Source organism: Sphaerodactylus townsendi, linkage group LG16 (genome assembly GCF_021028975.2).
Source record: "Sphaerodactylus townsendi isolate TG3544 linkage group LG16, MPM_Stown_v2.3, whole genome shotgun sequence".
NCBI classification, from domain to species: Eukaryota; Metazoa; Chordata; class Lepidosauria; order Squamata; family Sphaerodactylidae; genus Sphaerodactylus; species Sphaerodactylus townsendi.
The window spans coordinates 6,826,704-6,890,375 of record NC_059440.1 but is presented as its reverse complement, the minus strand read 5'-3'; the positions used below and the strand labels follow the sequence as shown (position 1 = coordinate 6,890,375).

General features: G+C 48.5%; 2 protein-coding genes across 2 annotated transcripts in view; both read right to left on the bottom strand.

The window, feature by feature from the left end:
- Window positions 1–12,308: 12,308 nt before the first annotated feature.
- Window positions 12,309–43,837, bottom strand: TRPV1 (transient receptor potential cation channel subfamily V member 1). The gene is made up of 16 exons (XM_048519257.1): window positions 43,545–43,837; window positions 40,832–40,998; window positions 37,501–37,653; window positions 35,591–35,731; window positions 33,734–34,032; window positions 31,694–31,870; window positions 30,195–30,359; window positions 27,653–27,748; window positions 26,732–26,802; window positions 24,917–25,082; window positions 23,686–23,752; window positions 22,161–22,477; window positions 18,248–18,375; window positions 16,388–16,503; window positions 15,465–15,594; window positions 12,309–12,519 (listed from the first exon to the last, which is right to left on the bottom strand). Exons 1-16 carry the CDS (start codon window positions 43,835–43,837, stop codon window positions 12,507–12,509), a joined length of 2,499 nt encoding a protein of 832 aa, XP_048375214.1. The 3' UTR covers window positions 12,309–12,506.
- Window positions 43,838–54,475: 10,638 nt separating this feature from the next.
- The window catches only part of SHPK (sedoheptulokinase), a 21,841-nt gene continuing 12,644 nt past the window's right edge, over window positions 54,476–63,672 (bottom strand). The window contains exons 4-6 of the mRNA XM_048519613.1: window positions 61,082–61,257; window positions 59,924–60,124; window positions 54,476–55,307 (exon numbers count right to left, since the gene is read on the bottom strand). Of these exons, the coding sequence (XP_048375570.1) occupies window positions 54,913–55,307; window positions 59,924–60,124; window positions 61,082–61,257 (772 nt within the window). The 3' untranslated portion in view covers window positions 54,476–54,912. The remainder of the gene's footprint in view (window positions 55,308–59,923; window positions 60,125–61,081; window positions 61,258–63,672) is intronic.

Genomic DNA, 63,672 nt, shown 5'->3' with positions numbered 1-63,672 from the left:
GCGGGCAGAGGTGAGGAGAGCAGTGGTTGATCCAGCTGCCCTTTTCCCTGGCACCGTTGGGTGAACGAGCCAAGATACAGAAATGGCATCCAGGAGAAGCCATTCCTTTGCCATTGGCAGGATCAGAAGAGGGGTGAAACAAAGGGCCACGATCTGCCCTTTCCCCAGGTGCCTCCCCAGAGTTGCCAACCTCCTGGTGGGGCCTGGTGAGCTCCTGGTGTTACAGGAGATCTCCAGATGACAGACATCAGTTCTCTTCAAGAAAATGGCTTCTTTGGAGGGTAAACTGTATAGTATTATCCTCTACTGAGGGCTCTCCCCAAACTTCACCCTCTCCAGGGTTCACCTCAGAGGTGGGATCCATCAGGTTCTCACCAGTTCCCGAGAGTGGGTTACTAATTATTTGTGTATGCCAAGAGGGGGTTACTAATTGGGTCCGCTTTTCCGTCTCCACGTCCTCGCCTCCCCGAGAGGCATCCTGCCTTTGAACGTGAAGGTTCCATATAGCAATTGCGACTAATAACATCACTCCCTGAACTGGGTTAATCCCTTTCAGGTACTGCAATTCATTGATTCTCAGCCTTTCGTACCTTTTATCTCGCCAGTCTCTACCAAAGAACCTGTGTGTTTCACCATTGCTGTGTTCAGATTTCAAATAGATAGATAGATAAACCTTTATTAGGCATAGAATCCATATAACAGCCAACATTGTCCAAACAAGTATCCCATACATGAGAACCATCGCAGGTAATCATTTCAAAGTTTCTATAAGGAACCTAGCTACAAAAGTTAAAATCTCAGAGGCAGAATTGTTTAGTAGAAACGTAATCTTCCCCACAGCAGAGTATTCATTAAAGATTACAGGGACAAAGAGCAAAAAAAGTCTGGTCCTAGATCCCCTCGTATTTGGGGCAGTCCAGCAATATATGTTCAGGTTTGTATTGCTGTGATACAGAATGAGGACATTTCCGCTCTTGACAGTCGACTCTTTAGAACCTCCCTTGCAGCCTAGAGCAAGGGAAGGAGTTACAACGAGCCCTAGTGATTTTCCATCTATGCTTGGGTTCCTGAAGTAAACTCCAAATAATCTGCCATGTGATTGATTTTAAATTTGATGTTAAAAAAGAGGGGGGAGCAATTGCTTCTTGCCTTGTCCTGCAGAACTTGAAACTCTTGATCTAGCAGTCGCCTTTTTAATTGAGAGAAGATTTCAGAAGCCGGCAGCATTTGCAAGGCTTCCCAGGAAAATCCCAGGGAAAGTATTTTAGTTTCCACTGCCCGCCACCACTTGGATTCATGAAGCTGGGGGAGGATAAGATAGATAAAACTGTCAGTATCTGAGTTGAAGCACAGGCGGACCCAAAACTTCAAGGTAGTGTGTTCAGATTTGTGAGTTGGGGCATTTTCTATAATGTGATGATGATTTAGAAATGACCTGGTGCAAAAAAATTTTTTGTGGGGTCGTGGTGGGGTGGCTGCCCATGGGGGGGGGGGGCATCCAACTCAGGTTTTGCCCAGGGCTCAGGTTTGCCTAGGTACGCCTCTGCCCCCTTTGCTGAGGGGGGAGGCTGGCGAGGGAACCTGTTACTAAAATTTTTGGATCCCACCACTGGTTCACCTCCCCATCGTCAGGAATTTGCCAATCTAGAGCTGGCAACCCGACTGCTGCAAGAAACGCGAGCTCCGTGCATTGGAGGAGCCAGGCCTTGATCTTTAGCGGAAGAATGGGAGATTCATCAGTACACATGATGAGGCCTTTTTTTCACCTGTCAGAGCGTGATGTTAGTCATTTTAAGGGGAAGATTTGTCACTGGTGGAAATGTTTGCTGAGTGAGTGTTTCTTAGAGGTTGAAAATCAAGGGCAGGCGTTTTCTTCCTATTTGGATTTGGGTGATGACTGCGAAAGGAAGCTTTTAAGGAAGAAAATGTGAACAGCGGCGTTTCTCAACTGGGAACAGTCACTTCTGTTATAAATTGCCTCACACAGCTGTCAAGACCTTGCTGCAGGATGTGCCATCAATTATGATGATTTTCGCAGGCCCTGATCCACCTTTCCTATAAAGTGAGGCGGGTTGGCATGGCTGAGAACTGAGTCTTCGCAAAGTGATTCTGCACCGGCCAAATAGAATGGGTTTAGGCCCTTTTAAAAAGCGTTGCATGCCACCCCTCACTCCCTCCCCTCCCCTCCCTCCCCCTTCCTTGCATGCCATCCCTCCCTTCCCTCCCACTCCCTCTGCTAGGGTGGGTGGGCCATGTCCAGATGCTGGGTCCCCTCCCTCCCCTCCCTTGCATGCCACCCCTCCCTTCCCTCCCTCTCCCTCTACTAGGGTGGGTGGGCCATGTCCAGATGCCGGGCTCCCTCCCTCCCCTCCCTTGCATGCCACCCCTCCCTTCCCTCCCTCTCCCTCTGCTAGGGTGGGTGAGCCCTGTCCAGATGCCGGGGCCCCTCCCTCCCCTCCCTTGTATGCCACTCCTCCCCTTCCCTCCCTCCCCTTCCCTCCCTTGCATGCCACCCCTCCCTCCCCTGTGACCAGGGCCTTGTTGTAACACAGTGGCCTTGTTGCCTCACTTCTGGTATGCACCAGAAACAACGATATTTCATCACTGGTGACATGGGGCACTCTTGTGTTTTGGCAAAATCTCTATGGTAAACAAGGCGTCTACCACAGAGTTTCTACCCAAATACCGTAACGTCCCATGTTGGGGGGGAGGAGTTCCCACAGTACTCGCCCCCCAAATGCTTCTGACCAGTGGTGGGATCCAAAAATCTTAGTAACAGGTTCCCATGGTGGTGGGATTCGCCGCGGCGTGAAGCCAATGGGATCAGTGGGGCACGCACTGGGGCGTGCTGGCATTCTGGGGGCGGCATTAATAATTTCTCTGTTACTGTAAAAAACTCTTACTGTAAAAAAAAGTTCCTAATTTCCAGCTGGTATCTTTCTGTCCATAATTTAAACTCATTATAGCAAGTCCTATAGTCTACTGTCAACCGAAACAACTACTTCTCCTCTAATTGACTGCCTATCAAATACTTAATACTTTCAAATACTTAATTTTGTGTCTAGAAATAAAAAAAATGAAACTTTCCTTAAACAAGGAACTTTACCACATTTCTAAAACATGTTTTTAAAACAGCCCAACAGGGAGAATTATCCCGTTTTCTACCTTCGCTAACCAGCCACATAGGAAACAACAGGACTTGATGATTTTGGGACCTAATGGGATTTCTAATGGAAAAGCAGACCCAATTAGTAACCCCCTCTTGGCACACACAAATAATTAGTAACCCACTCTCGGGAACTGGTGAGAACCTGCTGGATCCCACCTCTGCTTTTGACCCATTCTATTTGCCTGAAACAAGGTTAAATGAAAGTCGACAGCGACTTTCATTTAACTTGGATTCAGGCAAATAGAATGGGTCAGAAGCATTTGGTGGGTGAGGTTTTTTTCTTTAACCCGGGTTTTAAATGAAGCATTCAATTCCCCAGGTAACCACCATTCGTGTGGATTTTCTAATAGGCGATCACCATGTTGTGCCGGTAAGTGGGTGAGTGGGGACTCTCAAGGGGTGGATTCTCAGGGGGATTCTCACATAGGGGGATTCTCAACTGCACGTTCTCGAGGAAATGCAGTGTTTTCTGTGTGAACCGTGCCACCTCCCACCACCAGAATCCCAGAGATCTCAGCTGGCTTCTGCACCTGCCGTGCAAAAGGTGGCACGGGCAACCGAAATGGGTTAAATGCCCCCAAGTTGCCTGTGAAGAATCAGTTTGTGTCGTGGTTCCTGAACTATTACCTTTTCCCTCAGTCTTCTGACTTGCAGCAAGCCCCTTGAATGTGTTCATTTGCCTAGGCAAATGATATTTTCCCCTTCTCTCCCCATTTTTAATTTATATATTGCCAGGAGACTGTTAACTGATTTTTGGCTTTTAATGCTTGGTTTATATCTTATTTTTATTTCCACTTGTAGATATGTGTTTTTTAATCTTTGCTTTATTTCAATGAATTGCTGGTCTTCTAACTTTTAATAGCTTTTATGCTGATAACGTAATTATTTTTTCGACGTTGCTAATTTTTAATTTTTATTATTAATGCACATTTTTGTTTTGTTGATGTTTGATTATGATTTGATTTTGATTGTTATCTGTTCCAAAACCCACCTGACTGGGGGATGGGATACAAATATTTTAAAATAAACATCATATACATTTACTTGGCATCTCAAAACAGTTGTGTTGGCTCATACCGTTAATCAATTCAAAGGGAGACAATTAAGCAGCTAAAATAATGTTTTGACATCTCGAGTTATGTATTGCTCAAAATTTTTACCAAATCCATCTGTTCTAATAACTTCAAAGTTCTTCCTCAAGTTTGTAGGAATTATGTTGCATGATCAAGCCAAAGTCTACCTAGATATTTTGTCTCCAAGAGTGGACAGCTGGGAATGTCCAGAACAGGGGTCTTCAAACTATGGTCCTCCAGATGTTCATAGACTACACTCCCATGAGCCCTACCACTTGGCCATGCTGGCAGGGGCTGATGGGAGTTGTAGTTCATGAACATCTGGAGGGTCATAGTTTGAAGACCCCTGGTCCAGAAGCTTAGCTATTACGGCTCCTGGTACATGGAAGATTATGAATTCTGAAGAATGTAGAAACCTTTTTTGAAGAGATGAGCCCATTGACACCACATTCTTGAGAAATATAGTTAGTCTAGTTCTTCACAGTTGACACTGATCTGAAATGGCATGGCACCTAGCCAAAAGGGCTCCTAGATTTCAGCCCCACAGCACGTGACATGAGTCAGAGGGAGCAAGAGAACTTCAAATCATGGCCAGAGAGGCACTGTTACAAACCAGGGGGGTGTAAACATTCGAGGGTTCAAGCTAGGAAGATCTGGGTTCAACACACCCACTCATCCACGAAGCTTGTGGGTGACCTTGGGTCAGCACATCTCAGCTGAACCCACCTCACTGAATTATTGCGAGTATAAAATGGACGGCAAACAAGGAGGTAAATTGCCTCTAGCTCCTTGGAGAAGTATGAGTGAGGTAGAAGTATGATGGACAGAGACATCGAACACAATGAATAACCCACTCATGATTACTATTCTTCCTACGTGACTCTTAATGAACAAGATAAGCAAACTTAAATAGTTTCTAGTGCTGAGGAACAACAAATTTAAAAGTGAGGGGAAAGATCACAGAGGAGTACAAGGTGATATCACTACCAGTCGTCTTCTCTGGGAGGGGTTTTTATTGATAGTTTTAAATTCTGGACGCCAAGTAGAATGCTGTAGTTTCATGTTTTAAATATATATATATATATATTGATTATTTATTGTTATTATTGTTTCTGGAATATTATTTTGTTATTCAATTTCAGACTTCAGGGATACGGCATACAAATGTAATTATAAATAAATAAATAAAAAATAAACCCTGATGCTCTCCATTCCAGAATAGACCATGAGGATGCATGTACCAAGGGGGCCAAAACTTGCCCCCAGAATTGCTTTCGCAAACTTACCTAGCCAGTTCAATGTAAGTTTCAGGATTCCTAGGACTAGCCATACCCTTCACCCAAAAGAAGCAGATATCCCGGTTTCCAAATTGTTTGTTTTCCTACCTACTACCAAACAGAACAAATCAAGACACTCTCCAATGGCCAATATAGTAAATGAAAGGCAGGTAAATATAATGTGATAGTCAGTGGTGGGATCCCAAAATGTTAGTAATAGGTTCCCACGGGTAGGGATCTAAACAGTATGTGAGCCAATGGGGCTGGGTGGCATGATCATGGAGACACAATTTCTCAGTTACTGTAAAAAACTCTTAGTGTAAAAAAAAAGTTCCTAATTTCCAGCTGGTATCTTTCTGTCCATAATTTAAACTCATTATAGCAAGTCCTATCGTCTACTGCCAACAGAAACAACGACTTCTCCTCTCATTGACTGCCTGTCAAATGCTTAATACTTTCCAATACTTAATTTGGTTTCTAGAAATCAAAAGAAGGATCCTTTCCTTAAACAAGGAACTTGACCACATTTCTAAAACATGTTTTTAAAACAGCCCAACAGGGAGAATGATCCCGTTTTTCGACCTTCGCTAACCAGCCACATAGGAAACAACAGGACTTGATGATTTTGGGACCTAATGGGATTTCTAACGGAAAAGCGGACCCAATTAGTAACCCCCTCTCGGCACACACAAATAATTAGTAACCCACTCTCGGGAACTGGTGAGAACCTGCTGGATCCCGCCTCTGGTGATAGTGCAGCAATGTGGTACAAACATGCAAACTCTCAAATACACAGAACAGCCTCTATTACATATACATTCATGGATTATCACCTATTACAGTAAGTAGCTAAATGGCACTATTGAGAACACGTTCCTGCAGTGCCTTTTTACAATGGGAGCGATCCGCCCCATTCAACAATAAATTGCCATCATCCACTCGAAAAGCATTGCCCTGAAAAGAAAGCATTTCACTTATAGTCCCAAGAAACTTCAGAAAGCCTTTGCCCGAGTCCTCAAATAACTTTCCTTGCACTGCTGCAAAACCTACTCAGCTGTCTAATACAGTGGTGGTGAACTCATGGTACTGGTGCTGTGAGGGTGCACCAGCCCCTCCTGTGTCAACGCAACTGGAGTCACCCCACCCACCCCACACATCTAGGCTGGCCTGGGCCACTGGGCTACATTATTAGCATTAAACCTAAGACCTAGTTTTGGGGAAGCAGTGTAGGTAACCCTGTTAAGTGCTGTTAAACCCCACTGATTTTCATGCAAGACCCAAAGCTAACTTTACCCAGGAGCAAGCTCATTGCTGGCAATGGGCTTTGCTTCTGAGTAATCCCTCCTAGGGTCGGATTCACCCGCTGCATGGCTGCTTCCAAAGCAGAGCTTCACTGATCACTACCGGCTTACCCTGAGTAAACGCATCAGAGCCAACCATTTTTTTTAAAACTAAAACCCTCAGTATTCAGGTTAAATAGTCATGGTCGGCACTTTATATAAACAAGTGGTTTTGGGGTCACAATTTGGGGCACTGGCCTGGAAAAAGGTCTGCCATCACCGGTTCAATACAAGCCTCCATTGTAATAGCTCCAGATTCCCAGGACCCTTTCACCCAAAAGGCGGATATCCCGGATCTCAGTCTGAGAGGGTTTTCCCTACCACCAGAGATCTTTTTCACTGGAGAGGTTGCGGATTGGCCTTGGGCCCTGATGCATGCAAACCAGTGGATCCACTCCTGATTGGAGATGCTTTTGGGGACGCGTTGGTAGGGTTGCCAGCTCCAGGGTGGGAATTCCTGGAGATTTGGGTTGGAGCTTGGAAGGAAGGAAGGCTTTGGTGAGCGGAGGCAGTTCCCTAGGGTCTACCTTTATAGAGCATAGGGCCAACTGCTGCCCTCCAGATGTTGGACTTCAGAGCCTCCCATCCTGCCAGCATGATGCCAGGGACATGGGAACTGTAGTCTATAACATCTGGAGGGCCGCGAGTTTGACACCTGCGCCACAGAGTCATTCTTCTAAAAGCCGCCCTTTTTTTCCAAGCGAACCGATCTCTGTTGCTCAGAGAACAGTCGTAATATCGCCAGCCGCCACCTGTAGACTGGCAACCCTACTGCTCACATTTACTTTCAGCTGCGAGAGCTTTGTCAGTCAGAGGTGAAAAAGGCATTTTAGCACGTGAATTTCCAACTGCCTCCTGCCACCTGGCAGGCAGCGCCACCCCTGAGACTCACGCCAGATGAGGTGAACCCGGCTAGATGTGACAGTCCAGCCGTCAAGATGATCTGCCAGATCCAGTCAGACGGAAAATGGCTCTGCGTTTGCATTCCACTGGCTCTGGGCACGGGATTTTTGGGATGCTTGCGACGCCCGGTCATTTTGGGCCGGTCCGTGGCTCTGACATTAGCCCAAGGGCAGAGAAGGGAAGAGAGGGGTGGCTGTGTTTGCTGGCTTTCTTTCCCCTGTGAACACTTTTATGAGACATTTTAACAACGATGAACGACTCATGGGTTACATTCAACGCAACTCTTTTCCAGGTTGAAGTGTACCCCTATTTTGATCCGTTTACGCCATTTTAGTGTGGTTTTTTTAATTGTTGAGTTTAGGGCACAGGTGGGATCCAGCAGGTTCTCGCAGGTTCCCGAGAGTAGGTTACTAATTATTTGTGTGTGCCGAGGGGTTACTAATGGGTGATTTTGCCATGTGATTTTTGCCTTAGTTACTCTCCCAGCAGTAGCCGCAGAACTTGAAGCAGCTCCAGCAGGAGGTGCAGACCGGGCATGCGGCAGCCTGCGCCATGCAATGTTTCCCACTCCAAGGACCGGGCGCAGAGGCTGCGGCCCCTGCTACAGCCCCGCTTCCCAGGAATACCCCTCGCTTCTGGAATGCTGGGTTGTGGCCACTGCGTTCCACCACTTCGCCGCGGCTCCCCGCCTATCCTACTGGTGCTACGCTATTGGTTTGAATCCCACCACCATGGGAACCTGTTACTAAAATTTTTGGATCCCACCACTGCTTTAGGGTGTGTGCGTGCGTGCGTGCTTGCGTGTGTGCGTGTGTGTGTGTGTGAGAGAGAGAGAGAGAGAGAGAGAGAGAGTCACTTTCTGACTTTGTTAACCAACCTCGGAAGGGCAGAGAATAAACTTTTGAAAAACATCTCTTATTCCCTATACAGGCCAGACTTTACCGTGAGGCAAACTGAGGCAATCGAGTCCAGAAGGGTAGGTTGGCGGGGTGGGGTCACCTTTCCTCTGACCTGTCATTGTCCTTCCGGGCCACTGCCCCATCTGACACAATAGGATGCCATTTTAAAAGGCCATTGTTAGGCTTCTACAATTTCGATTAGCTGAGATCTCCGCTATTCCTTGAGAAAAATGGTCGTGGGCTTTGGAGGGTGGAGTCTATGGCTTTAGACCCTCCACAAACCCCGCCCTCCCTAGGCTCCACCCCCAGAATCTCAAAACAGTTCCCAACCCAGAACTGGTAATCCTACTGTTGGGTGTGTGTGTGGGAACCTGCCATGTAGGAGTTCTGTTGCAGCAGAGGCATAGCAAGGAGGAACCACTATGCGCCAGTGCAAGGCCCCTGCCCTCAACTGAAGGTCTTGTTACACCCCACAGGCGCATGCCTCGTGCATTCCTCCCTGTCCCCTTGGAGCTACACTTCTGTGTTGCTGCCATACTGTATTGGCACCTGTAGCGACACAGGGAAACTACACATGCCTGTTCCGGCGTGGAAAAACCCAAACGACTTCTTGTTTCTGCTTTTGCATTGCAGACAAAATAAAATCTCAACCCAGGGTTGGCTCACATAATTATCACCGTCCCCGTTTCCGCTGTTTAAAGAGAAAGAATGGGGAAAGACAGAAGAAAGAAGAGGACAGGCGGAAGAGCTGTTCATATATTTTATTTCACCGAGAGGTCCCTTGTGGCAAGGTGGGATTGAAAACAGGCAAGCGGGCTGCTGTTCAGAGTCGCCATTTCTTGAGCTGCAGAGACAGAGATATGAGATAATCCCAGGGGCGGAGCAGGGCAATCCTGCCTCGACGCTGCGACGCGTCTCTGCACCCCTGCTGTGGCGCTTTATCCACCCCCCATGCCACGCCTGAACGGCTAGTGGCCACGCCTCGCCTCAAGCTGGCAAAGGTCTTCAGCATCGGGTCTTCACCTCGCCTCTGCATTGGCTACGCCTCTGGATAATCTTCCCACTGACCCTTCCCCTCCCTTAGCCGCTCCCCCAAGAGACAGCCCTGGTGAAGGGAAGCTATCGAATCGCCCAACTCCACCCTTTTGACTCGAAAAGGTCCATTTTGGCTTGGGTTCTCCTTTTTCAAACAGGATTGATTCTTTTCATATCACTCTTTTCTGTCTCATCATACCAAGTCTTTCCTGGTAAATTTACATCGTCATTGAGCAATAGTGTATAAATGGTAGGAGGAACAGGTCAAAGGATCCCCAAAACAACCAGAAATTAAAAAGGGCACATTATCACACAAGAAGAAGGAGACTCAAGGCTTACACCTCTCTTGCCCTTCCTCCTCACAACAAACACCCTGTGAGGTAGGTGGGCTCAGAGAGCTCCGAAGCTGTGACTAGCCCAAGGTCACCCAGCCATGCAGGGAGTGCACAGGCTAATCTGAATTCCCCAGATAAGCCTACAGCTCAGGCGGCAGAGCTGGGAATCAAACCCGGTTCCTCCAGATTAGATACACGAGCTCTTAACCTCCTACGCCACTGCTGCTACACACTTGTGGTCTGCTCCACAGTGAGCGTACATTCCCTTCGGGTCAAAATCTCGGTTACAAGCTGGTTTCCTGCTCTTCAGAACCCATTTCACTCTCAATTTTGACTCTCCGCATGTTTCCAAAAACTAAGAAAGTGCTCCTTTTTGTCTTGCTTTGCAGGGAAAGCGAAGGAGACCACTGTGCGTTTGGCTCCTTCAGGTTCTCCGCTCTTCCCCTGCCCACACAGGAGTAGTTCCACCCACTGTTCGACTGGCATTTCAGGGCAGTGGGCAGTGGTGGGATCCAAAAATTTTAATAACAGGTTCTGATGGTGGTGGGATTCAAACAGTGGCGCCGGGCCAAGACACACGCACCTCCAGCCCTCTTTGGGCAGGGAGGTTGCCGGCAACCCTTCTCGCACTCAGGAAAATTCAACCACTTCTAGAGAAGTGGTGAGGACTGGTTGGATCCCACCTCTGGTTGTGGGGCTTCTTTTAAATTTTTTTAACACTTAAGGTCCATCGAAGGAGCAATAGAGCATTGAAATGCACCCCCCCCCCCCAATCAGGTGGCAGACAACCTCCCAAAAGCAGGGGGCAAACTGTAAGGTTGTGTCTTTGTGATAGTTGAGAGTTTGGCCTTGGAGAGGATTCCTGTGCTACGCTGGGCTGAATGCCCAGTATCGCCTGTTATCACTTGTTTACCTTGCTTTCGTCTGATATAGCCCTGTGTGAAACTGTTTTCGGTTTGTTAGGTGGGAACGGCTAATTGTTTACGTTCAGCCCTTGGCGGGAATAGAGGCCCGTAAAAGCGGCTGTCTGAGAAAGGGGGGTTCAGAATCTGCATTGCCTGTAGTCGATCATGAAAGCCAGCTCAATAAAGAACTATGAAAGGTTGCTTTTGGTCTGGACCTTGCTGATTCCTTACACAAACAAAATGGCAGCTCAGCTTGGCAGGAATCAGTGGGGCGCTTACTCACAAGTAAACAAAGAAACTTGGGGAAATCCCACAACGGAGCAAACATTCTTGGGCTGAGTAGTGCATGCCTAAATGGCCAAGAAGTCAGTCAAAATCTTTCTGCAACAGATTCTTGTGAGTTTTCAGGTCAGCTGTTGCAATGGGCTCTGCTCACATATCCGCACGAATACCACGTCGATACATGACAACTTCCTAGGCCTCCGGGTGAGGCTCGAATTGTAATGAAAGGCCAACAACCAGCCAAAGGACTGGCGGCTGTGAATCAGCCAATAATAATTATATTATAATAATTTGTATTGAGACTTTGAAACAATTTTCATAATTTGCGGCACAGGTTGTGAGAGAGTATCTTGTATGCTTTGCTAGTGAACTGAAAAAAAATTAGCTATAGATTAATTAAACCAGGGGTCTTCAAACTATGGCCCTCCAGATGTTCATGGACTACAATTCCCATCAGGGCTCATGGGAATTGTAGTCTATGAACATCTGGAGGGCCATAGTTTGAAGACCCCTGAATTAAACAAACAGAGGTAACCTGACAACTAATTATCAACAAAAAGCTTGAATGGATGGGGATTACAAGAAGAAGAAGAAGAAGAAGGAGGAGGAGGAGGAGGAGGAGGAGGAGGAGGAGGAGAGGAGGAGGAGGAGGAGGAGTTTGGATTTATATCCCCCCTTTCTCTCCTGTAAGGAGACCCAAAGGGGTTTACAATCTCCTTTCCCTTCCCTCCCCCACAACAAACACCCTGTGAGGTGGGTGGGGCTGAGAGAGCTCCGAAGAACTGTGACTAGCCCAAGGTCACCCAGCTGGCATGTCTTGGAATGCACAAGCTAATCTGGTTTCCCAGATTAGTCTCCACAGCTCAAGTGGGCGAGTGGGGAATCAAACCAGAGGTGGGATCCAACCAGTTCTCACCACTTCTCTAGAAGTGGTTACTAATTTTTTCTGAGTGCCGAGAAGGGGTTACTAAAGCAACCTCCCTGCCCAATAGGGACTAGAGGTGCGTAAAAGGTAGCCACTGTTTGAATCCCTCCACCATTGGAACCTGTTATTAAATTTTTTGGATCCCACCACTGAATCAAACCCACTTCTCCAGATTAGAGTGCACCTGCTCTTAACCACTACATCACGTGTAGCAACATAACTTTAAATAAGAGATGGTTGGCTTCGGAAATATATATTTTTTTGCTGGAACATACAGAGGTGTCCAGAATTCTGTTGAGTGTTCATCAAACTGTTCAAGGTGTAAAGAAGGGGTGGGAGAATCACAGGCCATGGATCCAGCTGTCATAAGATTGGGCTGTAAACAAGACAAAAGTACAGAATTAAACTCATTTTTTATGTCTAAATGGTACTGAAAGGATCAGAAACAGATAAAGCTTTCAGCTTCCTTCTTCTTGTCTCTAAAGCTGAGATATCAATTACCCTGTTTCCCTGAATATAAGACATCCCCAGAAAATAAGACGTAGGGTAGAGGTTTTGTTGAGCAAAATATAAGGCATCCCTCAAAGGCAAGACGAGGCAAAGTTTTGTTTGAAGCATGCCCCATGAACAGAACACAGAAATAAGACATCCCCTGAAAATAAGACACACAGCACACATCTTTGGGAGCAAAAAATAATATAAGACACTGTCTTATTTTTGGGGAAACACGGTACCTGGATTGGAAACCACACTGGGACTCCAATGACCCCATGGTCTGTATTTATTTGGCAGGGGTAGGTGGGGGTGGGCACTTAAATAAATGTAAGCACAGTGCATGAATGACACGCTAGCAGTCTGCTGGTTAATAAACCAAGAAGGCAGCTATTTTGCAGGTAACTTTGTGATGGTTTCCTGAATATCTGCACTATGGAGAAAGATGCCATCTCTTTACCCCACAGGAAAGAGGAAGAAAAAAGAATGGTCACCGCTCATGGAAACAGCTAGCGTGCAGGGTATGAGCTGCTCCATGACTGACATTAAATATTTGGGCGTCTTAGTTGATAGTTCCATGGGAATGTCAACTCAATGCACGGCACCTGTGAAAAAGGCAAACTCTATGCTGGGGATAATTAGGAAAGGAGTTGATAATAAAACTGCAAGGATTGCTGCGTCTTTATATAGACATGTAGCACCGCATCTAAGTCCCAGGTTCAGTTCTATTCACATTCCCGATATCAAGAGATAGAAAAAAAAGTGCAGAGAGAAGGGCAACGAGGATGATTGAAGGACTGAGCACCTTCCTTATGAGGAGAGGGCTGAGCGCTTGGGGACTCTCAGTTTGGAGAGGAGACGCCTGAGCGGGATAAGGATTGAAGTCTATAAAATTATGCATGGGTAGAAAATGTTGACAGAGAGAATTTTTTCCTTTCACACCACTAGAACCAGGGGCATTCCATTGTGCAAATGCTGGGGAAGCATAGGACTAATAAAGGAAACACTTCTTCAATTTTAACGCAGGATCGGTGTTTGGAATATGCTGCCACAGGAGGTGGTGATGGCCACTCAACCTGGATAGCTTTAAAAGGGCTTGACAGATTGATGGAGGAGAAGTCGATTCATATTACCAATCTCATCCTCCTTGATCTCAGATTGCAAATGCCTTAGCAGACCAGGTGCTCAGGAGCAACAGCCGCAGAAGGCCATTGCTTTCACATCCTGCATGTGAGCTCCCAAATGCACCTGGTGGGCCACTGCGGGTAGCAGAATGCTGGACTAGATGGACTCTGGTCTGATCCAGCAGGCTAGTTCTTATGTTCTTATGTTCTTATTTTTCAGATATATATGTGGACTGGAAATATCGGAACACAACTCTCTTCCATCAGCTAAAACTCCAGGGTGTCAGGTCCAAGCCTGTCAATGCCCAGATGTCTTGCTGTGTAAGAATTGCACATGTTTCCTGTCAATGCTTTCCTGCTTCCCTCTCCCCTCCCTGGCAATTCCCTGGCACCAGCTCTCCAAGTGGAAGGTGCTTAACGGTCTCTGTGGTTTCTTGAAGTTCTGCAAAGTGCAAATGTTATACACTTTGTGAAGCACATTTCCATGGAATCAAATGGGGGGGGGGATTGAAGGATATAATCTCTGATCTAATGGAGAGCTTAGATTCAGCTTGCTGCATTTCCACGGGTTGTAGAAATGTTTAGGACTCCTGAATGGCCCTGTTATTTCCATCAGTTCTGAGAGCCTGGACACAGGGAGGGAATCTAATTTGCTTTGCCATCTAAAACTAGATAGATCAGCAATGGGACACTAGGGTTATCAGATGAGGCTCCAGAATTATGTGGACTACAATTCCCACCAGTCACCAATTGGCCATGCTGGCAGGGGCTGATGGGAATTGTAGTCAGTGAACATCTGGAGCACCATAGGTTGGCCACCCCTAATCTAGGGGGACATAATTCCTGGATGGCATGGTCACCCTGGTGGCCCATGCAGCTAAAACAGTCATATGGTGTGTTTCCATTAGACCTTTGAGTGTGGGGAGGGTAGAGAGAATCGGTCTGGGCGCTGATGGTAGATTCCAGCAATCTTGATTAAACCTCTGTTGAGGAAGAGATAGAACCACCCCTAAAAAGGCCCTCTCTTAGTAACAGCAGCCTAATCCTCCTTTGAGGTTGCGAACACACAGAGAACGTCCTCACCCAAAGACCTTGGGACAGGCAACTTTTTCAGCCAATCCTTTAAACCTATGCTCTTCTACCAGTGGCGAAGCGACAAGGGGACAGGGTGCACTGCAACTACATCACTGGGGGTGTGTGTGGAAAATCGTTCCCAGTCCTCTTTCCCTCACGCGATGCCTCCCTTGTAGTATCCCATCCCCCCTTTCCATTTACTCTTAAAGTTCTTTTTTTTTCTAGAATTCAGGCTGTGTGGCCTGGTCATTAGCAGCCAGTTGTGGGTCCGCCTGATCCAGTAGTCCCCAGGAGATCTTGGGGCTCACAAGGTCTCCCAAGCAGCTCCCCATCAGGCCGTTTTTAAGTCTGAACTGCATTGTGGCCTTTTTCAACCTGAAAAAGTTCCCAGGAAAAGGAAAAGAAACTAAGTGGGAGGGGGGGGTGGGGAAGGGCAAGCCGCGAGGGGAGAGGGTGCAGGGGCGCTGGGGGGGGCGTGCAGAAAGTGCACACCAGGCCCAGTTTGGCCCAGTTATGCCTCTGTCTTCTAACAACCCAAAGGTACATTTTAGCCCCCCTCAGCCCACTGGCCATACATCTCTGCAGGTTATTCTTTTATAACTGCTCAGGAGAGATGCAAAACAATACAAACTTTGGGAGAGACTTCTTCCGAGCTCGTTGGTCTTCTGAATCCAAATAATCTTCCGAAATGGGTTTGAGAGAGCCTTCTCGCTTGCCATCCCTCAGGATTGGAACCAACGTCTTCCAGTTTTTTCCTGAAACTTAAGATTAAAACTGGCTCTTCAAACTGCTTCTGTTCTCCTGTCCCCACACACGTTATTAAAAAAACTGCCACAGGAATGGAGGGACGAAGGTGGCGTTTTTTGATTGGCCAGCTGTACGCATGCCCGAAACACTCAGCTGTGATTGGCTGAATGGGGGACTCCTGGCACCAGAGATTCCGCACTTTACTGGAATCGAGCTGAGTTCGAGCAGGGTTCCCTGAAAAAGTAGTAGTTCCCAACTGGAGTCGGAAATTTGACCGTTACACAGGGTAAAGCTGGTACAAAACCACGTCGATCCCAGTGGTTGTGCGGAGCACTTAGGTCGAACGCAGCTCGAACTTAGGTTGATAACGCAAGTGCGGAATCGACCTTAGAGGATTATGCCTGGTCCCAAGGACCGCTTGTCTGGAAGTTTGAACTAAAATAAAGTCAAATTACAAAATGAGATGGAAGATGATTTACTTGTCCCTGGTGGCGTCACAGGTACTGTCCAATAGGAGGCCACGACACTCACAGAAATGGAGACTTCACAGAGGTCACGACAGCAATGCATGACAATGTGTGTGGGTGCGTGGGTGTGAAGTCTACAGCTCCAAGTTAAAAATTATTACAAGTTGTGTACTGGGGAAATGATGTTTCCCTGCAAGAGAACGGAATAATTCCGGATTCTCCACAAGGGCTGAGCAACAGCTGTGCATCGTTTCCTCCACCAAAAAAGGCACAGAAAGTCCCTTCCCGCCCCAGGGGGATGACAAAAGACCCCCTCCTTGACCATTTCCAGCTTTCCTACCTCTGCCATACTTGAAAGTGAAGCTGAGGTTGCGTTTCAGCTCCTCGCTGTATCTTCCAGGGTCTTCGTTGATACCCAGGTTGGTGTTCCACGTGGACCAATTCACCTCATCCACCCTGCGAAGGAGGAAGTCAAAGAAGCCGTCTCTCTGGCAGTTGCTGTCACAGGAAGTCAAGCCCTTGCCCCAGCCCAAAACCCAGAAAGCTTCAGAATTAAGGCAGCATGGAAACTGACAGAGAGACACCTTTCTGTGTAGAGCAGTCAATTTCCCACAACCCATCACTCTGGTGTAGCCAACACAGAATGGGGATAGGTTTCAGTTGGGAACTTCAGTTGGGAACACAGAATGGGGATAGGCCGCAGTGGTGGCGAACCTTTGGCACGCCAGATGTTATGGACTACAATTCCCATCAGCCCCTGCCAGCATGGCCAATTTCTGAAGCTTTCTGAGTTTTGGGCTGGGGCAAGGGCCATGCCAATTGGCCATGCTGGAAGGGGCTGATGGGAATTGTAGTCCATAACATCTGGAGTGCCAAAGGTTCACCACCATGGGGATAGGAGATAGCTTTCAGTTGGGAACTTGGAAACCTCTGGAATTCCAGACAGAGGCATACCGGGAGAAAATGGTGCCCGGAGACATCTGTTCTCCAGGTGCCTCCCCCTGCTATGCCTGGGGTGGAGTCCACCCCCGAGCCCCGCCCCCAAGCCACACCCCCTCCCAGCTACCGGGAGGGGGGCAGGGCTTGCGGGGAGCCAGCAGCTGGGAGAGGGGTAAGGCTTGGGGGGGTCCTCTGGCTTTCTTGGCCCCGCCCATGTCGATGACAACATGGGCGGGGCCAAGGGCGCCAGAAGACGACAAGGCAGCAGGACTTCCTGCTGCTTTGCCCTCATTTTGGTCACGTGGGGGGCTGATTTTGCTCCTCCCACGTGACCAGAACAGTGGTGCCCGGGGACAGAGGGCGCTCCTTGTCCCTGGGCAAATACGCCACTGATTCCACACTACCAGTTTCCCTGGAGAAAACGGCTGCTTTGGCGGGTGGATTCCAGAGCACTGGACTCCACTGAGGTCCCCATCCTTCCCAAGCTCCACCTCCAAATCTCCAGGAGGTTCCTGCCCTAGATCTAGCCACCTTACCCCCCTCCATCCCCTGCCAGTGGTTGGTGGGGAGACCTGGCAACACTAGGAAGAAGAGGAGGAGCTAGACAATTAGGAACAGCCCTGGCCAGCAAAGGCAGGAGGCCGCATGATTTCTGCCCCCCCGCTCCAAAGGTCTCCCCAAGGACGGTAGCTGATTTGGGGAGAGCAGATCAGGAGCTTGTGTTTCATTCGGGCCAAGAGGGAGCAGGAATGGCTGGGAAAGCCAGGCGGAGGTTATTCCCAGTGGTGGGATCCAAAACTTTTAGTAACAGGTTCCCATGGTGGTGGGATTCAAACTGTGGCGTAGCACCAATGGGGCTGGGCGGGGCATGACGGGGGAGTGACCGAGCATTTCGGGGGCGGGGCATTCCTGAGCGGGGCTGTGGCAAGGACGGGAAACAAATGCACACAGACGCAGGCTGCCACGCACGCCGGTGCACCTCCTGCTAGACTGCTTCATGTTCTGCGCGATACTGCTGAGGAGGAGGAGGGGCATAACTAAGGCAAAAATCACGTGGCAAAATCACCAAAATCTCTCGGCACACCCAAATAATTAGTAACCTACTCTCGGGAACCTGTGAGAACCTGCCGGATCCCACCTCTGGTTATTCCCTTCCCCATGCTCTGTGATGGACAGTGAGATGGGGGACGCAGAAGGAGAATTCTTGGTCCCCCCCCCCCCATATTATCGCCACCCCGGTGATTGAGACTGCGCAGATTACCTGAAGCACCACCGGTAATCGTCCTTGCCGTCAGGGGTGATCCCCACCAAAACTCGCTTCCCGGATCGGAAGGGATTGACAATGCAGTTCCAGTAGCTGTTTTCAATGTTCAAGATGGTGATGGCTCGCTGCATGCAGAAGAGAGAGAGAGAGAGAGAGAGAGAGAGAGAGAGAGAGAGAGAGAGAGAGAGAGAGCGCAAAAGGGAAAATTGGGAGCTGCAGGTATTTCAACTTAGAATGATACAAGGGAAACCGCAAAGCCTCCATTCTTAGAAGCAGACAGCTATGTATACTACCCCCAGTTTCAGGAGAGAAGCAACTAAATTTAGCCGTCCTACAGCTTCGACTTGGAAATCCCCTCCCTTTTTCCTCGGGCCAAGTTTTCATTTTGCCCCATTGTCCGTTTCTTTGAATAAAACTTTCCCCGTTAAAATGTACATTTTTGGCCACGTTATTGCAGCACAAGCGACGTGCAACATCGTTGGTGCACACGTGGCGTAAAAGAAACGGCAGCTGCGAAAAGGGGCAGGATGGAAAGATGCGCAACGACAACAACAGATGGAAAGTGAAAAGAAACCGGTGTCGGGCCTGGCTCCCGCTAGGCCCGGCATCCCTCGTCCAGGCCTGGCTTCAGTTGGGCCTGGCTTCTCATGTCCAGAAGAAGAAGAAGAAGAGTTTGGATTTATATCCCCCCTTTCTCTCCTGCAGGAGACTCAAAGGGGCTTACAATCTCCTTGCCCTTCCCCCCTCACAACAAACACCCTGTGAGGTAGGTGCGGCTGAGAGAGCTCCAAAGAACTGTGACTAGCTCAAGGTCACCCAGCTGGCGTGTGTGGGAGTGCACAGGCTAATCTGAATTCCCCAGATAAGCCTCCACAGCTCAGGCGGCAGAGCCGGGAATCAAACCCGGTTCCTCCAGATTAGAATGCACCTGCTCTTAACCTCCTACGCCACTGCAGAGTCAAGGTTGCATCTGGCTTGTTATCAGTGCCTGGGGCAAGATAGCTTTTCGATTGCTACGCTTTTGTAACTAGTGAATCAGGCAAGCACCTTCCTTATCTCCTATTTCCTGGAACAAGGAGGGAGACATACTCATAACAATGTGTCTTCTCACTGGTCTTTTCTTGTGCAGAATGTTTTGGGAATGGAAGGGAGGGGGGATTGTCGGAGTGAGCAAATGTTTCAAGATATATACTGGGGGCAGAAGACAGAGCTCTGAGCTCTGGCTTCTTGAACCCAGGATCTGACATGTTTCAATAAAGCTCTTGAAATATTCAGGAGCAGCAGTGGCGTAGTGGTGAAGAGCAGGTGTACTCTAATCTGGAGGAACCGGCTTTGATTCCCCGCTCTGCCGCCTGAGCTGTGGAGGCTTATCTGGGAAATTCAGATTAGCCCATGCACTCCCACACATCTTGGTACCTGTGATCTTTTCCCACAAGGGTGGGACTGAACCTGGCCAGAGTGGGCAAAGGAGGAGGGAATGATGCCAGGCACTTCCAGTTCCTGTTACGGGGGAAAACCAAGCATAAATGAAACAAAAGAAGCTGGTTGGCCTTTGTGTGAAACTGGGTGCTAGACTTGATGGACCACCAGTCTGATCTGTCTGGGAGCAGCAGTGGCGTAATGGTTAAGAGCAGGTGTACTCTAATCTGGAGGAACCGGGTTTGATTCCCCGCTCTGCCGCCTGAGCTGTGGAGGCTTATCTGGGGAATTCAGATTAGCCCGTGCACTCCCACACATGCCAGCTGGGTGACCTTGGGCTAGTCACAGCTTCTCGGAGCTCTCTCGGCCCTACCTACCTCACAGTTGTGGTGAGAGGGGAAGGGCAAGGAGATTGTCAGCCCCTTTGAGTCTCCTACAGGAGAGAAAGGGGGGATATAAATCTACTAGTTCTAGTTCTAGTTCTAGTTCTTGTTCTTCTTCTTGTTCTTCTTCTTGTTCTTCTTCTTGTTCTTCTTCTTGCTCTTCTTCTTGTTCTTCTTCTTCTTCTTCTTTGACTGGAGCAACAGACCTTTACAACAGGGCAAATGGGTCTTTTCGTGGCAAAAAGAGTTCAATCTGTGCCCTGGAAAGAAGGCAGGCTAAATTCTGCCCCCTGCCTGACCGGTGCAAATCATGTTAATTTGCACAGTTCTGTAAATAGATGGGCAGATAGATCTTGGCATGAGCTTAAATAGTCACTATGAATGCAAATATTTCTCAGGGACTCTGGACATTTTCTGGAGGGGCCACTTCCTCTGCAGAAAGCAACCAGTGAGTGTGCAGAGTTAGAAGGAGCAGAGACCGAGGACACAGAGGAGCGCCAAGGTTCTCGCTGGGACTGGGGGCGGTGTCGCTGCTGTGTTTCCGGCTGGGGCCACAGTGACAGCTGTATTGTCTGCCTCTAGGAACGTATCCCCCTCCTCAAATGTCTTGCTTTCATTCATGAAAATAAAGCCGATATTGCAAAGGCCCAGAGATCTGTATCACTCTCCTGTCTAAGAAAACATTGCCTCGGGGACCCACCACTGCTTAAATGGACAGCAGGCGACACTGTTCAAAACCTTTGCTTCATTTGTTCCACTCCTGTGATCTGGGAGACGTGGGGATCTGGTGCTCTGGCGCCACCCCATGGTCACAGGTGATCCTGCACGCAGGTCCCCCCTCCCCAAGCTTCATAAGCCGCAGTTCTCAAGTTTACAAAGGACATCTTTGCAATCACTCTTGCCCAAAGTGACCAGACGTCCCACTTTTGGCGGGACAGTCCCACCTTAAACCAATTTGTCCAGCGTCCCGCGGGGTTTTGTAACTGTCCCGATTTTTGGAAGGCTGCCGCACTGCCTTCTGGGGCGCTCCCCTTTTCCCACCCTGTGACAGGGCGGGAAACCGGGGAGCGCCCCAAAGGCAGTGCGCTCTTGTGGCCATGCGCGCGCCCGGGGGGGTTGTCCCAGTATAAAAAAGTGAAAATCTGGTCACCTTACTCTTGCCAGAGACAAACAAGCGTCTCCCATACACGCACAAAAGTTGAAGGCGGTACACAAATGTCAGAGATCAGCCCCCCCCCCTTTAATATATGCTGGTGTTCCCAAGTCATTGGTTTCCTTTACGTCACCGATGCCAAAATGGGGCCCAATCTTGATGTTAGGTCTTGAGCCTTGAATCAATAAACGAACTCTGTATTGCTGATCAGAAGTGTTTATTGGAAGGCAACGAAGTACCCATCTTCGAAAAGCCAGTTCTGTCGAACCTGACTTTTGCGGGCCCCTTTATCCAGGAACAATCCCCTCTCCCAGTTTCCCAAAGAACGAGAGAAATAAATCTGTCACAGTTCTCTCAGAACTCTCTCAGTCCCACGTACCTCACCAGGTGTCTGTTGTGGGGAGAGGAAGGGAAAGGAGCTTGTAAGCCGCTTTGAGATTCCTTACGGTTGAGAAAAGCAGCATAAATCCAAACATTTCTTCTCTTTCTTGCAGACAAAGGGCCCCCGTGGGCTGGATGCGCCCTCCCACCCCGGCCATCATTTGCCCACAGTGGCTCTAAGCACCACACAGCACTCGGTTCTCTTCTCATCACATTGAGGAAGCCCAGAAAAGCTCCTAGGGCCGTGGTGGCGAACCTTTGGCACTCCCGATGTTATGAACTACAATTCCCATCAGCCCCTGCCAGCTGGCCAATTGGGCCATGCTGGCAGGGGCTGATGGGAATTGTAGTCCATAACATCTGGAGTGCCAAAGGTTCGCCACCACGGTCCTAGGGAAACCCAGTATTCCCCAGAGGTCATCCTGAAAACCAGGGCCAGAGTGAGGGGGAACCATGCCTGGGGCGCGTGTGTGCCCTGTGTCCCTGCAACGCCCTTGCCTGCCCCACCAGTGTGTCACCCCCCCCTGTCCCCTCGGTGCTACGCCACTGCCGAAAACCACCCACATAAACCAACCTGGAGCTTCCAAATACTTTTGCTTTCCTGCGCAATCTTGTTGACGGTTTCTCCCATGAGGGCGATGAGCATGTTCAGGAGGAGGATGTAGGTGAGGATGACGTAGATCACCAGCAGGAGGACGAAGACGGGCTTGAAGCGGTAGTTCTCCGTGAACTCCAAGTCACCCATCCCGATCGTGAACTTGAAGAGCTCCAGGCAGGTGTAGTACAGGTTGTTGTAGGCCACAGAGGAGCGCGGGCGCTTGCCACACTGAATGCAGTGGCTCTGGTTCAACTCCTGCCCCTCTTCGCCGTCCTCTATGAGGGTCACAACAGCTAGGGCGAAGCAGAACAGCATTATGGGGGATCGTGAGAAGGAAATGCGGAAAGGCCAAAAGGATTTTGTGGGCAGAGAGGAGCTGTTCTGGATCATAGGCTGGGAGCCAGTGGCTAATTCTAACGAGATCAGAGTTCAAGTCACCGCTCGGCCTTAAAACTCACCTTGACCTATCCACTCTTTCTGCAAGGGTAAAATGAAGGAAAGGAGGAGGAGCAGTGGCATGGTGGTTAAGAGCAGGTGTACTCTAATCTGGAGGAACCGGGTTTGATTCCCAGCTCTGCCGCCTGAGCTGTGGAGGCTTCTGGGGAATTCAGATTAGCCTGTGCACTCCCACACACGCCAGCTGGGCGACCTGGGGCTAGTCACAGTTCTTCGGAGCTCTCTCAGCCCCACCCACCTCACAGGGTGTTTGTTGTGAGGGGGGAAGGGACAGGAGATTGTCAGCCCCTTTGAGTCTCCTTACAGGAGAGAAAGGGGGTATAAATCCAACTCATCTTCCTCCTCCTCCTCCTCCTTCTTCCCCACCTGTTGAGGGGTCTCCAGTTTCCCTTTGGCTAAAACCCTCCCTCACTCCTCTAAGGAAAATGGTGAACGCACACAATTATGGGCCAGATACACTGTGGGAAAAAGTGTGGGCATAACATATGCAAGGTTGTGTCTTTATATTCAGTGACTAATGTCCAAACAACTACAATCCAACACAAATGCTGGAAATCAAACCACCCCTTCCGAGGGCATCTGGAGTATCGTGTCCAGGCTGTGTGGTCTGGATGTTCCAGGTTAGCCCAGCCTCGTCAGATCTTGGAAGCTAAGCAGGGTGGGCCATTGCTACTACTTGAATTGGAGACCACCTTGGAAGTTCAGGGTTTCTACACAGAGGCAGGCTCTTGCCTCTGAACGTCTCTTGCCTTCACAGCCCTATGAGGTTTCCATAAGTCTGCTGTAACCTGCTGACACTTTCCACCAGACATCTTATATCTTTCTAGCATCTTCAACATGACTATGGACAGAATTTACTGGAATTAATGTAAGTTTTACTGTTTGCAATTTACTTTTTGGGAGGACTGGCTTACTGCACTCAATATTATGCTTCCATTACTGGGGCAAAACTCTGCTACCAGTATATTATCCAAATATATACCCAATAGTTACCTTCCACAGGTCTGCCTCCATCCCTCCCCCACCCAGAGAGCCACTCAATTACCTGTTGAAAACCCCAAGTGGAACAGAAGGTAGACCACAATGAAACGGAGGAGATCTCTCATCATCATCTGTGGAGGAGAGAAACCATCAGCCACCACCGAGACAAGGACATGTCTTGCAAATCCCGGCTCTCTTCAGAGAGCCAGGAAGGTCGGCATCAGTGGTGGGATCCAAAAATTTTAGTAACAGGTTCCCATGGTGGTGGGATTCAAACAGTTGCGTAGCGCCAATGGGGCTGGGCGGGGCACGACGGGGGCGTGGCCGGGCATTCCGGGGGCGTGGCATTCCTGGGCGGGGCTGTGGCAAGGACACAGCTGCTGTGCCGGTCCTTGGGCAGGAAACGAATGCACGCAGGCGCAGACTGCCACGCATGCCGGTGCACCTCCTGCTAGACTGCTTCAAGTTCTGCGCACTACTGCTGAGAGGAGGGGCATAACTAAGGCAAAAATCACGTAGCAAAATCACCAATCAGTAACCCCCTCTCGGCACACACAAATAATTAGTAACCTACTAATGAACCTGTGAGAACCTGCTGGATCCCACCTCTGGTCGGCATCCTGGAAAAGCAAGCTGAGCAAACCTCCAAAAACAGGATCTTTATTTAGCTCAGGGAAATTCCTCACTTGCTGATCTTGATCCTAGAAAGGCATCTTTAGCACTGAGAGGTTTTGAGCAGCTCCGCATTCGGTCTGTGGGGTCTTGATCTCAGGTCATAAGGCTAGGAAAGTCCAAGGACACACTGAGATGCTACTGGTCTACAGATTGGTGGAGCGGCAGCTCAGAGTAAAGTGTTCATTTTGGAGGGATCACAGCTCAGAGGAACAGGCCATGCTTAGAACCTCAGCGAACCTAATTTCAACCCCAAGGCTCTCATGTAGGTTGTCTCCAGACCATGCTTAGAACCTCAGCGAACCTAATTTCGCTCCCAAAGCTCTCATGTAGGTTGTCTCCAGGCCATGCTTAGAACCTCAGCAAACCTAATTTCAACCCCATGGCTCTCATGTAGGTTGTCTCCAGGCCATGCTTAGAACTTCAATGAACCTAATTTCAACCCCAAGGCTCTCATGTAGGTTGGCTCAGGGAAGAGACCCTTCTCAGCTCAGGAACTTGAGGAGCTAGTATATGCTGATGGATCCAGAGCAGATCTACAAGGAGCAACTACCTGACGCAAGAGAAACTAGCTGAACGAGCAAGCGGGATGCCTGCCAACTTTTTCTCCAGCTCAGACTGACCTTCTCAAGCATGACTGAGTAGATGCCCATCTGCTGGAAGCCGCGGGTGTAGTAGAGTAGGTTGGTCCAGCCCATCGCCAAGGCAAAGACCACAAAGGCCACATAGAGCTCTTGCCCCAGGAAATACAGCAATGCAGCACCCAGGAGGAGAATCGAGTGGGTGAAGCTGAAAAGGAAGCAAGGAAGGCACCTTTCATCATCAAGAACATAAGAAAGAGCCTGCTGGATCAGACCAGAGTCCATCTAGTCCAGCGCTCTGCTACTTGCAGTGGCCCACCAGGTGCCTTTGGGAGCTCACAGGCAGGATGTGAAAGCAATGGCCTTAAGAACATAAGAAAGAGCCTGCTGGATCAGACCAGAGTCCATCTAGTCCAGCACTCTGCTATTCGCAGTGGCCCACCAGGTGCCTTTGGGAGCTCACATGCAGGATGTGAAAGCAATGGCCTTAAGAACATAAGAAAGAGCCTGCTGGATCAGACCAGAGTCCATCTAGTCCAGCTCTCTGCTACTCGCAGTGGCCCACCAGGTGCCTTTGGGAGCTCACATGCAGGAGGTGAAAGCAATGGCCTTCTGCTGCTGCTGCTCCCGAGTACCTGGTCTGCTAAGGCATTTGCAACCTCAGATCAAGGAGGATCAAGATTGGTAGCCATAGATCGACTTCTCCATCAATCCGTCCAAGCCCTTTTTAAAGCTATCCAGGTTAGTGACCATCACCACCTCCTGTGGCAGCACATTCCAAACACCAATCACACGTTGCATGAAAAAATGTTTCCTTTTATTAGCCTTAATTCTTCCACCCAGCATTTTCAGTGCACGCCCCCTGGTTCTAGTATTGTGAGAAAGGGAGAAAAATTTCTCTCTGTCAACATTTTCTACCCCATGAAGGGGTAGAAAAGGGTTAGTGAATGGCAGGCTTTTCCCCAGTGGGTTCATCATCAAGTTTATTCCCAGTCCAATTCCAGTACAAGATAAAAGAAATGTAAAATATGAAATGCAGCAGTTCAATAAGAATAAGGTACACATTAAAACAATAAGCATCGGTATAGGCGTCAAATGGAATTAAACGGGATTTCTAATGCTTCTTGCATCCAGCCAAATTTAGCAACGTTGCACGCTATTTCACGGTTCGTATCAAAGAGCATCAGCGAGACGCAGACCCTTTTCGCACAACACAAATAAAACATTTTCAGACACACACAAAAATGTTTCCTGCATGGAGTTCCGCATGGTTTTTAGCCCGAAAAGTTTTGTTTCCTGTCTGAAAACATTTTACTTGCATGTTGTTCCCGAGGGATTCTTTTTTTTGAAAATGGTTTTCTGGAAGCGATTCTTTTGTGGAAGCATTTTCACTTGCTGTGCGGATTTCTTTAAAACGTTTCCCACACTGCTCTGAAGTCCCTGGACTTATTGGCCAACTCCATTTTCTGAGCTTGCACTGCCCGTCTTGCACTGTATTTATGTTAGGGGTTTTTTTTGGGGGTGGGGATACGGGAGAAATGGGGTGTAGTGGAACCAGTATGGGACAGCAGTTAAGAGCGATGGACTCTAATCTGGAGAACAGGATTCGATTCCCCGCTCCTCCACATGAGTAGTGGCGTCTTATCTGGTAAACTGGATTTGTTTCCCCGCTCCTCCAGACACGAAGCCTACCGAGTGACCTTAGGGTCAGTCACAGTTCTCTCAGAACTCTCTCAGCCTCGCCTGCCTCACAAGGTATCTGTTGGGGGTGGGGGGAAAGGAAACTATTACACCACACTTGTTGTCCAGTGTGAAGACATTCAAGCTCTTTGTCCGGACAAAATGCTGGACGCTTACAAGAGAACTTCACTGTGGCTGTCAGTGACGAGGGCCTTCAGAGATGGGCGTCGCTGCTGGAAATACTTGATCTGCAAAGAGTAGGAAAAGAGAGAGCATAAGATAGAGAGAGGGGGAGAGAGAGAGAGGGGCTTTCCGCACTTACAGAGTTGTACTGGTTTCTATCTAGGTTCACCTCAGTGTATCCGCACTGCAACTGAGCTCAACGTTGTTTTGTCTCAGTTCCCCCACCTCAGAACTGCGACATCCCTGTCGCAGTTATGAACTGCACCTTTCTGCTGGAACAAGGTCGATACCGCTTCGAAGCTTCGAAGTGCGGACGCATCGAAACAACACCTCATCCGTTCAACCAATCAGGAGCCGCTTTTGTGGCATGCGCAGAATGGGAGAGTCGCAGCGAGCATGTAACTGTAAACTGTAAACTGTAAAAACTGTAAAAAAAAAAGAACGCTCCCGTTTCCCATGGTAACACAAGCTCCAATCACAATTGAGGAGCGAAACAGGCACCAAGATGATCCCGCCCACTTAGCTCGGTTCCAGGGGGCCAAGTAAGTTGCTGTGCGGACAGCCTGGAATCGCCCCACACTGAAGGGAACCGAGTCGACCTTAGCTCCCTTTTGTAGTGCGGGAAGCCCCAGAGAGAGAGAGAGAGAGAGAGAGAGAGAGAGAGAGAGGCTGGCATTGGAAGGAAGGTTAAATCCACAGAGAGCAAAAGAAGAATCCGGAAGGAAGGTTAAATCCATAGGAAGAAGGGTTAAATCCACAGAGAGCAAAAGAAGAATCCGGAAGGAAGGTTAAATCCAGAGGAAGGAAGGTTAAGTCCACAGAGAGCAAAAGAAGAATCCGGAAGGAAGGTTAAATCCAGAGGAAGGAAGGTTAAATCCAGAGAGAGCAAAAGTGAAATCTGGCAACAGTTCTTACCCCTCTGAAAAAGAAATAGGCGCCTCCCAGAATGCTGAGGACCTCTCCAGTGCTTCGGACGTATTCCCCGGTTGTGTTATTCAGGGCAAAGGGCGGCTGCAAAGGACACAGTTGAAAAGTTACAGAACTGGAACTCTGAACAGAGCCCAGAGTTCCAAGGCCCATTGAGGCATTTTACTATTTACTACCATAATTTTACTATTACAATAATCACTGTAACAATGTAGAACAGTTGGTAAAAGTAAAAATCGATGTAAACAATGATTTATTAATTGTGGGGATAATAGATGATATAAGAGTGAATAGAAATTTGGAACCAATGTATAAAATAATGATCGGAGCAGCACACGCAGGGTTGGCGTTGGGCTGGAAAGATAACAAGAAATGGACAGTCTCAAAATAGTTGGAATATATGTGGGAACAAATTCAGTTAGAGATTTTTGAGAGACTGGCAAAAAAATGCACTATGGCAAGAGAAACTAGAAGATATTATGAAGCTACAGACATTGTGTGAAAAATGGATGGAAGAAGCCGGATTTAACGAAGAACTATTGAATAAGAGAATAAGAAGAATGAACCTTCTGCTGCTTGCTTGAAATAATCAACGGAAAAGAGGGGGGAGGGGGGTGAAAAAGGAAAAAATGTATAGTTGGAACAAACATATTGAATGTAACAAATATAATAATATTCTATACAATTAAAAATTATTAAAAAAATAATCACTGTAACAGTCAGAGGCGTATCTAGGCAAACTGGAGCCTGGGGACAAAACCTGAGTTTGGCGCCCCCCCCTCCCGTAGGGGCAGCCACCCTCCCCCACCACGACCAAACAACGATTGTGAGGAAGGTGTGGCAGTGAGAGTCCTGACAATTTGTGACCAGCCCAAAGTCACCCAGCAAGCATCATGTGTGAGGACAGGGAAACAAATTCAGTTCACCAGATTAGAGTCCACTATTCATGCGGAGGAGTGGGGAATCAAACCTAGTTCTCCAGATTAAAGTTCACCGCTCTTAACCACTACACCATGCTTGGTCTCAGATGACTCAGATTTATTTATTTAAAGCCACAGTCTTATAGTAAAGCCTGGAATAAAACAATAGAAATCCCAGAAAAACAAAACAAGGACATTCCAAGGAAACCATAAAATTATTTACAATAATTTTAAGATGATGCTCTCCCCAAATCCATTCCTACCTGGGTACCTGGGCAACTATCACATAGGACTCCAAAGCACTCCGAAGGAGCCTAAAGGCTTTTGTGAGAATTTTGTCAACCATGATTTTAAAAGAAGCAAAAAAAGCTTTCGATAGCAGAGACCCCAACGTGGAAAGCCATGGATGCGAAAACTGGACAATGTGAAAACGTATGTATGTGAACATTGGATAATGAAGACAGCTGATAAGAATAAGGTGACCAGATGGTCACCTTTGTGAACCGGGACGGGGGTAGGCGGCTGTGGGCGTGCGAGCAGCCGCAGGAGCGCACTGCCTTCTGGGGCGCTGCCGTGCTGGAGCGCTGCCATGCTGTGACAGGGTGGGAAACAGCAAGCCCCAGAAGGCCGTGCTCCTGCAGCCGTGCATGCGGGAGGCTGCCGCACTGCCTTGCGCCCCAGAAGGCAGTGAGGCAGCCTCCCAAAAAGCGGGACAATTGAAATAACCCGCGGGACGCGGGACAAATTGTTTGAAGGCGGGACTGTCCCGCCAAAAGCAGAACATCTGGTCAGCCTGGATAAGAAGAAAATTGATAAATCTGTAATGTGTTGGAGGAGATTTACTGATGTCATACGGATATTGAGAGCCGGTGTGGTGGACTCTAAACTGGAGCAGGTGGACTCAACTCTGGACAAGTGAGTTTGATTACCCTCTCCTCCACATGTGCAACAGACTTTTATCAAGCGAACCAAATTGTTTCCCCACCCCTACATTCTTGTTGGGTGCCCTTGGACTAGTAACAGTTCTCTCCAAACCCTCTCAGCCCCACCTACCTCACAAGGTGTTTGTTGTGAGGAGAGGAAGGGAAAGGAGTCTGTCAGCTGCTTTGAGACTCCTTACAGGACAGAAAAGCAGAGGACAATTCCATTTCCAATTGGCCCTGTAGTCCATGAACATCTGGAGTGCCACAGGTTCGCCACCATGGCTCTAGGAGCAGAGGTGGGATCCAGCAGGTTCTCACAGGTTCCAGAGAGTAGGTTACTAATTATTTGTGTGTGCCGAGAGGGGGTTACTAATTGGGGATTTTCCCACGTGATTTTGGCCTTAGTTACGCCCCTCCTCTCAGCAGTAGCACGCAGAACTTGAAGCAGTCTAGCAGGTGGTGCACCGGCGTGCGTGGCAGCCTGCGCCTACGTGCATTCGCTTCCTGCCCAAGGACCGGCGCAGCGGCTGCATCCTTGCCACAGCCCTGCCCAGGAATGCCCCGCCCCGGAATGCCCGGCCACGCCCCCGTTGTGCCCCATTGGTGCTATGCCACAGTTTGAATCCCACCACCATGGGAACTTGTTACTAAAATTTTTGGATCCCACCACTGGGAAAAGTTGGCTACCTTCTCGCCTTTTTTTGTTGGTCTGTAGTAAGCAGCCACCGTGAGAATCATGACGTGCGAGGCATAGATTAAGAAGTTGAAGTAGAACAGGTGCTTTACAAAGCGGTCCCACTTGTCTTGCAGGAGACGATTCAGCGGTTCCACCAGCAGCATCTCATGGCGGTTCTGAAATACGGGTGGGGGGGAGGGGGGGAAGATTAGAAAACACTGGCAGGCATGCCTTCCACCTCCTCCCCTAGCCACAAACCCAAGATTCCTGGAGAATCATCAGTGAACACAAGTGATCTCTTGGCAAGAGGTCAGTTCACTCGGACAAAACCGCTGCTTTGGAAGATGGATGCTATGGCGTTATTTTTCTCTCTTCCTCACAATACTAGGACCAGGGGGCATCCATTGAAAATGCTGGGGGGGGGGGGGCTTAGGACTAATAAAAGGAAACATTTCTTCACGCAACACGTGATTGGTGTTTGGAATATTGTAAGGTTGTTGTGTGTGTGGGTTGTCCGACCTTGTAAAGGTTCCCCATCCGGAGGCTTTTGGCGTAACGCCTGGGAAGGGGAATTTCAATGCTTTGGTTATCTTGCACTTGCTTGCTTGCCTGTTGTGAAACTCTGTGTGAAATCTTGCCTTGCTTATACTCTTTTGGTGGGAGCCTGTCTGTTGCCCTGTATAAGCGTTTGAGTTTCAGTTCTCGCATTGCCTGTCTCTGGGTTTCAGTTCTCGCATTGCCTGTCTCTGACTAAGAATGCCAGCTCAATAAAGAACTTAATACGGTTGCTTTTGACTGGACTTTACTGGTTCGTTACATATATGCTGCCACAGGAGGTGGTGATGGCCGCTAACCTGGATAGCTTTAAAAGGAGCTTAGACAAATTTATGGAGAAGTCGATCTATGGCTACCAATCTTGATCCTCCTTGATCTGAGATTGCAAATGCCTTAGCAGACCAGGTGCTCGGGAGCAGCAGCAGCAGGAGGAGGCCATTGCTTTCACCTCCTGCATGTGAGCTCCCAAAGGCACCTGGTGGGCCACTGCGAGTAGCAGAGTGCTGGACTAGATCATAGGTGTCAAACTCACAGCCCTCCAGATATTATGGGCTACAGTTCCCATCATCCCCTGCAACCATCATGCTGGCAGGGGATGATGGGAAGTGCAGTCCATAACATTTGGAGGGCCGCGAGTTTGACACCTGTGGACTAGATGAACTCTGGTCTGATCCAGAAGGCTCTTTCTTATGTTCTTATGTTCTCCACCGAATTTCTCCCTCCCCAAACGCATGCCTCCTCAGGCTTCAACTCCAAAATCTTAAGGTACTGGACCGGGCAACCCTAGCCACCAACAGGCAGCAGAAAGAAAGTGTGGGTCTATACAGCAAGAGCAGCCCAGTGGTTTTGACTGTGAATTGTGAGCCACCCAACTGCCCATTCATAGCTCGGATGGGGCAACCCCGCCTAACTGGCAGCCCAGTGTTAGACGTTCCCGCAAGGCCCTCGCACCCACCGGAGTCTCGTTGCTGTAAGCAAGGATCTCCAGCACGGAGTTTCTCTCGCAGGTATCGATGCCGGAAAGGTCGTAGAGAGAGGAGTGGACCGGCCCGTAAGCCCATTCGGTGAACTTCCGCGACAAATGCCGACACTCGGGCTCTTTGATCTCTCGTCTGAGGATGTAGGCAAAGATCTAGTCACAGATGAAGGAGAAGCAGGACAAGGCGGAAGGTGAGTGAAGCCGAATCTCAGCAAGCAAAACTGAAAGGGGAACCCCAGGACGGGCGCCACAATTTGCCCCTGTGTGTCTTTCTTTTTGTGTCGTAGGAGCAGCAGTGGCGTAGGAGGTTAAGAGCTCGTGTATCTAATCTGGAGGAACCGGGTTTGATTCCCTGCTCTGCCGCCTGAGCTGTGGAGGTTTATCTGGGGAATTCAGATTAGCTTGTACACTCCCACGCACGCCAGCTGGGTGACCTGGGGCTAGTCACAGCTTCTCGGAGCTCTCTCAGCCCCACCCACCTCACAGGGTGTTTGTTGTGAGGGGGGAAGGGCAAGGAGATTGTCAGCCCCTTTGAGTCTCCTGCAGGAGAGAAAGGGGGGTTCTTCTTCTTCTTCTTCTTCTTCTTCTTCTTCTTCTTCTTCTTCTTCTTCTTCTTCTTCTTCTTCTTCTTCTTCTTCTTCTTCTTCTTCTTCTTCTTCTGCTTCTTCTTCTTCTTCTTCTTCTTCTTCTTCTTCTTCTTCTTCTTCTTCTTCTTCTTCTTCTTCTTCTTCTTCTTCTTGTGCAGTTGCGAACTTTTTCATTTCGGCTGTTCTCATCTGTTTCCCCTTCCTTCCTCTCTTGTGCGCCATTTTTACTGTGTTACTGACTTAAAAAAAATTAAAATCAGATGAATTTAACAGGGAAAATACACCACGAGGAAACAGAAAGTGACACGAAATGTTTCTCAGGAGCTCTATGCACAAAAGGGCAAAGTAAAACAGAAAGTTGAAACAGCAGGGCTGTAAAATGTGGTTGCGTTCCTAATGATCAAGGAGCGAGTGCTTTCTGTGGATCTCTCCGTAAGGAAAATAATCTGCACATGATGAGAATAGGGACTTCTCGGGTGTAGCACCGCAACTGTAGATTGCTCATAAATGATCTGGCATAATAATCAAGGCAGGTGTACAACAGGTACTGGCTTGACACAATTGGCCATGCTGACAGGGGCTGATGGGAATTGTAGTTCATGAACATCTGGAGAGCCGCAGGTTGCAGACCCCTGGTACATGGATAAAGTGTTGACTCACCATCATCTAAAGCAGGGGTAGGGAACCTGCGGCTCTCCGATGAGGCTAATTCCATATCTATCAGCCCCTATCAACATGTAACCAGCCATGCTGGCAGGGGCTGATGGGAATTGTAGTTCCTGAACATCTGGAGAGCCGCAGGTTCCCTACCCCTGATCTAAAGAGTTTTATGATGGAATGTTTTCATTGCAATTAGATTAATCATTGTGATTTTAATTATGTGTGTAAGCCACCCTGAGCCTGGCTAAGGCTGGGCAGGGCAAGATATTAACTCTAATAATAATAATAATAATAAAAATAATAATAATAATAATAATAATAATAATAATAATAATAATAAAAAAAAAAATATTATTTCAATCTCTTCAATGTATTGGTACTATATTCCCAAATGCTGGGCTCAACTTCCACCCACAGCTACAAGGCTAGCTTTAAAAGGCGCTGGGACAGATTGATGGAGGAGAAGTCGATCTATGGCTAGCAAACTTGATCCTCCTTGATCTGAGATTGCAAACGCCTTAGCAGACCAGGTGCTCAGGAGCAGCAGCAGCAGAAGGCCATTGCTTTCACATCCTGCAGGTGAGCCCCCAAAGTGGTGGGGCACTGCGAGTAGCAGAGTGCCGGACTAGGTGGACTCTGGTCTGATCCAGCAGGCTCTTTCTTATGCTCTTATGTTCTTAAGATTGCAGATTTTGCAGCTGGCCTAGCTTATTGATTTACTTCATTCATCCCCTCAATTTTTCCCCAGTGTGGACCCAAAGAGTCTTACCCGTATCTTCCCGGTCTTTGCCGCGAGGGTCAGCGGGGCCAGCCCTCTACGGTTGGTGATCTCTTCCAATTTGAGGGTAGGGTTCATCTTGGCTCCCAGGATGAGAATGTCATTGTACATCTTAGTGACAAACTTGGTGTTGTCTTCTGTGTCGTCGGCGACCTCCACCAGAGCGTGCAGGACTGTATTCCCCATGGAGTCCTGAGCAGCAATATCGGCTGGGTGGTAGGGATTCTCCAGAAGGTATTTGACAATGTTGAGTTGGTTGGTGCAGGCTGCCAAGGAGAGAGGGAGCTCGCCTGACAGCACATGAGAAAGACTGTTACACAGGGACACACTCCGGATTCCCACTTGGAAATCCCTGCTACTCTCACCCACCAACCCATCTAAGGCTACCCAAGTTATTTCAACCTCGCCCTTCTAACACAAAAAAGACCACTTCATCTTGCTTCTCTCTTGTACAAATTGAGCTTGTGAGAATTTATTTTTGCACCGTTTTGTGTTCTCTGTTTCTTCACCTGAATGGTTCCCATTTCATTTTTACTACCCCGTTTCCCCAAATATAAGACATCCCCTGAGAATAAGACGTAGTAGAGGTTTTGCTGAAGTGTGAAATATAAGGCATCCCCCAAAAGTAAGGGAAGCGAAAGACCTCAATGGGGACACGATACTATGGAGCGCACCACCCCAAGCAGCCATTTTCTCCAGAGAGACTGATCTGTGTAGTCTTCCGATCAGTTGTAATTCCAGGAGATCTCCGGGCCCCACCTGATAGCTGGCAACCCTAAGGCAGCAGCATTTTAACAGGTAGGTGTATAGAAGACACTATAACAGATACTACACCTTGGCGTACATAAACTCAAAACTTGAGTCATAATCAAATGATTTACAGTGTTTTGTTGAAGGCTTTTACGGCCGGAATCACTGGGGTGCTGTGTGGTTTCCGGGCTGTATGGCCGTGTTCTAGCAGCATTCACTCTTGACGTTTCGCCTGCATCTGTGGCTGGCATCTTTGGAGGATCTGATAGTGGGAAAGCAATGGTTCTTTCCCCCACCCTGGACACTCCAACAGATATATATACTCTTGCTTTCCTACTATCAGATCCTCTGAAGATGCCAGTCACAGATGCAGGCGAAACGTCAGGAGAGAATGCTGCTAGAACACGGCCATACAGCCCGGAAACCACACAGCACCCCAAATGATTTATAATTGTGACAAAAATTTATAATTTGGACAGTCCCAATCTTCACTTCTTCTAATGATCAATCCAGGGATATTACAATCCAACAAGTGAAGTAAGAAGAGGCTTATATAGAACCTATTTAGAGGCTATAAAACCTCTGGATATGGTTTCATTTCGTATTCTTTGTCAATCCAATTAGATTATGTCAATAGCCTGAATAGAACTTGCTAACACAAGAGAACAACTCTAGGTCTTTAAGAAGTGCCTGCATTTGAAATATCAATTTATTTCAGGCTATTGACATAATCTAATTGGCTTGACAAAGAATACAAAATAAAACCTTATCCATATAAATTTATAGTCTCTAAATAGCCTCTATATAAACCTCTTGTTACTTCACCTGTTGGATTTTAATATCCCTGGATTGATCATTAGAAGAAATGAAGATTGGGACTGTCACAATTATACATTTATTGTCACAATTGTAAATCATTTGTGTATGACTCAGGTTTTGAGTTTATGTACGCCAAGGTGTAGTATCTGTTATAGAACCCTATGGCACCAGCAGCAACAAAAACAGGTAAATGAAAATGCAGACAATGACCACAGAGGAATTCAAAGATCAATTAGGAAGGGCAGATTTGCTCATCCCCATTTCCTCAGTGAGTCCCACCAAAATAAAATCCAGGCCTTCCTTTGGTCTTCTGGAAGAACTCCCCGTGGGCTCTCGCGTGGACATCAGCTCCGTTCTCAACCAGCAGTTTCACCAAGTAGATGTTTCGTCTCTCGATGGCAATGTGGAGCGCAGTCTGACCTAAAAAGTCACCCGTTAGAGGAGGATTTAGAGGAGGAGTGACAGAGAAATGGCAGTGGTGGGATCCAAAAATTTTAGTAACAGGTTCCCATGGTGGTGGGATTCAAACTGTGGCGTAGCGCCAATGGGGCTGGGCGGGGCATGATGGGGGCGTGGCTGGGCATTCTGGGGGCGGGGCATTCCTGGGCGGGGCTGTAGCAAGGACGCAGCCGCGCCGGTCCTTGGGTGGGAAACGAATGCACGCAGGTGCAGGCTGCCACGCACGCCAGTGCACCTCCTGCTAGACTGCTTCAAGTTCTGCGCGCTACTGCTGAGAGGAGGGGCGTCACTAAGGCAAAAACCACGTGGCAAAATCACCAATTGGTCACCCCCTCTCGGCACACACAAAGAATTAGTAACCTACTCTCGGGAACCTGTGAGAACCTGCTGGATCCCACCTCTGCATCTATTCCTCAACACCTATTGAAATGACATCCATCCCAGGACAAAATGACCAAAGAACACCCCTGCCATCAACCCATAAGCACCTCCACCCAATTATATAAAAAAACCTGAATTAATAGATTAAGTCTGCAGAAATCTACATATAAATCAGTAGTGATTCAGAAGAAAAAAAACATGTTTTTAGATGACGGGTATGTGCATTGCAGCAGGTGTAGCCAGGTTCTGCATTTAAGGGGAGAAAGCCCATTAAAAAAGGCATTATCAGAAACAAAACAACCCCTCCCCCCCAAATCCACCTTCTAGTCCTTTTATATTAGGGAATATTTTACACTGGGAAGCTTTCAACAGTGGCTCCCCACCCAGTGTTTATGGTACCAGACTGCTTTACCCGTTTCCCCAGTCGGTCACCTAACTGTGCACCAGGTTTAAACCAGGCTAGAAAACGAGACTACAGAATACGCAGCATAGGGTGGGTGGTAGTAACTTGGATAACACACATCTCAAAAAGGATATCAAAGAGATAGAAAAAGTGCAGAGAAGGGCAACGAGGATGATTGAGGGACTGGAGCACCTTCCCTATGAGGAGAGGCTGCAGCATTTGGGACTCTTTAGTTTGGAGAGGAGACATCTGAGGGGGGATATGATTGAAGTCTATAAAATTATGCATGGGGTAGAAAATGTTGACAGAGAGACATTTTTCTCTCTTTCTCACAATACTAGAACCGGGAGCATACATTGAAAATGCTGGGGGAAAGAATTAGAACTAATAAAAGGAAACATTTCTTCACGCAACGGGTGATTGGTGTTTGGAATACGCTGCCACAGGAGGTGGTGGTGGCCACTAACTTGGATAGCTTTAAAAGGGGCTTGGACAGATGGATGGAGGAGAAGTCAATCTATGGCTCCCAATCTTGATCCTCCTTGATCTGAGATTGCAAAGGCCTTAACAGACCAGGTGCTCAGGAGCAACAGCCGCAGAAGGCCATTGCTTTCACCTCCTGCATGTGAGCTCCCAAAGGCACCTGGTGGGCCACTGCAAGTAGCAGAGTGCTGGACTAGATGGACTCTGGTCTGATCCAGCAGGCTAGTTCTTATGTCCTTAAGTGCCAGAGTTGGACACCCCTGGTCTATCTCAATCCGTACTCCTCAGATCCTTTTAGCTGCAAATTGCCAGATTTGAACTGGGGGCCTTCGATATTCAGAGCATGTCCTCTGCTATTGTGCTAGGGAGCCTTCGACATTCCTCTGCTATTGAGCTAGGGAGCTTCTCGGCCTTAGTGATGCTCAGCAGCTATTCCAATCAACTCCTCCCACCCCCCCTTCACCTTTATAGTAGCTGTCTTTGTACTCAGAATTCACAAATTCCCTCAGATTTCCAGTTTTCTCTGCAATCTCCAACAACACAGGGATGGTGTCATTCTGATCTCTGTGCAAGTTCAACATGGCTTTCAACAGGCACGTTTTCTCAGTTTCTGGCTCTGTAAACACAATAACAATAATAGTCATAGCAGAGGCGTAGTAAGGGGGAAAGAGCCCAGTGTACTGGTGCATCCTCCGCCCTTGCTGTGCCCCCGCCCCGGAACGCCCTTGCCATGCCCCTACAGGGGCGCGGACCCGGTGCATCGTGCACCCCCCGTTGGAGCTATGCCAGTCAGGGACGTAACGAGGCAGCCCTGGGCAAACTGTAGCCCTGGGCAAAACCCCCATGGGCGGCCACTCCACCACGACCAAATTTTTTTTTGCACCAGGACTTTGGTGCCTGCAGGGGGTGCATGTTTAGCAATATCAGCACCAAAATTTCAGCATATCTTCAGGAGACTGTCCTTATGCTACTCCCCAAGTTTGGTGAGGGTTGGTTCAAGGAGTCCAAAGTTATGGACTCCCAAAGCGGTTGCCCCATTCTCCATTGTTTCCAATGGGAGCTAATAGGAGATGGGGACTACAGTTTTGAGGGTCCATAACTTTGGCCCCCCTGAACCAAACTGCACCAAACCTGGGGGGTATCATCAGGGCAGTCTCCTGATGAGACCCTGAACGTTTTGAGACTGTGTCTTCAGAAATGTGCCCCCCCAATCTGCAACCCCCATTGACAGCAATGCAGAAAACTCAATGCAGAACAAAGATTCTTGGGCAAATTTCTAGGATGTTCCTGAAGGGGGCGCATTTTTTGATGTATCAGCACCAAAATTTCAGGGTATCATCTGGAAACTATCTTAATGGGACCCCCCAGGTTTGGTGCAGTTTGGTTTAGGGGGTCCAAAGTTATGGACTCGCAAAGGGGGTACCCCATCCCACATTCTTTGCTAAGGAGATGGGGGCTACCCTTTTGAGGGTCCATAACTTTGGACCCCCTGAACAAACTGCACCAAACCTTGGGATTGCCATCATGACAGTCTCCAGATGATACCCTGAAATTTTGCTGCTGATACGTTCAAGAATGCCCTCCCTGCAAGAACATCCCGAAATTTGCCCAAGAATCTTTGTTTTGCATTGAGTTTTCTGCATTGCTGTCAATGGGGGTTGCAGGCTGGGGGGGGGGGCACATTTCTGAAGGCACAATCTCAAAACTTTCAGGGTCTCATCAGGAGACTGCCCTGACGATACCCCCAAGGTTTGGTGCAGTTTGGGTCAGGGGGGCCAAAGTTATGGACCCTCAAAACTGTAGCCCCCATCTCCTAATAGCTCCCATTGGAAACAATGGGGGATAGGGGCACCCCCTTTGGGAGTCCATAACTTTGGGCTCCCTGAACCAAACCTCACCAAACTTGGGGGGTAGCATAAGAACAGTCTCCTGATGATACGCTGAAATTTTGGTGCCGCTAGCCTTAAAACTGCACCCCCTGGAGGCAAAAAATGAAAAACCACTAAAATACCCAAAAACGAACCCAGCATTTTGATGCCCCCCCCCCCCACAAGGTGATGCCCTGGGCAGCTGCCCACCTTGCCCAATGGGCATTACGCCAGTGATGCCAGTGATGGGATCCAAAGATTTTAGCAACAGGTTCCCATGGTGGTGGGATTCAAACAGTGGCGTAGTGCCAATGGGGCTGGGCGGGGCATGACGGGGGCGTGGCCGGCATTCCGGGGCGGGGCATTAATAATTTCTCTGTTACTGTAAAAAACTCTTACTGTAAAAAAAAGTTCCTAATTTCCAGCTGGTATCTTTCTGTCCATCATTTAAACTCATTCTAGCAAGTCCTATCGTCTACTGCCAACAGAAACAACTACTTCTCCTCTAATTGACTGCCTGTCAAATACTTAATACTTTCAAATACTTAATTTTGTTTCTAGAAATCAAAAGAAATATATTTTCCTTAAATAAGGAACTTTACCATATTTCTAAAACATGTTTTTAAAACAGCCCAACAGGGAGAATAACCCCGTTTTCTACCTTCGCTAACCAGCCACATAGGAAACAACAGGACTTTATGATTTTTGGAGCTAATGGGATTTCTAACGGAAAAGCAGACCCAATTAGCAACCCCCTCTCGGCACACACAAATAATTAGTAACCCACTCTCGGGAACTGGTGAGAATCTGCTGGATCCCACCTCTGAGCTATGCATCTAAGTCAGTAATAATAGTAGTAGTAATCATAATAGCAATAGAAGGCTTTTATACCCCACTTTTCTCTACCTTGAGTCTCAGAGCAGCTTACATTCGCTTTTGCTTCCTCTCCCCCATGACAGGCACCTTGTGAAGAAGGTGGGGCTAGGAGAGTTCTGAGAGAACTGGGACTGGCCCAAGGTCTCCCGGTAGGCTTTATGGGGGGGAGATGCCCTGGCAGTAGGGCTGTCAACCAGCAGATGGGGGGTGGAGATGGGATCCAAAGTTATATCTGATCTCCAGACCCGACTACAGAGATCAGTTCCACTGAAGGTAGCGATTTCAGAGGGAAAACTCTATGGTATACCAGAGAGTCTGGGCGAACTCCCTCGCCACATTCTCCCCCTCCAAAGGCTCTGCCCCTGAATCTTCACAAATTCCTCAACTGGCAAATCCTACCTGGCACACAGCCCTATCAAATTGCACGTGCACATTCTCTGGCTTGAATTCTGTTCACCCTGTTCCTCCCCATGTTTCCACAGGGATCTCGCGATGATTTGACCAAACCTCTTTAAAAATCTGCTCTGAGATGGGAGAAGGGGGCTTTGTGCTGAACATGAGCTGAACAGTTAGCGCTTGACAGAGGCATATCTGGGGAAAATGTAGCCTGGCGCAAAATCCGAGTCTGCCTAAGTGGCTGCCCTCCCCCACCACGACTTGAGAACTTTTTTTGCACCAGGTCTTGAAGTCAGTGTATGGACCCAGGGGGAAGGAGAAGAGGTGTGGGGGGCAATTTTCCACCCCCCCATGTGACTAAATGGCCACAGTATGGGGACATTTGACCCCATATGTCCCCCTGGGCGGTATGCCCCTGGCACTTGGCACAGTTAGCACAGTTGGCACTTGGCAAACTGCAAAAGGGTGGGTTTCCCCTGAGATCGGGAAAAGAAGATTGTACATACGTGTCCCAAAAGTGGTGAGTCCAGTTCATTAAAACTGCAATGCACCAAGAGGTGACAATATTGCCCTTCGAGAATGCCCTCCCATCTCTCACAAGGATGTTCCCCCTTCGATATCCCAGGAGGGAGCATAGGGCGCAATCCTCTCTACCTTTGAATTCATCATCTGTGAGTTGCTTCCGGGTTTTTAGGAGGTATGTCAGAAGGCCATCCAGCTCGCTCGGATCCCCGTTGGCCGCCGCGTCAAAGAGTCTCCTTCGGTCATAGAGCGTTACAGACTTTTCAGTGTTCCCGTCGACAGACCTTGTGTATAGAAGCCTGATGTGGGGAAAAGGAGCTTTTGGTTACTGAATTCTGGAGGCCAGAGAATCACGGCATCTTGTGGGTCTCCCACTTGGAAATATCGAACAAGCCATCAAGCTTTAAGGGAACAGAAGGCCCACTGTTTTGGCATATGTTAACTTTGCCAAGAATCATCTATAGAGTCAGCTATAGCCTGTATAAATTTATATATATCTAACAAAAGATGTCAGAAGCAATTACATGGCAATGTATTGTCAAAGGCTTTCACGGCCAGAATCACTAGGGTGCTGCGTGGTTTCCAGGCTGTATGGCCGTGTTCTAGCAGCATTCTCTTCTTTAGAACATGGCCATACAGCCCGGAAACCACACAGCACCCTAATTACATTACACTTTGCCATGGGCAACAAAAAGAAAACAGGGTGGAGCTAATCAGATGAAGGGGTGGGGTCAGTGGTGGGATCCAAAAATTTTAGTAACAGGTTTCCATGGTGGTGGGATTCAAACTGTGGCGTAGCGCCAATGGGGCTGGGCAGGGCATGACGGGGGCGTGGCCGGGCATGATGGGGGTGGGGCATTCCTGGGCGGGGCTATGGCAAGGACACAGCCGCTGCACCGGTCCTTGGGCGGGAAATGAATGCACGCAGGCGCAGGCTGCCACGCACGCCAGTGTACCTCCTGCTAGACTGCTTCAAGTTCTGCACGCTACTGCTGAGAGGAGGGGCGTAACTGAGGCAAAAATCCCGTGGCAAAATCACCAATTAGTAACCCCCTCTTGGCACACGCAAATAATTAGGAACCTGCTCTCGGGAACCTGTGAGAACCTGCTGGATCCCACCTCTGGGTGGGGTTATGTAGATAGGAGCAACCCTGCTTCGGTCTCGGTGGGCCCCATTACAGAGGGGAAAAAATAAGTAAGGTCTAATTTGAGATGCAGCTGGAAGATGTTCCTTCCTCCTTAGTTGGTATGACTAGCCCCCGCCCCCAACTGCAGCCCCTGGGCAAAACCCTGGAATTTCTTTTCATGACTGACCCTTAGTTAGAAAGAGGAATTGCAGAATCATAGAGTTGGAAGAGACCACAGGGGCCATAGAGTCCACCCCTCTGCCATGCAGGAAGACACAAGAAGAGTTTGGATTTACAGTATACCGCACTTTTCTCAACCATTAGGAGTTTTGAAAAGCTCACAAACGCCTTTCCTTCCTTTCCGTCTCAACAGACCCCTTGTGAGGTAGGAGTGGGGCTCAGAGAGTTCGGAGAGAACCGTGACTAGCCCAAGGTCACCCAGAAGGTTTCATGTATAGGAGTGGGGAAACAAACCCAATTCTCCAGATTAGAGTCCATCATTCATAACCACTACACCCAGAGGTGGGATCCAGCAGATTCTCACAGGTTCCCGAGAGTAGGTTACTAATTATTTGTGTGTGCCGAGAGGGGGTTACTAATTGGTGATTTTTGCCTTAGTTACGCCCCTCCTCTCAGCAGTAGCGCACAAAACTTGAAGCAGTCTAGCAGGAGGTACACTGGCGTGCGTGGCAGCCTGCGCCTGTGTGCATTCGTTCACTGCCCAAGGACCGGCGTAGCGGCTGTGTCCTTGCCACAGCTCCGCCCAGGAATGCCCCACCCCTGGAATGCCTGGCCATGCCCCCATTGTACCCCGCCCAGCCCCATTGGTGCTATACGCCACAGTTTGAATCCCACCACCATGGGAACCTGTTACTAAATTTTTTGGATCCCACCACTGACTACACCATGCTGTGTGAAAGCACATCAGCAGGGGATACTGTCATGATCATCATGGGTAGCCCCTTGACAGCCCTAGGTGATTGTTTAGGGTTCCAGTGAGAGGAGTACCAGCTGCAGCCCAAACCCCACCAGCTCCTCCCACAGCAGGAACAAGGAAGTGTTGGAGAAAATGAATGTGTGTTTTTAACCCTTTTAGCCAGTGGTGGGATTCAGCCGGTTCGCACCACTTCGGCAGAACTGGTTGTTAAAATGGTGCTTGTAGTGGCGTAGCAGGAGCAGCAGTGGCGTAGGAGGTTAAGAGCTCATGTATCTAATCTGGAGGAACCGGGTTTGATTCCCAGCTCTGCCGCCTGAGCTGTGGAGGCTTATCTGGGGAATTCAGATTAGCCTGTACACTCCCACACACGCCAGCTGGGTGACCTTGGGCTAGTCACAGCTTCTCGGAGCTCTCTCAGCCCCACCCACCTCACAGGCTGTTTGTTGTGAGGGGGGAAGGGCAAGGAGATTGTAAGCCCCTTTGAGTCTCCTACAGGAGAGAAAGGGGGGATATAAATCCAAACTCTTCTTCTTCTTGTAAACAACCAGTTGTTAAATTATTTGAATCCCTCCACTGCTTTTAGCCATATTTAATGATTATTTACTGATTTTATCTGTACTCTATCTATTTGTTTTGTTCACCGCCCTGAGCCCTTCGGGGGAGGGCGGTTTATAAATACAATAAAACAACAACAACAACAACAACAATAACAACAACAACAACACATCAACACTAATGTACTGTTATTACTTAAAGAGTCTCACTCATGGGATCCACTCACTTGTGGCCGTGGTGATGGAACCTCCCTTTTTCCAAGGAAAGGCTAAATTTGATGATCGGGTTGGATTCTAGGAGCTCCATTTGGTAGAAGGAGTCCATGGGCGCCACGTCCTTGTCACAGTCCCCAATCCCAAAGCGTGCCCGCCTCGCAAAGATTTTCTGCTTGGCCATCTTAGTGCTGTTGCCGTTTGTGCCGTTGGCAGAATCCTCGCCGTCAGTGTGATCGTCCATCGTATCCGACTCCTCCAGATCTGAACTGCCGAGTTTCTTCATCTTCCCCAAGATCCCCGACATGGTTGGTAACTGGGAAGTGGCCCGATGCTTGACCGCTCTCTTCCTGTCTCTCTAAAGCAGGAGGGAATGCCTGAGAAACACAAAACAGGGCTCCACTGAAGCTCATAAGCCAGCCTCAGCAGGGGCGTACTGCCCAGGGGGACATATGGGGTCAAATGTCCCCGGGCGGTGGCCATTTAGTCAAGTGGGGTGGGAAATCGCCCCCCCCCCACACACACACACTCCTCCTCCTTCCCCTCCTTTCTCCTGCTCTCTTTTTTGACCTGGTGCAAAAAAAGTTGTTTGGCTGGATCGCCACCAGGCGCCCCTTGGCCCTGCCCCGTCAGTCGGCTCCTTCGGCCAGGGGAGCCTCTGCCAGCCGAAGGAGTAGCCTGGTGGGATCGAGGGGAGGGGGTGTGGGGGCAATTCTCCGCCCTCCAAGTGACCAGCTGGCGTGACCCCGGGGCCATGCGACCCCACGTGTCCCCGTGAGCACTCCGCCTCTGCCCTAGGGCTATCCAGGGCCAGGCACATTCTTAAGTCGATGGAAGAATTAAACATCTCCCTACAAAATCCTGGCCTGTGATGTGGACAGTCAAGACTGATGGGCGTAGAATTCGGCTCTCAAATTCCACACCCCGGAGCAATAATTCCCAGGGGTTCTCTCTCGAAAAAGGGGATTGCTTTTAAATAGGGACATAACTGAATTGCTGACCATTCTAGCTCCGTTAGAAAGGTCAGGTTCCATTAATGACTCCTGCACGCTCGGGATGACAACGCAGCCTTCCTTTTCCGATGACCATAAGAACAAAATCGGATAGAAACAGCGCAGTCAATTTGTGCGTTTGTGTAGCACAACAGAAACAAAATGAAGTTGGGAAATTCGATGAAAACAGACGGATGGGATGAAAATGCCTTTCCTTGTTGCTCTCACAATGCCCCTGTTTCAATCCACAGTGTAGCCACGCTCAAAATACTGTGCCTAGCTTGGGTTGTCAGGAGTCAAAAGGATACTGTACATAATTTAAAAAATACCTACCACCCATCTTCTCTATAAAATAAAAAGCCCCAAGTTCCTTAATGCTTTGTTGTAGGTGCCGAAAACGGAACCCAAAGATGACTGAAAAAGAAGAAAAAGATTTATACCCCACCTTTCTCTCCTGTGAGGGGACTCAAGGTGACCTACAAGCCCCTTTCCCTGCCTCTCCCCACAACAGACACCTTGTGAGGCAGGTGGAGCTGAAAGAGTTCAGAGAGAACTGTGACTAGCCCAAGGTCACCCAGCAGGAATGTAGGAGTACGGAAACACATCTGGTTCACCAGATAAGCCTCCGCCACCCGAGGAGGGGGGAATAAAACCATTTCTCCAGATTAGAATCCACCTGCTCTTAACCACTACACCCTGCTGTCTGTCTGAGGGGTGGAGGCCTTTCCCTACAACAAAGCATTAAGGAACTTGGGGATTTTTATTTTACAAAGAAGATGGGTGGTGGGTATTTTTAAAATTATGCATAGGGTGGAGAAAGTGGGGAGAGAGGGGTTTTCCCCCCTTCATTTCCCATAATACTAACATTGGAAAGGGGGCAAAACTGAGTTGATGAATTGTAATTTCAGGATCAGACAAAAAACAAAGGACTTTGTGTAAAGCGAAATTAGCTCGTGGGGAGTAAAAAGGAAAAGAAAAGTGACATATTGGTACATCACTGCTTTTAAGCCGGTTTAATTCCGTCATGTGGACACCCTCAGCGTTTGAGCCTTTTTGAAATTTCAGAGATGGGATCTGGAGAAAGGGAAGCCACGATAAGACTCTGACCAAGGTGAGATCATTGGGTATACCCCTCCAGCACCCAATACAATACAATAAAGCTTTATAACACGTTGAGGTGTGAATAAACACGCATACTTGCTGCCTATGAATAGTTATACATACCAGCGTCACAGATCATTTATAAAAACAGATAACGTGAGTTAAAAATTTAGCAGTTAGTTCGGTTATAAAACAAAAAGTTTTCAAAACAAAAGAATTATGAGTCCAGGTATAAGTCAAGATTAAAATCCAAGTTTAACATATTTCATGCAGATCCCCAGTCTCAGATGTTTACTAAAAAAAGGTATAACCTTCCCCATGATCTGTCTAAAATGGTATATAATAATTAATACAGAGTAATTGTATTTTGATATAAAAATTGCGACGGATAACAGTGAACTCCTTAAATCCACATTCTGCAATGTAACAGGGGTACCAAAGATGGAAAATATTCCATATTCAGATATGGTTTTATATTTATTTGAAGATCGTTTTGAATTCGAGTTTGAATTCGGTGACTTTTGGCGGACATGTTTATGTCGTGTTGCATTTCGAGAAGAGAAAATGCAATCTGTAATATTATATTTCTCTTAAGGACATGACCCTCCCCCCACCTGAGATTTTTTTTGGAAATGAAGCTGTTAAATCAGAGCCGTTACATCCTGGCATTTGAACCACGGGAGCTTGCTATTTGAAGAAGAAGAAGAAGAGTTTGGATTTATATCCCCCCTTTCTCTCCTGCAGGAGACTCAAAGGGGCTTACAATCTCCTTGCCCTTCCCCCCTCACAACAAACACCCAGTGAGGTAGGTGGGGCTGAGAGAGCTCCGAGAAGCTGTGACTAGCCCAAGGTCACCCAGCTGGCGTGTGTGGGAGTGCACAGGCTAATCTGAATTCCCCAGATAAGCCTCCACAGCTCAGGCGGCAGAGCTGGGAATCAAACAGGGTTCCTCCAGATTAGATACACGAGCTCTTAACCTCCTATGCCACTGCGATGAATTGTAATTTCAGGATCGGACAAAAAACAAAGGACTTTGCGTAAGAGAAATTAGCTTGTGGGGAATAAAAAGGAAAAGAAAAGTGACGGATTGGTACATCACTGCTTTTAAGCCGGCTTAATTCTGTCATGTGGACACCCTCAAACTTGCCCAGCGTTTGAGCGTTTTTGAAATTTCAGAGACGGAATCTGGAGAAAGATGAGCCACGATAAGGCTCTGACCAAGGTGAGATCATTGGGTCGTCACCCCTCCAGCTCTCATTCCCCCCACCTGAGATTTTTTGGGAAATGAAGCTGTTAAATCAGAGCCATTACATCCTGACATTTGAACCACGGGAGCTTGCTATTAGACAAGGAACATTTGGGGTTAGAATGGGAGGGGTGAAGGGCAGCGCCCTCTAAACAAGGCAGTGTTCCTTTCACCCCACCTGACCTGCCTCAGTCCTTCCACCCCACCTGACCTGCCCCACACTGCCTTCCCTATCTACCTTGGCACTTGTGCCTGAGTTGTGTTTAAATTATCTCGGGAAAACGCATCAAAGAAATTATAGTGTTCCACTGTTCCTTAAACCCAAGCAAACACTTTGGAAAGAATAAGAACATACACTGTGCGCTTATTATTACACTGTGTTCATTGTCATAAGTAAGGGCTGAAGACACTCTTCTACAGTTTCTCCCAGAGGAACTGGAAGTTGGAGGCTCACTAAAGGCCATTGTGTGTCTTAAGTAAGAACAGAAGACCCCCCGATGAACCACAGCAAACACCCACCTAGTTTGGAATGCTGACTTCCTCAGTGGCTAGCAAGGCCAGCTCCAGACTACAGGGATCAGTTCATCCGGAGAACATGGCTGCTTTGGAAGATGGTCTCTGTAGCACGGGACCCCGCTGAGGCCTCTATCCTCTCAAGGATGTGCTTCCTACTCTCCAAGAGTCCCCCAATGTGAAATGGCAACCCCAACACCCCACCTGGCCGTCCTATCACGGGCCAATCCAATCCCCAGCAAAGGCCACATTCGGCAGCCAGAGTGTTCCCCTGTTGCTGCTTCCCTCTGCAACAGCTGCTCAGGGGTATATTGCCCCTGAACATTGAGGTTCCAATCAACTTCACAACAAACTATTGAAGAAGAAGAAGAAGAAGAAGAAGAAGAAGAAGAAGAAGAAGAAGAAGAAGAAGAAGAAGAAGAAGAGAAAAAGAAGAAGAGGAGGAGGAGGAGGAGGAGGAGGAGGAAAAGGAGGAGGGGAGGAGGAGAAGAAGAAGAAGAAGAGGAGGAGGAGGAGGAGAAAAAGAAGAAGAAGAAGAAGTAGGAAGAAAGAAGAGGAAGAGGAAGGAGGAGGAGGAGGAGGAGGAGGAGGAGTTTGGATTTATATCCCCCCTTTCTCTCCTGTAGGAGACTCAAAGGGGCTTACAATCTCCTTTCCCTTCCCCCCTCACAACAAACACCCAGTGAGGTAGGTGGGGCTGAGAGAGCTCAGAAGAACTGTGACTAGCCCAAGGTCACCCAGCTGGCATGTGTGGGAGTGTACAGGCTAATCTGAATTCCCCAGATAAGCCTCCACAGCTCAGGCAGCAGAGCAGGGAATCAAACCCGGTTCCTCCAGATTAGAATGCACCTGCTCTTAACCTACTACGTCACTGCTGCTCCAGAGAAACCTCTCCTTCATAAATTGTTGGAGTCTACCTTTGAAGCCAACGAAGCAAGCGGCTATCACTATTTCCTGTGGGGCGGGTTCTAGAAGTGGATTGTGCACGGTGTACAGTTTTGGCTTCTGTCTGCCCTGAATCTACATCCTATTGACCTGGGTGAGTGACCCTGGGTCCCCATATCATTGTCCTCCCTCCCGACTTTCTCCAAACTATACATCATTTTTAAAACCTCCATCATATCCCCCCATAGTCATCATTTTCTCTCCCGCACTGCAAAGGCTCCAGCAGATTTTGCCTTCATTTTGCAGAGAAGATGCTCCAATGTTTTCCTGATTTTGACTGACCTGGTCAAAACTTGCGTCAAAAAGTCAAGGTTACAGATTCCTTCCTACCTGATCACCTGTGGCCTTCCTACCTGATCACCAAAGGATGCCCAAATCCAAAGTGAATGCTGCGATCCACTCCGGCCGAGCCAAAATTAAAATGCAGAACTTACAGTCTCACAAAAGGCCGTCCTCTGCTCACGATTTCTCGCGCCAGCCTCCGTTGCTTGAATCGCAGCAATGTCAAGTCTTTTACACTTTCCAAATCTTCCCTTTCTTAGGCGTTGGCTAGAGGGGGGAAAATATCCATTTCACTCGCTCGCAGATTGGTCCCTACAGTGGCAGTTTTGATAGACAGGCGGGGATGATTTCGAAGAACAGAGACACTAACACAATAATGAAGAAGTCCTGGAAAAGCAGAAGCGATCACTCGTCCCAGGAGTCTAGCAAAGCTTTTTGTTAAAAAAAAAAAATCTTCCCATGTCCTGGATCTGAGATCATTTTTGTTTTGATGCAGCAGAAGGCAATTTTCATCAAATTTCCGCTCTGCGGAAACACATGCATGTCACCTTAAAAAGTGCTCGTTTACTCAGTGCTACAAGGGAATACTGTGGGAGGGGGATTCAGTTCCCTTTCCACTCTGTTTTTGCCAGCAGAAAGGGCTATTTTCCATCACACTCTTCCATGTGACTATTGCAGGGCTAGAGAAAAGGGATAAATGGGGTGAGAACAGGAAGATTCCTTCCTTTGCAGGGTGGAGCAAATGAGCACTTTTAAGGCAAGTTTCCCCAATATACATCTGACCGTGCCTTGGTCATGTACCTATGAGCTGATGTGTGTTGGGTGTACTGTGTACTGAGAGAGCAGAACTTGGACCTTATAAAAGGTGACTGAGTTTTGGCTTGGGGATGAACAGTGGTGTATCTACCTAGGGACAAGGGGTACCGGCCCTACATAGATACCCGGCCCAGTCCCCAGGAGTCTTCCCGGCCCAGTCCCCAGGAGAAGGAATGACAAGGGTACCCCTTGTCCCTGGGCGCCACTCTTCTGGTCACGTGGGGGGGTGCAAAATCAGCCCCCCCATGTGTCCTGCTGCCTTGTCGTTTTCGTGTGCCTCAACCCTGTCCGAGGCACACAAAAACAACGAGGCAGCAGGACTTCCTACTGCCTCCAAGTGCCCTCAACCCCACCCTGGACTCCCCCCTCCCTTCCTCCCCCCCTGCCTGGACTCCTAGCCAGCAGCCTGCAGTCTCTTTTGACCTCCTGTCCTTGCCCATGTCCATGGTGACATGGGTGGGGTCGAGGGCAGTGGGGGGGTGGAGCCTGGGGGCATCAGGGGGAGCTGGGGTGGTGAGGGGGCAGAGCCTGGGGGGCATCCTGGAGACAATTTGTCTTCGGGCGCCATTTACCCCCGGTACGCTTCTGGGGATGAATTAGGAAAGAGATACTTGAGGGATGTTATCCAATTTATCAGCACTATATATATAAAAGTCCAGTCCCTGCCCTGCATTCTTCCTAGTCGCGGCCACTGATCAGCTGTCATCTTGCCTGGACTTTGGAAAGAAAGCTCAACAGAAATTACCATCAAAAGTTGACACCCATTTTGGCACCAGTTGTGTAAAGAAGGCGTATAATAGGCAAATGGTGTGGAAGGAAAACTAATGAAGAAAAGCGGTAGGACAAAAATAAAGCACCTAAAAACAGTGGTGTGTCTAGATAAAAATCTAATAAATCGAATTAATAATATTAATATTATTAATAGTAATAATAGTAATAATAATAATATAATAATAATAGTAGTAATAATAGTAGTAGTAGTAATAATAATAATATCCCCCCATAATGCAGTGCTCATGACTTGAAAAAAAAAGAAAGTGTGGATAGTTGATGTTGCAATTCCTGGTGACAGCAGAATTGATGAGAAGCAACTGGAAAAACTTACACGATACGAGGATTTAAGGATTGAACTACAAAGACTCTGGCACAAACCTTGTTTGCTGTGTATAACTGTTTTTGTATCAATATAATAATAATATCCCCCCATAATGCAGTGCTCATGACCTCATTAGCTTTAAAAACATCTTGGTTGATCATTATTAGCTTTAAAAAACATCTGGTGGATCTTCAGACTTCACTTGGCCATTCCAGAAGGAGCAGAAGAAAACAGGCTGCTGCGCTCATCACCAGCATTCCTTACCTTCTGGCTGCATCCGTGACAGCATGGCGCCCTGACTCCTCTCAAAGCCAGACATCTCTCCATAATGTTGTTCTTCAATAAACCACACTTCCAAAGATCCCTCTAAGGGCTCATTACAAAAATCAAATAAAAAGAAACAAACAGCTTCGAATTGTGAAGCTTTTCAGTGAGATCATGATGGCAAAGTCTTCCAGTTGGCTCAGGGTATTCATTCATGGCTAACAAATACAACAAACAAATACAAAACCTTTAATGGCATATAAGCTAACAAATACTCAAACGCTCCCCAGCGTGGAGACTTCTTCGACACTGGGACAGGTCATCAAAACCCAGTTAAAAACAGTTTTGGGGGTGTCCAAGTCTGCCCCCCAGATGTTCACGGACTACGAATTGTAGTTCATGAACATCTGGAGGGGCAGACTTAGACACCCCAGCTTTAGACAAAACTGTGGTACTTAGGTGAGCCGACAGCTCTCTCAAGCACAGCTAAATGGAACTGTTACATCACACAGAAAGGATTCATCTGAGTGGAAATCCTGGGAAGAAACTAACATTTGTGGGTTTTCTGGAAACAGCCATTGTTGGGGAGGGCTATGGCGCAGTGGAAGAGCATCTATTTGGTATGAAAATCTAGAGCAGTGATGGTGAACCTTTTAGAGACCGAGTGACAGGGGCAGAGTGAGGGGAAACTCTGTCCGGGGCACTGTGTGCCCTGCGCCTCTGCCACACCCCAGTCTGCCCCTGCCCTGCTCTGGAACACCCCTGTCACACCCCTGGAATGCCCTTGCCATGCCCCACAGGGGCACGTGCCCAGTGCATCGCACACCCCTCATCCCCTTGGCGCCATGCTACTGCTGAGTGGCCCAACTGGGCCAATGTTGTGCGTGCCCACAAAGAGGGCTCTGAGTGCCACCTCTGGCATGCGTGCCATTGGTTCGCCACCACTGATCTAGGGCATCACCAGTTTAAGGAGCAGGTGGCAGGGCATGTGAACGAACTCTACATGAGATGTCAGAAAGCTGCTGCTGGGCTCGGTGGACAGGACTGGTCTTGATGAAACTGATAAGCAGAATTTTGCCCAGTCGTGGAAGTCTGATGCTGAGTGCAGTAAAATAAGTCTTCCCAAGAAGTGAATTGCAAAAGGTAAAACTTTCTGCACAGTTTGCAATTTTTCTTTCAGCAAATAGCACACTATATATCTTGAAAAATCATCCATAAAAGATACAGATGAGTGTTATTAGCAGTTGATGCTGGTTTGATAGGCTCACGTAAGTCAGTGTGAATTAATTCAAGGGGTTGCTTACAGCATCTCTGGCTTTGGTTGGGAATTGAAGGCTGAGTTGCCTTTCCGTTTATACAACATTAATACAATTGATTATTATTGGAACTGTCTTTGATATTACTACCTGTTACCAAGTCCTTTGTAGTTTTAAGTTGGCTTCTGCATGAGCAAATCTCCTGTGTCAAAGCTCCAGAGACTTCTTGTCAGAGGTTGTCTTAGCTCTACAAGTCTTTGGACCCTGACAGTCCAACTCAAAGACACAGTTTCTGAGTACACCTGTGGAATGTAGCTCACCTTAGCGCAGCAGAAGTGAGCTGGGCCCATAACCCTATACAATGGTCTGAGTCAGTGTAAGGCAGTTTTCATGTGTGTTCATGTGTAATAGGAAAGATGAGTAGACCTTGATCTTGATCCAGCAAGGTAACTTCAGATCCTCATGATATGATGGGACTCAGACTTGAGACCCCTCCCCCCAGTATTCCACTTTCCTTGTGATTTAACCACAGTGATACTAACTCACACAATTTTTTGTCCAGACTGTAGCAGGACACAGTTGCTTCCACAGAGGATTCCTTCGCAACCCCTGCTAGCCCCAAGGACCAAGAAGAGTTGAGAAGTTCAGAAGACAGCCCACCATGTAGGAACATCTTCCTATCTAGAGAGCCAGTGAAGGTGGGGAGCAGGGAACTCCCAACAGGATTTGTTTGCCTCTAGAGGCCCCATCCCAGCTGTCTCTGGAAGCTCATGGATAGAGAGGGGGTCAGCAACCTGGACAAGAAAATGAAGATATCTTGCAAGGGACTTCATTTTAAGTCACTCTTTCGTGTGCCAAATTTCGCAAGTCCTTTCCTTTTCTCAACCCATAATTAAATCCATTACATAAAACCAAGCCCCTTAAAATATATATCCAACTGTCTCCTCAAGATCAGAAACTTCTCCAAGTGACATCAATTTCCTTCAAAGCCTACTGTAAAGTCAAATGTAGACTGCACATGTCACAAACTTCATGGTTTGAGAAACAAATCAGAAATCTAAAATGCACCGAGAAATTTGCATAGAAAGTAGGGTCAAAACCAGGGGGTCCCTCAAACTTGCCAAGTCTCTGGAAACTTTTGAAAATGACAGTAGAGCACAGGTGTCAAACTCACGGCCCTCCAGATGTTATGGACTACAGTTCCCATCATCCCCTGCCAGCATGATGCTGTAGAGGTACTGGGGGAAAGAAAGAGCAGCGGAACATCTCTTTTCAGGGCTGTCTGCTAATTGTCTTGTGAATTTTGTGGGAATTGTTCACGTTGCATTTCTGTGCAGCGTGTGGACTTGCGTAATGATCTTTCCATTACCTTGGAAATATTTTTAAAAGGTAAAGGTAGATCCCCCATGCAAACACTGGGTCATTATTGTGTTCACAGGACGGCTTAAATAAAACGGAGGAATGGATTCAAGGTGCGGGGAAAGAGATTCCACCTAAACATTAGGAAGAACTTTCTGTCAGGGCTGTTCGACAGTGGAATTCGCTGCCTCAGAGAGTGGTGGAGCCTCCTTCATTGGAGGTTTTTAAAGAGAGGCTGGATGAACATACGTCGGGAGTGCTTTGGTGGTGTGTTCTTGCACGGCATGGGGTTGGACTTCATGGCCCTTGGGGTCTCTTCCAACTCTATGATTCGATGAAAACAATAAGTAGTTTTGGCACCGGGGTGGTGGTGGAGGTTCATGATCAGTCTTCAATAAACTTATTCAGGTTCTGACATCCAAAGGCAGAAGTATTCCCTGAACGGCCTTCTAGGCCACCCTTGACTATGCTGTGTAGCTGTTTCCACCTTTATCCTTCCTCTTAGTTCAGGCTTTTGCCTTATTCTTCACTCTCTCATCCTCTTGAGAGATACACGACAAGGCAAATGATAACACGGTGGGGGGTGAGCCAGAAAGACAAAGCCCAGAAGAGGCGAGCAAGTATTTGATTAAATTTCGCTCCTGCTCCAGGGATGTCTGCAGCCTCCACCCAGCGAAGCCGCTCACCTTTTTCTGGGGCGGTCACAAGTCTCCAAAAAAGAGGGAAATTGGGAACTCAATATGGGGCTTTGGAGGGAGGAAGGTGCATTTCCTGCTCCCCACTGGGGGCCAAGAACCCTTGAACCCAAGCTTTTTCAGATTGAAGCCAACTCCCACCTCTGAAGTTGCATATCTTGCTGTGACAATGGCTCCCCACTCCTTCCCCACCGGGCCCAGATCTAACTCTCTCCATCTTGAATCCCATTGCTCTGATGGGTTTGAAAGTAGTGTTGGGGGGACAAGCAGGAGGGCAGCAATATCAGCCCCAACCTGGGCCAAGACACAGAGCACAAGTAAGTCGGAAAGAAGCAGCCACCATGGATGGCGGGCCTGAGTCAGGGATGGAGACCAGGGAGAAATCTTTGGTGCCTTTTTATTATAGACCCAGAATTAACACTGGAGGATAAGTTACAAGAGTGGAATGCCCAGCGGCTCCCCAGCCAGCCCGTTCAAAGGGGATATTTCCCCACCTCTTTACTGAAAGGATTCTTGAGGAGTGGCGCTCAAGAGAGGCACCCTGCAGGTGCCCTTTGGAGGTTCAGACCTGAGCAATCAAGTGCCAACTTGTCGACAGCTGTCGTTTGCACGCTGCCCACTGCTGACCGGGATATTCTCTGGCACCACTGTACGGCCCACTTATGCCACCCTCTTTCACGGCACGAGGGGGGCTCTGGTTGTCTGCCATGTCCTCCTGCAAAGAGAGTAGGGTTCCCGCGCTCTTTCCACTCGGAAGGCGACGCAGGCGTCTGTGTGTGGCAGCGGCAGTGGAGCTCTGCTCCCCTGAGCTCTGACCTCACTGCCTGCGTAGCATCACCAAGGCAGCCCCGACTGCCGCTTCCATGTCTTTCCCGTAAACCACCGGAAAGGGGTACATCCTCTCCACTTCCTGCCTCAACACTTCGTTCCTGGAGAGGGCGTTGCCGCTGGCCAGGATCCGCTTGGCCCCCGCCTCCACCAGGCACTGGGAAGGCATCATCGAGTGCAGGTTCCGGATCATGCCGCGGCACAGGGCTCGGGTCACGTGGCCCAAGGAGAGGTTGGAGGTCACGATGTCCGCCACGGACGCCCGCTCCTCGGGTGTGTGCCTTTCGCCAAAGACGGTCGCAGAAACGGAGAGGGCCGTGTCGGCTTGGGCCAGGGCGGCTTGGATCGTTCGTTGGTAGAGGGTGGAACGAGGGACTTCGAGCCCTGCCAATAAACACGCCAAGAAAAGAAATCAACAAAGGGCAGAGCAGGATCTTGTGGCTGGAGAGACAGCGCACCAAATAAACAAGCGGGCTGGTTCATCCTTCCCAGGGCTGAGCACCACCGCCCCCTCCAATGCAGAACAGGCTACCCTACGGGGATCAGCCTAGGACCATGGTGGTGAATCTTTGGCGATCCAGATGGTATGGACTACAATTCCCATCAGCCCCTGCCATGCTGGCAAGGGCTGATGGGAATTGTAGTCCATAACATCTGGAGTGCCAAAGGTTCGCCACCACTGGCCTAGGATCACAGGGAAAGTTCAGTTTGTAACCGCATGCTGTAGAGATACAGGACATAGAAAATAGGCCCCATCTTTAAGAGGAGGAAAGTAAAACCCAGGAAATGGGGCTTGGAAGAAGCCAGAGAGCTGGTTGGTCAGAAGATTGGGGCCTTTGTCCAATCCTGCTCCAGTCTGAATTCCAAAATGGCTGACCAGCCACTCACAAGGTGTGGCTGTGAGCTAAAGAGCAATCCTGTGCCCATTGGGGTCACCTCACCAGTGGTGTACCTAGGGAAACTGGCGCCCTGGGCAAAACCTGGGTTTGATGCGCCCCTCACAATGGGCGGAGGTAGCCCTGCCCACCCAGCTGGGGGTTGGTCTGCCCTCCGGGGATTGGGTTGCTCTGGGATCGCGGGGGGGATTGTCCTTTGTGATGGCAGGAAACTCCTTGCTCATCCCTCCTTGCTTGTGGGCCACCGTAGAGAGTGGGCGGGGCTAGAAATCAGGCCGCCCCCCACGTGACTTTAAATTCCTGCACCTTGGGCAGCTGCCCAGTTTGCCCAGAGGGTGGTACGCCACTGCGCCTCACCAGCCTGCTGCCCAACCTCCTTTAAGGAGGCATGCAAGGCAGCTGCCCAATTTTCTTCTCACAACTCAAACTGGATTTTGAACCCAAGGCTCCCTGGTTCCAACCAAACCTGGTTTTGGACCCAGGCCTAGTTCCAGTGTGGACCCCCTCGTAGGACACCCTGTTGGCTAACAAGGTATTACGGGATGAAAAGATTGATGTTCAGGGCGTTTGGGAAAGGGTGGCTGGCTGGGCCCTCCTCCCTCCAGCCAAGGCAGCGCAGGGACAGTGACTGCATGCAGAAGAGGGAGGGGCCAAGAAACCAAATGACCTAACAGCATCCAAGCCATTAAGTGCTCCAAACGGTAATAAAGCTGGAAAAGTAATGGAAAATCCTCATTAACGCGGTCTTTCGAGGCTCGGCTGAAAGCAGAGAGAGAAGGGATGTTCTGTGGTTTATGGGAGATTGAGGTGTTTACCTTCAAAAAGCCTTTTTGTTCGGATTCAAACCACAAAAAGGAAAGGGGGGGCAACCAATTACCCCTGATGACCTCTTGTGCTCTCCTGTGAAATGCTCCAGGGGAGGGGGAATGCTTCTGAGAGGAGGAAGGGATGGGGGACTGCTTGAAAATCTGGTCTTTGCAAGGGGGCTCCTCCCCAGTGGGGGGGATTCAAATCATTTAGCAACCGGTTCCGGTGATGGGATGCAAATAATTTAACAACTGGTTGTTTACAAGCACCATTTTAACAAGCGGTTCTGCCGAAGTGGTGCGAACCGGCTGAATCCCACCACTTCTCCTCCCCTTTCCAGGTCTGTGTTTGGCAGACCAGACCCGGGGAAAGGCAACAGTTCGGGCAGAGGAGGGGTGCGGATCGGCGGGAAACAGACAGGAGGGTTAACGTCTGCCTCCAAGCCTCCCTCGCATGGCGTCTCTGGCAAAAAGCATCTCCTACTATTTACACTATGCCCAATGGCTTAAAACAGAAACATACACACAGAGAAGAAGGGTGCGGATAGGGTTTTGGTCTGGAACATGTACAATTTCGGTCTGGAACATGTATAAATTCTCCGCAAGTTGCGGACACTCAAGATATACAGTGAAAATCCACATTCATTTTATGGACTGAAGAAGAAGAAGAAGGAGGAGGAGGAGGAGGAGGAGGAGGAAGAGGAGGAAGAGGAGGAAGAGGAGGAGGAGGAGGAGGAGGAGTTGGATTTATATCCCCCCTTTCTCTCCTGCAAGGAGCCTCAAAGGGGCTGACAAACTCCTTTCCCTTCTCCCTTCACAACAAACCCCCTGTGAGGTGGGTGGGGCTGAGAGAGCTCCGAGAAGCTGTGACTAGCCCAAGGTCACCCAGCTGGCATGTGTGGGAGTGCACAGGCTAATCTAGTTCCCCAGATCAGCCTCCACAGCTCAAGCGGCAGAGCAGGGAATCAAACCCGGCTCCTCCAGCTTAGAATGAACTTGCTCTTAACGCCACCGCTGCTTGGGTGATTTAAAAGGACTTAAATGTTCTCTAAAAAGATTTTTTTTGGGAAATGACATTTGTACCTGTATTAGGAAATAAGTAGCACAATAGAGGAATTAGTAAGCATGTAAATGTTTGTATGTTTTAGGCCCCTGATTGCCCATTAATAGAGCCCTTGCTCCTCCCTTCTTTGTGTACATGTTTCTGTTCTAAGCCATTGGGGATAGAGTGAATAGTAGGTCTCTTTATACAATAATCACACAGTCCAAGATACATTGCAAGTTGTAGCATAGGGGCGTCCAACTCTGGCGTTTCAGATGTTCATGGACTACAATTCCCATCAGCCTCTGCTGGCATGGCCAATGGACACCTGAAGCGCCAGAGCTGGACGCCCCTGTTGTAGCAAAAAGCATTCCCGACCTAGAGTGCTTTGGAACAGAGAGGGGGCTGTCAGCAGAGGTGGGATCCAGCAGGTTCTCACAGGTTCCCGAGAGTAGGTGACTCATTATTTGGGTGTGCCGAGAGGGGGTTGCTAATGGGTGATTTTGCCACGTGGTTTTGGCCTTAGTTACGCCCCTCCTCTCAGCAGTAGCGCGCAGAACTTGAAGCAGTCTAGCAGGAGGTGCATTGGTGTGCGTGGCAGCCTGCGCCTGCGTGTATTCGTTTCCCACCCAAGGACCGGCGCAGCAGCTGCATCCTTGCCACCGCCCCGCCCAGGAATGCCCAGCCACGTCCCCGTCGTGCCCCTCCCAGCCCCACTGGCGCTATGCCACAGTTTGAATCCCACCACCATGGGAACTAAAATTTTTGGATCCCACCACTAGCTGTCAGGTCTTTTTCCTGAAGGTTACAGGCATCCGCCCCTCAGCTGATGACAGAACCCCGCCCCTAAGACCGTGGTGGCAAACCTATGGCACTCCAGATGTTCATGGACTACAATTCCCATCAGTCCCTGCCAGCATGGCAAATTAGCAGGGGCTGATGGGAATTGTAGTTCATGAATGTCTGGAGTGCCATAGGTTCGCCACCACTGCCCTATGACATGACTCTGCAAATCCGCCCGCTGCATGAGGACAGGGCCTCCTCTCTCCACACACGAGACTCCCAGGTCAGCAAAAGAAACTGGCTAGGAGTTGATCGAGGGAAGAAAAGTGAAAAAGAACCCAGTGTAGCCAGAGGGACAGATAATAGTTATTTCGTTTTTAATATAGTTTTGGGTAGACATATGATGTTAGTAGAATTTAGGTTTTGTTTTAGTTTTCTGTACAGTTTTCCTTCCTGCTGTAAAATGTATTAAATATATTACTCCCTGAAACCATTGTCTAAATCAAAAAGACTAGATTATGCTAAAGTGGACCCAGAGAAACGGGATGCAGACAGTTAATGCATCAGGCAAACCCCTTTTGCCTTTTGACATAGCCCCGAGTAATTGTTCCACACACCCAGGAAAAGCCAGCGGGCAGAATTTATGTTAAACAATTTCCTCTGAGTTTGGGGGAAATCAAAGGAATAACCTAATCATCTAACCTCACCAAAGTCTCTCTTAAATGCTGTAAAAACCCATTAACAGCCAGATACGGGGCGGAATGTCAAGGTGAATATGCATAAGAGCCAGAAGGCAAACATTTGCGTTATCACAAGGACAACTATCCGGAGGTGTTTCCTCACCAAAGATAAGACCTGGATGTCTTGGAAGAAGAAGCTTAATGGACCTTGACGGCCCTGTATTATTGTATAATTCAATCCATGATGTAACCTCTAAAATTTACGATAGAAAGTCTGTACTTTTCTGTGTTTTGCCAGGCTTAGCCGTACGCCTTGCCTGGTGCTCACCGAGCTGCTGCTGAATTCACTCTCTACTGAACGAAACTCTGTTCGACTGCATTAAAAACTTTATTTTATTTTATTTTCAATTTGGACTTTGTGGCTTCAATTGTATTGCTGCCCTCGCTGATTGGTTGCTGCCGGTCTGAATCACTGAAATAAACTCCGTTAGTGTTGCCCTAGCAGCGGGTAACACCAGGAACGCTGGAGGCGGAGTGTGAATGAAGGAGGGTACCGCCAACGAACAAAAGAAGAGCTGGGATTTATATCCCCCCCTTTCTGTCCGGTAAGGAGACTCAAAGGGGCTTAAAATCTCCTTTCCCTTCCCCCCCTCCCACAACAAACACCCTGTGAGGTAGGTGGGGCTGAGAGAGCTCCGAAGAACTGTGACTAGCCCAAGGTCACCCGACTGGCACGTGTTGGAGTGCACAAGCTAATCTGGTTCACCAGATAAGCCCTTCCCTGATACTTTACCCAGCTCTGCCATCCATTCAGTCAACATGTCCATAAATGCCGACACCACGTTTCCGCCGTTAAGCGAGGCCGCCACGGCCAGATAGCGATTGCCAAAATATGGAATGTAGGTCCTGGGGGAACGAGGGTCTGGGGACTCCCCCGGCTGGAAGCCAACGGGTGCCAAGATGGTCAGCTGAGCAGAAGTGCCGATGTAGAGGACTAGGAGGAAGAGGAAGAAAGTGGGGAGGGGACATAAGAATGTCAGAAGAGCTTTGCTGGATTGGGCTAAAGGTTCAGCAGTTACTTCCTAAGTAACATTTAGCACCCTAAATGACCTAGAAATTCATTATTATTATTATTATTGTAGATTTCACAGCTGCCAGATCTTTAGCTGGTTGTTGGCCTTCATTACAATTCGAGCCTCACCCAGAGGCCTAGGAAGTTGTAATGTATCGGCGTAGTATTCGTGCGGATCCCAGCAGGGCTGCCTTCTGAATTTGACAATGTTTATTGTTGTTGTTGTTGTTGTTGCATTTCTGTACCGTTCCTTCCCTCTGGGGCTCAAGGCTGTTTTCAACAGACAGCACATAACAATAGACCATGTACAGTAGAACTATACGCTACATTCAGCTCATAAAATTTCTGGGTCTGAAAAGGTTCACATAGTGAACGGAACCCCATTGCACAACGTCAGGACTAGAAAAATGTAGCTACGGCTCCGTTCACACATGCAAGAGAATGAAGTGCCATAGCAGAACGGTGTGACGATACAGTTCAGAACTGCAGGAATCTTTTGGGGTTTGTTTCTAAAAAGGGGTGCCGGTCCTTATGAATCCCTGCTTGACAGTATGTGGGGCAATGCTTGATGAAATCTCACTATTCGGGGGACGGGGCTTCAGTGTCCCACATCTTTGCCACACACCCCCCATAAGTAATCTAGCAGGACCCTAACAGTCGAGGTAGTTACATCTGTGACCAAATGTGCATAAAAGACAACATATGCATAGGCTTGGCCACTCACGATCCATCTCACATGCTGCATTTTAGGCTGAAATACGCAATTTTAAAAAGTAACATCCACCAAACTCCCAAAGCAACCTCCTGTTCTCCCACAGATGGGACCATTTTGGTCCTCGGTGCCACCGGGAAGAAGGCCATTACAGCTTGTGCTCGTACCTGCGTCAGTGCTTTCGGGCAGGCAGGAGTTCACTGAGCACTGACAGTCACCCAGGGCAGCCCCAACCGCAGTGCCCTTTGGAATCGCATGCCACACACAGGACGTTTCCCCTGCAAGGTCTCCCGGGTCAACCACTTCGGGGAGCAAATGGACGGGGAAGTGTGATTTCCCAAGGCTGAAACCAGAGGAAGAGAACAGAGTGGCGCTAGAACGGCATGGCAGCAGGGAGCCAGAGTTGGACACCCCTGGTATAAGAAATTGCCTTCTATACCATGCAGCCAAAGGCCATCACAATCTATGATCCCATCAATCAAAATATACAAATACAGAACCAGATACAACAATATATCAAAGTAGTAAAACAATTATAAAAACCCTAATGAGTTATATCAACTGGGTGCCAAATTATTAAACAAATGCATACATTGATTTGCTGTGGAGGCAAATTTGGAGTGCTTTTGTGTGGGTTTTTTGGCAGCCAAAGCAATCAAAGACACATTGTAGGTGATGACGGGGTTAACATCCACTCGCAGAAAAACCAATTGATCAAGAAATGCCTTCTATCTTTCGAGCATATTTGGATTGTTGAGATCACACCAGACCAAGAAGCACAGATGAATTAGGTGTGTTATGATCCCTTCTGGGTTCCAGCAAATTGGTTGCTCCAGATGCAAAACACAAGCAGCCAGTCAGCCTCACACACACAACGGTCTGCTTTGCCACACTGGGTTAGTGATGAAAACGCCGAGCACCAGGCACACGTTTCCTGCAAACCTTGAGATGGGCTAGAAAGCAACTGCATCTTCCCTGCTGAGTTAGGGAAGGGAATCCGCTCCTCGCCGAGACCTGGCCCAAGCCTCAGACTCTTGGTGTTCTAAGAAAGGAAGCCAGGAGTTTTCAAAACAACATTTGTCATAAAGCCATAAGGCCCACTGGATCATTGTTTAGATTTATACCAGTCCTCTGGACTGACTAAAAAGTTGATTATAGACTAGGCTGACCAGACGTCCCACTTTTGGCGGGACAGTCCCATCTTCAAACAATTTGTCCCGTGTCCCGCAGGTTATTTCAATTGTCCCGATTTTTGGAAGGCTGCCGCACTGCCTTCTGGGGCACAAGGCAGTGCAGCAGCCTCCCCCGCATGCGGCCACAGGAGCACGGCCTTCTGGGGCGCTCCTGTTTCCCGCCGTGTCACAGGGCGTGAAACGGCAGCACCCCAGAAGGCCGCACGCAGCCGCCTAACCGCCCGTCCCGGTTCACAAAGGTGACCATCTGGTCACCTTATTATAGACTAATAAAGGTTGCTGTGGGAACGAGAGAAATTCGTTCAGAATATTAGACACGTTGGCATACCCAACAGAAGATGATAAAGAATAAGAGTTTGGATTTATACCTCCATTTCTCTCCTGTGAGGAGATTCAAAGCAGCTTATAAGCTCCGTCACCTTCCCCTTCCCACAACAGACACCTTGTGAGGTAGGTGGGGCTGAGAGAGTTCTGAAGAACTGTGACTAGCCCAAGGTCACCCAGATGGAATGTAGGGGGAGGGGGAAACAAACCTAGTTCACCAGACAAGACTCCGCTACTCAGGTGGAGGAGTGGGGAATCAAACCTGGTTCTCCAGATTAGAGTCCACCTGCTCTTAAATATTATGTTATGCTGGCAGATGGATACTGTTTCTTCCTGCTCTTCAGTGGGTAGGACCCTTTGTTTTGCCAGCATGTTGAAACATAACGAGCAAAACAGGGTGCTACGCAACCACAAGGTAGCAAAGGACAAAATTGTACCACAAGGCTACAGCTAAATGCTGACAAGATAAAGTCTCCAACAGGAGCATGTTGAAACAATCACTAGCAGCTATTCCAGGATCCCCTGCATTACAACACTAGGGGAAGCCATCTTGGACAAGGGTACGGTACTCTTTACCAAGGACACCCGAGCTATTCTTCTCCACTCCAGAACAATTTGGAGGAGGAGGAGGAGGAGGAGTTTGGATTTATATCCCCCCTTTCTCTCCTGCAGAATCTCCTTGCCCTTCCCCCCTCACAACAAAACACCCTGTGAGGTAGGTGGGGCTGAGAGAGCTCTGAGAAGCTGTGACTAGCCCAAGGTCACCCAGCTGGTATGTGTGGGACTGTGCAGGCTAATCTGAATTCCCCAGATAAGCCTCCACAGCTCAGGCGGCAGAGCTGGGAATCAAACCCGGTTCCTCCAGATTAGATACATGAGCTCTTAACCTCCTACGCCACTGCTGCTCCTTGTGCGGTCACCCTCTTGCCATTCCTCCACACCACCTGCCAGGTGCCTGGAATTAAGGTAAGGCTTCCATAACGCTAAACCACCAGTCCGCTGCAAACCATGTAGCAGCAAAAATACTGGGATTGGTTTTGATGCCATCAACTTCCCACTTCCATGCAAAAAAATAATCATTCAATGTTTATATTTTACTAGACCCAAACTCTCCAAGAACGGAGCAAAAAGTGTCAGGGTTCTTCCTGATTCGGTCTGAGCTTTAAGAAGAAGAGGAGGTGTTTGAATTTATACCCCACTTTTTCTCCTGTAAGTAGACTCAAGGTGGTTTACAAGCTTCT

Coding starts and splice junctions, on each gene's coding strand:
- TRPV1 (XM_048519257.1), bottom strand. CDS start 43,837: ATGTCGGGGATCTTGGGGAAGATGAAGAAACTCGGCAGTTCAGATCTG. Junction 31,871..33,733: donor CAAAGACCGGGAAGATACGG/GTAAGACTCTTT, acceptor ATCTGTGACTAG/ATCTTTGCCTACATCCTCAG. Junction 26,803..27,652: donor CCTATTTCTTTTTCAGAGGG/GTAAGAACTGTT, acceptor TACTCTTTGCAG/ATCAAGTATTTCCAGCAGCG.